The sequence below is a fragment of the Neomonachus schauinslandi genome, chromosome 10 (genome assembly GCF_002201575.2).
Source record: "Neomonachus schauinslandi chromosome 10, ASM220157v2, whole genome shotgun sequence".
Taxonomy (NCBI): domain Eukaryota; kingdom Metazoa; phylum Chordata; class Mammalia; order Carnivora; family Phocidae; genus Neomonachus; species Neomonachus schauinslandi.
Genome location: NC_058412.1, coordinates 51,255,130 through 51,315,773, shown reverse-complemented (window position 1 = coordinate 51,315,773; position 60,644 = coordinate 51,255,130). Strand labels below are relative to the sequence as shown.

Below are 60,644 nucleotides of genomic sequence, written 5' to 3'. Positions count from 1 at the left end.
CATCTTTCATAGTCTGGCTTTTCTTCCCTATGTTACTTCCACTCCCCTACTGGTAATTCCTGGGTTTGTCTCCCATATAAACTATAAATCATGGCCTACTTTTAGGGAAACCAAATTTAAGACAAGAGAGAGAGGGGAAAGACAGTGCTTTCAAAGCAAGACCAATGATAAATTCTAAGTCTAGGTTTCCTGAAGATGGCCCTCTCCGAACAAGCGAAAGTTCAGCAAACCCTGTGGCTCAGGCCTGGTGTGAAAAGAAAATGAACTGGGAGTCTAGTGCCTAGGGCTCCAGTCTCAGTCCTAGTGACTGTGTGGACCGAGGAAAAACTGACCCCGGGTCTCACTTCCTAGCTGTAAAGTAAGGGTAAAAGACCTTGCCCTCTGCTATGGGCTGAACTGTGCTACTCCTACCTCCCCGCTGTTGCCAATTGCTATGTTGAAGTCCTAACCTCCAGAACCTCAGAATGTGACTGTATTTGGGGATGGGGTCTTCAAAGAGATAACTGGGATAAATTAATGAGATAATTAAAAGATTAAAAAATTCAGTGATGTGGATAGGTCCTAATCCAATAGGACGGGTATATTTATAAGAGGAAATGTGGACACAACTGGCACAGAGGGAAGACCATGTGAAGTCAACCACCAACAGCCAAGGAGAGGAAAACCAACTCTGCTGACACCCTGATTTCCTGATCTCAGGTAAACTTCTGTTGTTCAAGCCACCCAGTCTATGCTACTTTGTTATGGCAACCCTAGAAAACTAAGTCTCCTACCACCCAGGATTGTCGTGCAGACAAAATAGCATACCAAGTGTAAGTACTTACAGTGCAGTTATTACTGATCAGAATGAGAAAACCAGCAGCCATAACCCCGGCCACAGAGGGAAGAGCCACACAGAGTGGGGTGGTAAAGCAGCACGCACAACTGGTGGAAAGGCCCCAGACTCCAGAGGAAATGAAATCCTTATTATAAAGTGGCAGAGAACTCGCTTAAATGGTGTCCTAGTATTTTGTAGAAGGTAGAACTTACAAGTGATAAAATTAGATATTTAACAGAGGAGATTTCTAAGCAAAATAGTGAAAGTGTAACTAGGGTCCTTCTTACTGCTTATGGTAAAATACAAGAGGAGAGATGAATTAAAGGAAGAATCATTAAACACAAAGGAACCAGAGCTTGAAGACTGGGAAAATTATCAGCCCACCTACATTGCAGAAAGTGAAAAAACTTGTTCTGAAGAGAGCACTAAGGGTATGGCTGAATAACCATTTGATAAAGAGGTCATAGAGTGTAACTCATGGACCTAATCAGCCATCTTAACAGAGGCTAGGAAAAGAGATGGGTTTTTCCAACAAAGACAGTATTGGTTTGAACTAAAAGGGACAGAAAAAGCAGGACAGAATGAAGGAAGGTTGTCGAATTTCTTGGATCCTATAGGATGAGACCACAAAGCTATCCAGTTGCAAATGTGCACTGCTCTTCCAGAAAAGGGAGGAATGACCCCGAAGACAATTCAGAGATCATCAGGGCTGCCATTCCAACCACAGGCCCAGGGGCAAGTTGGTTTCCTCCTGGCTTCAGAGGGCAGGGCCACTGCAGAGTTGTGTGGGGTGATGCTTCCACCACAGTGGGCCTGGAAGGTAGGACACTGAGCCAAAGAGTACATAAGGCTTAAGATAATAATGGAATTTGCCTTGCTTGGTTTGGGAATTGCCTGGAACCCATCACTCCTTTCTTTTTTCTGATTTCTTCCCTTTGGAATGGGAATGTCTGTCCTATGCCTGCTCACCATTGTATTTTGGAAGCACATAATTTGTCTGGTTTCACAGGCTCATGGCTAGAAGAGAATTTCACCTCAGGATGAATCATACCTCAACTCTCACCCATACATGATTTAGATGATATTTAGATGAGACTTTGAACTTCAGACTTTAGAACTCATGCTGGAACAAGTTAAGACTTTTGGGGCTGTTGAGATGAAATAAATGTATTTGGCATGTGTTAAGGGCAATGAACTTTTGGAATCAGGGGCCAAAAGCCATGGACTGAATTCTGTCCCCCTCCCCCCTCCAACCAGATTCATATGTTGAAGCCTAACCCCCCAGTGTGACTGTACTTGGAGACAGGGCTTTCAGGTGGTTGTTAGGGTTAAATGAGGTCATAAGGTTGGGTCCCTTAATCCAATAGGACTGGTGTCCTTATAAGAGGAAGGGAGACAAGAGTTTACCCACTCATGCACACACTGCTCATTCTCTCCACCCACCCCCACCCTACCATGTGAGGCCACAGAAAGAAGTCTGCAAACCAGGAAGAGCAACCTCACCAGAAACCAAAACCCTTCTGATCCTGATCTTGGACTTCTCAGCCTCCAGAACTATTATACTGTTGTTTAAGCCACCCAGTACAGGATTTATATTATGTCAGCCCAAGCAGATATACACTTTCTGTGCCTTGGTTTCTCCACCTGTACAACAGAGATCCTCAGGTCTATCTCATAGGACTGTTTTGAGAACTAACATATAAGGTATGGGAACAGATACAGCATAAATTAAGTGCTAGCTCTTTGTGAGCAATTGTTATAAAGATGAAGACTGTCTCCATGCTCAAGGTGCCTTGTGGCTTTAGCTGGGTATTTAGACAGCCTTGAAAATTGTCACTGCCAGTGGCCAATGCCTCCCACTCCATACTCTTCTAGCTTAAGTTTACATTCCTATTAAAGTTTAATTTCCCCAGGAAGGGTAATAGGCACTTCTTCCTCAAGCAATGAAAACAGACAGAATGAGAGATATTAGATATAAGTCCTGAAAGGATGAGGATGGAAGCTGCATAGGGGTTGAGGGATAAGCATGAAGGCTGAAGACCCTGAAGTCTACTTCTTCAAAGCATGAGATTAAGGAAAAAGAGTTCAACAGATGTGTGACAAGTAAGGCCATTTAAAGGGTAATTGTTAAACTTTGAATTATCACAATTTTTTTAAGAGACTTTAAAACTTTCAAGACTGCATTTATTTGTCTCTAGAAGGTAGCCCTGGGCTGGCCTTTTCACTTTTCATATTTGGGGGAGCCTGTAACAGAGAAGAAAGTCCCTTATAAATGGCTAAACGATAAAAACAGTTCCCAAAAGAGCTATGTAAAAAATGTTTCATTAGTAATCAAAGCTGTTTAAGTTGAAAGATACCATTTTTTACCTATTAAAATTCTATCATTTTAATAGATCCCACTGTTAGCCAGGATATAGTGAAATCGGCACTTAAGAGCTGGCGGTATTATAAAGTGGCCCCATGCATCAAGTCATAGATTGAACCTACCTGTGACTCAGAACTTCGACTTCTAGGAATCTATCCTAAAAAAAAAGAAAGAGATAAACACATCAGGCTATTTGCCATGTTTATGAGAATAAAATACTGAACATAACTTAAATGTCCAAAAATTAGAAAACCATTCCATTTGGGCGCCTGGGTGGCTCAGTTGGTTAAGTGACTGCCTTCGGCTCAGGTCATGATCCTGGAGTCCCGGGATCGAGTCCTGCATCGGGCTCCCTGCGCATCAGGGAGTCTGCTTCTCCCTCTGACCCTCCCCCCCTCTCATGCTCTCTATCTCATTCTCTCTCTCAAATAAATCTTAAAAAAAAAAAAGAAAAAAACCATTCCATTTAATGGACGATTAAAACTTGTAATAAAAACTACATGTCAATGATAGAAGAAGAAGAAACAGAACACACAGTGGTATACACCTGCGATAATTTCTTAATTCAGTTGTATAAGAAAAAATTTTGGAAGCATTTTAGTATATTTCCATCAGTGTTTTTACTAAGATGGTAAGATCATTTTGGGTCTTAATATTCTGAAATCTCAACTTGAAGAAAAAAACCCATGATGAAAAACAAAGTCACTCCAATCAATCACTGTGAATAATAAAGTAGTATAGTCACATGCTTTAATTCAGGTTATAAAAACACATTTACTTATTTCCTAGTCCAGTCTTATTTATATTTCAAGGGTGAGTTTTGTTAGAATGAAAGGCAGTGAAGAGTTTAACACTATTACCCACATGCCCTGATTCCATCCTTCACTGACCCAATGGATATTGGGCAAGTTCCTTAACTTTGGTTTTCTAGTTTCCTGACGTGTAAGATGAATATAATTATACAGCACAGGGTGGTCATGAAAATTAAATAATATGTATATGCCACCAGGAATAGTGCCCAGCACAAAATAAGTATTAATAACTTTCCTGATCTTGATCAAGTCTTTCCACTATATACATGATTAAGCTAACATTTTGAGTTCCAATTTAGCTTTAAAAGTTTCATTTAAATTTTTAAAAAATTTTCACATATCCAGAGTGTGTTAAACCTAAGAGACAAATTAAGGTATTGCTGGGTTTACCCAAAGAATTAAAGGATAATTTGATCCTATAGCCTAGAGTCTAGTGTATTATAGATCATTGTCTTAGTTTGGTTTTAAGTATTAGCCAGAAAATTACAGATATGTAATATTTAAGTATCAGAATATGAAAACTTGCTGAAAATTATTGATGTTGCTTTATTCTCACAGTTCATTAAAAAAAAAAAAAGCCTGTCGGCCTAATCTGAATAGTTGAGGGTCCAGGAAGAGAGTAGTCTGAGAAAGAGATTCAGCTTCCTACTCAGCCCCTCTGATAAGGTGGGCATACTACTGTTGTTGGTTGTATAGCTGCATGGTTTGTCATATTATCCAACGTACCTTTCCCTCCACCCACTGAGCCAAGGCTTGAGGACAGGAAAAGAGGTAGATAGATACCAACCAGAAGCCCTCACTCACTCAGCTTCAGATTTTAGTTCCCAGCAACAATAGTCTGAAAAGCAAGGCTCTCATTTGAAAGAAGCTGACTTTGTTGAAAGGGAGAATAAACATGTGGATTCTGGTGAGCCAGAGCTCAGATGGCAGCTCAGGTGGTCACAAAGCAGGGAGGAGGCAAGATATGATGTGGGGAAGATTTCCTACAACCAAAAACGGAGTGGAAAGTTGAAACAGCAGGAAGTAGTTATTCAGAGGGGATAGAACTAGTTTGTAGAAGCTGCTTGATCCCTCGGAAGGGGTCCTACACCACACCATCCTGGGCCTTGACCCAGGGATAGGGAAGAGTTACATAAGGGAACATAACCCAAGAAAGGCAAAGAAGAATCTGAGCAAAGCAAGGATTTGTACCCACTTCATGGGATATAGCCTCTCACAGGAGTTTAGTGACCACATGGCTGAGGGACGTCATCAAGTATGTGCCTGAGGGCAGCTGCATAGCCCATCTGGGAATGGGAAAGTCAGGGAGACCAGAGATGCCTGGGTTCTAAAGGGAGAAGGCCCAGCAAGCCTGGCCTAGAGAAGAGAAGCCACAGTGGGGCCATGGACATCCGCGGCCAGGGGTTCCAAGGACTAGCTGGGAAAAATCACATGAGCATTCCCATTCCAGTCTGCATAATACATACGCTCCTTGCTGTACCTAAAGGAGGACAAGAGGATCTCCTAGGGGAGCTGGCGTAAGACAAAAAAAAGCCCCATAGGGATTCTGAACATTAAACAGATACAGTATTTACTCAAAGAAGTATTTACCCTTAATGGGGTAAACCAGTCTTCCCACAATCTGAGTCATAGGGTCTTACTGGGTTTTTAAAAGTAGAATTCAATGTAGAAAGTTACATTTCTTCCCATCTAAATTGTGCTCATAATTGTCAATCCTGCCTTGGTATGTGAAAGTCCAGTCAGGACCCAGAGATCAGAACTCAGCATTGTGACCATAGCCTTGCCATCTCATGTCTACAGGGAGAGCTGCACAGATGATCTTCCAGCAAATGAGCTCCTTTATTATGAATAGGGCTTTGGCCACCAAGTCCCATATGGTCTGTCTCTTCCCTTGGGGATCTGATGCAAATTGTATGATACAGGAAATCTCTACTCCTACGTTCTTCTCACCTCAGAATACCCCAACGAGGCCGATGCCCCAGGCCCGTCTTCCACACTGGTGTTGCTGGAAGGACACATTCTTGGGGACAAAAGTCTTCCAAAAAGGAAAGGAGTGATCCAAAGAGGACCAGAAGACTTCCCCAAAATAAACAAGTTGTATTTATAGCCCCTACCCTCCCCCTGGAAGATCTACCTTTAACACTCTGTCTTTGGAATTCATTTTATTGCTAATCCATTCTGGATAACCCAGAGATTAGAACAAGTGGAGCAGGTGGCGGGTGGGAGGACACACGGACTTCCCACAGGGGCTAGCTTATGTGGTCCTAGTACTTGATGGCTTTCCGCTAATCCAAAGAGCAGTCTGTCTCAAGGAGATCAGTAGCACAGCAGAGAAGTGTTGCCTCTACCTTTGAGAGACCCTTCCGCTCAATTCTTGGAATTCTCCTCTGCATCTATGTGGGACCAATGAGATAGGCCTTTTATAAAACTCATATAAATATTCCCTCCAGAAGTCCACTAGGATAGATGAAGACTTACTTCAATTAATTTAACCACCAGGCCCATCATAGGTCAGAGAAATAGAAATTATTAGCTTTCTTGAATTATGTCCGGCTCACTGGCAGAGTTAGGAGCACATACCAGGTAGAGAGCTTGTCAAACACACCAAACTTCACACGTTTACAGTGAACCCACTTTTGTGATTGATTTTTCTGTGGGAACAGAAGATTGAGAGTTATAACAAAGGAAATCCCACTCTCTTATTTTCATGAAGGAATTCATTTTTCCTCTAATATTTTCTTCTCATCCTGATCACAATGGGGCCTCAAGAGTCTTCCTTGGGTGCTGCTTGAATCTCTTCCTGAGTAGCCGCAGCCTGGGGCACCCTCCATTGGGGGTGGCATCACTCAAGGTTAGATGGATCCTGTCTTGTATGCTCCAGATCTCACCTTTCCGAAGTTCCAGGGAGAACAACCAGCATCCATATCATCATGGCACCAATCCCTAAACCCCCAAAGTTTAAAAGACACAGTAACATCCTGAGCCAACACAACCACTAGAGCAGCCTTCACTCTGAGTCCCAGTGCTCTCGGTCCAGGGCTGCAAAGTTTAATGCCTAAACTGTAATGCAACAAGGGATGGTGGAGCTGACAAACCAGAGAGCACCCACCCCATCAAAAGGAAGTTCAAGTTTTTAAAATACTCTGCTGGCTAAACCCATCAGAATATGCCCCACAGGCCACCAGCAAACACTGGGACAGACAGATGTAGTTCCCAAGAAGCCTAGACCACCACACTGAGGTAGAATTTTTGCTATCACATACAGCCAGCATCTGGGGGAAATGTGAGATGGAAAACAGGAGATAAATGCTTCAAGGCCTTCCCAGGGTGCTAATGAATTCATCCTAGCTGGCTAGACCATCTCGTTTCAGAGCTTAAAATGCTAGTAGAAGAAATGTCCCCAGTGACTAATTTCACACACAGATTACCACGATCTGCAGATGAGGTAGTGGAAATCTACCACCCATAGAGGCCTCCTTCTCTCAGAAACCCTTCCAAGGCATACTCCCAGAACAGGCCAAAATTTAGAAGTGTGTGATGGCAGCACATCCAGACCCCATAACAGGCACTTATGTTCATCCACATACTCCTTTCCAGAGCCCCTCTGACCCCAGCACAATTGGCATCTCACTCCACAACACTGAGGATGGTCTTTGTCCAGGGACATGCCTTTATAGGATCACAGCCAACTCTGAACAAAATTCAGAGCCTTGCAGGATATGAAATGCCCAAGCCATAAACACAGGTGTCAAATAAAAGTAATAAACAATAGTAGGTCAGTGAACATCTTGTCACCCAGCCCAATCCCAAAACAGCAAAATCTTACACCTTGAAAGTCCAGTTCTAAACGAGCCTTGCCAGGACATTGACATTGATTCCTATTCCTACCAAGGCCAGATGCCGTGGCTGCACACAGCTCATGGCCCTCTCCATTTGCACACATACTTGCTGATTCAGTCCCCAAGTGAACCTGCTCTGGCCCGAGAAGTTAATCTCCATGCCTGCCATCAGCAGATTCTTATGTACTTCATTTGGGATTTTTGCCTCTCAGGAATGCTGTTGATCTTGCACAGGCTGTTCTGACCCCATCCTCAAATCCTCAAAAATGCCCATCTCTGCCAGCACCAGGATTCCACTCCTCAGATCCTCTCCAAGGGCAGGAAGACTGGTGCCGTGCCTGCAAACTGAACCTGGAGGGGGCCTGCCTCCCAGATCCTGAGCCCCTCTGTACATAGCATTTCAATCCAATGAGTCACATCAGCTACACCCAGGTTTCCAGTTAGGGTGTCTGGCCAGGACCCTGAAACCCTATACAGTCACCTCTTCAGGTAAACTGCACTGCACCCTTATGAGAATTGTTTGACAAACAAAAGCCGGGCTGAGCTTTATTTCCCTGGCCCTTCTCACTCCATCCTGGTTCTTGATTATAAAATGCAAGCTTTTATAAAGTTATTAAAAGTGATTTTGAGGGCACCTGGGTGGCTCAGTTGGTTAAGTGACTGCCTTCGGCTCAGGTCATGATCCTGGAGTCCCTGGATCGAGTCCTGCATTGGGCTCCCTGCTCGGCAGGGAGTCTGCTTCTCCCTCTGACCCTCCCCCCTCTCATGTGCTCTCTCTCATTCTCTCTCAAATAAATAAATAAAATCTTAAAAAAAAAAGTGATTTTGAATAATTGCTCAAGCCACATGCCAATAAGGATCTCAGATTTAAACCTATTAACAAGGAGAAAACTAACCAGAAAGATTGTCACACAGTAGGCACTTCAAAGAGAAAAAAAATCACCTCCCCCTTCCCATCCTAAACAATTCAGTCCTAATGCTGTTAGCTCACAGCGAGGTAGGGGGATCCACGGTGGCCCTGAGTGAAGTGCTGGAGGCTGAGCAGGGTGAGGATGGCATCCACACATGGAGATGGCCATGTCAGAGGATGTCAGAGACCAAGCAGATAAGGGAAGTGGCCACACCGCAGGGTGGCTCAGTGCAAAGTGGTAAAGTCCAATCAGCAGGAGGGGGGCTTTGGAAGGGCAACCTGGCATGGAGAGTCGGACCCAAGCCAGGTAAGAAGGGTGCCCAGGCAAAGGGGCAGGGTAGCATGGGGAGAAGACGTCCATGCCAAATCCAGCAGGCATGCATGTGTGTAGGTGACCTTCCGTGGTGAGCCAGAGTCCAAGTAGAGTGAGTAGATGTCCATGTGTGTGGTGATGGATGGCCTGAGTAGAATGTCAGAGCCAGGGAGAGGGTTCTTATGGCCAGGCAGCTTGTCATGGGTGCTGTTCTGGGCTGAATTATGTTCCCTCACAATTCATATGTTGAAGTCCTAACCCCCATACCTCAGAATGTAACTGTATTTGGAGATAGGGCTTTAAAAGGTGTGGTTAAGTTAAAATGAAGGGTAGGGGAGTTGGGGGGGGGGGGGAGATGGGCTAAATGGGTGATGGGTATTAAAGAGGCCACCTGTTGTGATGAGCACTGGGTGTTGTATGTAAATGATGAATCACTGAATTCTACTCCAGAAACCAATATTGCACTATATGTTAACTAAAATTTAAATTAAGAAAAATAAAATATAATGAAGGGTAGGCACCAATCCAATATGACTGGTATCCTTATTAGAGAAAATTGGGGCACACACACGCAGAGGAAAGATCATTTGCAAGCCAAGGAGACAGGCCTCAGAAGAAACCAAATTTGCCAACGTCCTGGTCTTAGATTTCCAACCCCCAGAACTGCAAGAAACAAATTTCTGTTGTTTAAACCACTTAATCTGTGTATTTTGTTATTGCAGCCCTAGCAAACTAATACAGGTGCTAAAGTCCAAAAGGGGTAAAGAGAAGAGCCACCATGGGGGAGACAGCACAGAAAGAAGTGAGTTACACATGCGGTGTCCTTGATGAAAGATTCATTCCAAGGCTCAGGGTGGGAAAGTACATGATGCTCAAGCTCAGAACATCTACCAGAAAGGAAGTGATCAGAAAATGATAGTGACATGTCAAGCAGGAAGATAGCCCATTTGAAGGGGCTTTCACTGGCCACAATGAGGACAATCTGAATAACAAAATAAATCATGAAATACTATGATATTATGATGGTAATCTAATGAATTAAATAGAAAACTATGTGTCTATAATATAAAAAATATAAATGAATATAGAAATAACCAAAATGTTCTACAATAAAAAAAATGGGGTGCCCAGGTGGTTCAGTCAGTTAAGCATCCAACTCATTTTTTTTTTTAAGATTTTATTTATTTATTTGACAGAGAGAGACACAGCGAGAGAGGGAACATAAGCAGGGGAGTGGGAGAAGGAGAAGCAGGCTTCCTGCAGAGCAGGGAGCTGGATGCGGGGCTCGATCCCAGTACCCTGGGACCATGACCTGAGCCGAAGGCAGACACTTAACAACTGAGCCACCCAGGCGCCCCAAGCATCCAACTCTTGATTTCGTTTCAGATCATGATCTCAGGGCTGTGACGTCGAGCCCTGCATCAGCTCTGTGTTGGGCGTGGAGCCTGCTTGGGGTTCTCTCTTTCCCTCTGCCTCTCTCTCTTTCCCTCTCCCTCCTTCTCTTAAAAAAAAGTTCTACAATAAGTAAATGGTTAAACTGTGGCATATCCATCCCATGGACTAATATTCAGCAATGAAAAGGAGGAACAGACTTTCAATACAACCACTGGGATGATTTAAAGGGCACTGTGCTAAGTAAGAAGGCCAGACTCTAAAGAACACATACTGCATGATTCCATATTGTATAGAACTTTCCCCAAAGGACAGAGATGGAGAACAGATTAGTGGTTGCCAGGGGGATAGGGAGAGTAGAAATGTGGGGGCAGTGAGTGGGTAGCAGGCAGGAGAGATTTATGGGGGTAGAACAGTGCTGGATCTTGCCAGGAGTGGTGATTCCACAAATCTACACATGTGATAAAATGACAGGAAACTATATACACATAGTACCAATTTCAATTTTCTCGTTTTGATATTGTACTATAGTTACAGAAGATGTAGCCATTAAGGGAAACCAAGTTAAGGATACATGGGACTTCTCTGTACTATCTTTGTAACTTCCTGTGAATCTATATTTCAAAATAAAAAGTTTCTTTTTTTAAGATTTTTATTTATTTGAGAGAGAGCATGAGTGGGGAAAAGGGGGAGAGGGAGAAGCAGACTCCCTGCTGAGCAGGGAGCCCGATGCAGGACTCGAACCCAGTACCCTGAGATCATTACCTGAGCCGAAGACAGATGTTTCACCGACTGAGCCACCCAGGTGCCCCAAAATAAAAGTTTCACAAATATAGAATGTTTGATGAAGAATAGGATATATAGATAGCTTCAAAGCATCTCCACACAAAACACAGATTACAAAGGGAAAAAGCTAATTAAAGTAGAGAGGCTTGACAGTCACCACATTAAGCAAATGATTGAAGTGAACATCTTTAGTAATAGAACAAATCAAAATGTACCCCATCCAATAGGATGCAATGAGTAGAAAATAACATCACTTCTGTGATATTCCCACCAAAGATTTGGGTCTGAATCTAATCAGGAGGAAATAGACAAACACAAATCAAACATTCTACAAAACAACTGGCCTACAATCTTCAAATGTATCAAGGTCATAATAAAAGTCATGCAAAGACCAACAGAATATTCCAGATAGCTGGAAGCTAAAGAGATATGACAACTAAATACAACTCATGATTCTCAGCTGGTCCTTCTGCTAGAAAGGATATTCAGACTGTTGGTGAAAACCCGAACGGAGCCTGAGGATTTTGCGGCAGTAATGCCACAACATCAACTTCCTGATTTCACAGCTACACTGTGGTCTACAAGAGAATGTCCATTTATAGGAAATGCACACTAATTAGGGGTGATGGGACATTAAGCTGGCAACTTACTCTCAAATGGGTCAGGAAAAAAGTTATTTGTACTCTATCTGCAGCCCTTCTAGAAGTTGTTTCAGAATAAATGCCTTTATGTTAACAATAAATGATTTAGATGTCAAAGAATGAGAAACCCTTCACAAAACTGATGAAATCCTAGAACATTTCTGTAAAAAAATGGCACTCTTTATATTCAGGCCTGGAAAAATCACACCTGGCAGAAGGTACATGCATATCTAAAAAATCTCAGAAACACGATTCTTTGTTCATTCTAAGAATTAGCACAGTCTTTCAACTAGCAATTTAAACTGCATTAGCTAAAAGACTGAAATATGTCTCCCTTTTTTTAAAGAAAGTTCCAGTTAGAACTTTTCTGTGTCTTACTAGAAAATGTTAGTCCCCACTTAAAATCTACTTACTATAAATGGCCTATTTCCAGAATCAATAATCCTTGGAAGACAAGGACATCCTGTACATCCTTGCTGCTGGTGTTGCCAAGCATAAGCCTGCTCTGTTTTCCATTCAGATTCCAGGCCCAGCCTAGGCCCAAAAGGACTGGCAGGAAGGTGCAGTCAGGCAGCTCACCACAAGAATGACATGGTAATACCTTCCTGCTAAGGATCAGTCAGGATTAAATGCAAGTAAGAGTCTTGCCTTAATACACAGAACATATTAAAACTAACATTACTACTATTAACAGAGAACAGGTTCAAGGTTCAGCTCAGGTCATATCTTCCTCCTTACTTTTGTTCTCAGTCATTCCCTGTCAGCTCATGTAGTAGCCATGGGAATTATTTCTCCTAAGGGTTAACTGGCAAGGGAAGGTTTGGTTTATAGATCAAGTGGCCAGAATATGAAAATCTAAAACCGAGCATGTACAAAAGTAGAATCCTTAGAAAACAGTAATCAAGTCAGCAACGGCAGCCACGGCCAGCCAGTCAGGAGGAAGTCTGTTAAGACCTCAAACCAGAATAGAGCATTATTAAGGGCCAAGTCAATAAACTCAGAACACTTGCTACAAACAGAGCTAGGATGCCTGTGGCTGATTGTTGATTGCTCACCAATCAATATTGATTGCTCGTGATGAGTCAAGCAGATTTAATAATGTATGTCCAAGTGAACACTGAAATGCCAAACACTGCACTAGACACTAGACACCTCACTGACATGATCCCATTTGAGCCTCACAATTACCTAATGTACAAGGTAGGTACAATTATCATTCCTATTCCATAGATGGGAAAACTGGGGATTAGAGAGATTCAGCAGCTCACCCAAGGTTACACAACTAGCAAGGGGTAAAACCAGTGTTTGCACCCCAGTGTTTGGTCTCTAGAACCTGCGCTCAACTGCTATTCTAAACTGCCTCCCATCACCAACCATCATTCGTGACTCCACAGCTCCCACTGTCCCTTACCTCACACTAAGCAACTTGCTTGTTATAGTATGCTTGGTTCCAGTTCCTACAAGCCTTTGTTTCTATAGCAGTCATGCTGTAGGATGGACCACGGGGTGTCATCAGAGTGACAATGAGACACAGCAAGGGCAAAAAGTCTACTTTGTGGACTTGGAGAAGCAGGCTGCTACTTCTATCTAACAGCTTCATTAGTTTGGCAAAGTAATAAAAGCTATTATAATAAACTCTTGTTTTTACTTAGAAAATGCTGCCTTCCTATAGGAAACAACTGAGGGTTGCTGGAGGGGAGAGGGATGGGGGGATGGGGTAACAGGATGACGGGCATTAAGGAGGGCACAGGATGGGCGCCTGGGTGGCTCAGTTGGTTGAGCGACTGCCTTCGGCTCAGGTCATGATCCTGGAGTCCCGGGATCGAGTCCCGCATCGGGCTCCCTGCTCGGCAGGGAGTCTGCTTCTCCCTTTGACCCTCCTCCCTCTCATGCTCTCTGTCTCTCATTCTCTCTGTCTCAAATAAATAAATAAAAATCTTAAAAAAAAAAAAAAAAAAAAAGGAGGGCACAGGATGTAATGAACACTGGGTGTTGTATGCAAATGATGAATCACTGAACTCCACCTCTGAAACTAATAATACACTATTAATTAATTGAATTTAAATTAAAAAAAAAAAGAAAATGCTGCTTTCCCACAAGGCCAACTAAAAATATGTGTGCATGCATGTGCACACATGTGCATGGGTATGTGGTGTCACCATGGAACTTTATATATGGCAAGCTACTTCTTTTTCTGGAGACCTCAGAGTCAGAAAAACTTTTGATGAATTAATTAGGGTCATCAAAAAGTAAACTTAGGTCTGTACTGGATAATTCTAGAGGGGTTGCCTTCTCCTTGAGTTGCTTACCAATTGATTTGGAAACATAATAACAGATTTTCCAAACTAGCAAACTCCACTTTCCCACCTAGGTACTTTCACAAAATGATCTTATTTCAATCATCTTTTAGCCTGGAAAATTCCACACACCTCAAGGAAAATATTTTGAGTTTTTTGACCCCCATGTGGCTATTTAAGAAGAAACACTTTACCAGACTCCTGGTTGGGGAGATAACTCCAGTCGTAGACATCACGCTCTGGCGACAAGTGTATGCTGACTCACCACTGCCACCATCTGCCCAGGGCCTTTCCTCCTCGTTCTTCAAGCCCACAGTACAGCAGGCATGCTGGCTGATGTTTCTGGATAGATCTCTAGCCAAGGACATAGATGGTTCAGAAGGATTGTTCCTATAGTTCTGGTGATCCGGATTTTGTCTCTAGAAACCATATTTAGTTGTCAAACAGTATAATAGAACAGTCAGACTTTGAATATTTAATATATTTCAAAATTTTAACCAATGTAGTTTCATTTAAGTGATAAGGGCAATCTTACGTTATGGATGAAAAGAAAATCATTACTCAATAGACTGTATTTGTTTTTTCTAGAACCTTAAAATATTATGCAATTGGCAACTGCATTAAAAAGATTATCCCATGGAGCAGATCCTGTAGTTTATAATAAATGCAGAACAAAGCACTTCTGTTACACATGCAAGGAAAAACTAAGGCAGCCACCTGCTCATGTGCAAACACTATGGTCATGCCACAACCCAAACATCCAATTGGCTAACAGGATAATCCATTCCCACTGTTGCAGAATGTATCCTCTCTGAAGTCACCCTAGTAGGACTAGTGGACAAGGAAAAAAAAAATTGAAAGTACCATTATATACCTGGCCGTTCCTGCCCTAAGTTTCTAGAATGATTGTGTTTCTCTATTCCCTAGTATATGTCCTTCTCTTCTGTCCCTAAACACAATCACATCGCTACATAGAAAAGACTTTCACTGATCTAACCACTTCTTCCATCCTTTTGATCCTTCTTTCCGGTCTCAGATCTCCAGATTTAATGGACTTGAAGTTTGCTATTGTGCTCTGCCTGGACTTCAGACACTTACATACACTCAACCTGGACTTCCAGCCCACTCCTATCCCACATCTCACATGCTGGGCCTCTCTGTAGCTTCTTGCACTACTTCCTACCCTCAGATTCCCAAGATTCTCCCTTGCCTGACCTTAGGCCCTATCTTTCTTCTCCACCTTCCTGCTACCTTCTCCTCTCTGATGGCTCCTCTTCCCTCAGGTCAATGGTGTCACTTCCGGCTCATTTCTAAGGCCTTTCTCTCCTCATACCTTACCTCCTCTGATGACTAATCCACTTAACAGGTCTTCAAGGCTTGCCTGACCATGCAACCAGCCCATATAACTAGCCCACAGCTTCCACTGCCTAATGGACTCTTCTGAGCTATGCACCCTGATAATGGTGGTGACAACTATGTGCTTCACGGTTTGCAAAGCAAGTTCAATTATTTCATCCCACCAAAAGGCTGCAAACCTCATGAGACTGGCATCACAACTACTGCTGAACATTCCACCAGGGTTGTCCCTCAGGGAGGGCCTCTCCAAGGGAAATGCCTCTTCCTTTCTGGGTCCTGTCCGATGGAAAACCACCAGTACAGAATGGGTTTATCTCATGCCCTAGCAATCAAGGTTCTATTAAAGATTCAGCAGTTAGGAACTAGATGCCTGGATGTGACAGGAGGTAAGTATATAGATAATCAGGAACTTGGCTCCAAAACTTACACAGATCTGGATTCAAACCCCAGTCCTGATATCTCTTAGCTATGTGGCCTTTAGCCATATTTTGGTTTCCTCCTCTATAAAACATGGATCATAAATAACTCACAGGATTGTTACAAACAACTGGAACATTATAAATTGCCTGGCACATGGAAAGGGCTCAGTAAATGGTGGATATTGCTCTTAATTCTTAAGCCTTTACCTCAGAGTCTTTGGCTCCTTCCAAAACATCACTGAGAACTTGTATGTATTCTGTTGCACCTTTAAGGATATCAACTTTGCTAGGCTTCCTGCTTTGGGGAAGAAATGGCACAAGTGCCTTCAGTTTAGCAAAACCGCGGTTGAGATTTTTTATCTGGAAAACAAAAAAAGCACAGTGACATACAGAGAGGCTAATTTGTACAGATATCCGCCCCCAAACCACAGAAGAGGGTTGTGAGGGCTTGTTTGCACGGCTCTTGTCTGGGTGGTGAACCGAAGCAGGCACAGGCCAGAGTCACCGCTCCCCCAGCAGCGCGGTTCCTGGCAGTCGAGGAGGGAGTGGCATAAACTTAGCACTCTGGGTGAATGGGCTGGCAGAGAGGGGGTTTGTGTTCTTGCTGAACCCCCTCCTCTTCCTCTTATAGCATACCCACTGTAATGTTCAGGCAGTGGGGTAGTGGCTAAAACTCTAAATCAAAACATCAGGATTTAAAACCCAGCTCCAGGGCGCCTGGGTGGCTCAGTTGGTTAAGCGACTGCCTTCGGCTCAGGTCATGATCCTGGAGTCCCTGGATCGAGTCCCGCATCGGGCTCCCTGCTCGGCGGGGAGTCTGCTTCTCCCTCTGACCCTCCCCCCTCTCATGTGCTCTCTCTCTCTCTCATATAAATAAATAAAATCTTTAAAAAAAATTTAAAAAAATTAAAAAATAAAACCCAGCTCCACCATGTACTAGCTTACAAGAATGTGTAGGATACTTCATATTACCAAGCTATGGTTGTTTATCTGTAAAGTGGGAAATACCCACCTTGTAAGTTTTGTGGTGATCAACACAATTACACATAAAACACTTCTTCCTGACCTGGCACGTAGAAAGTCCTAAATGGTACTGATAATGAACAAAATGTGCAAATACTTATCTACTCAAGCACTGAGCCATCAACTCTTTAACCTCTTTCCCAGCCAAATCGAGTCAAGTGTGAGAGTCTGCATATTGGCAAGATTTGAAAGGCAGAATAAGGCTATTTAGCCACATGTTTATAATTTTCCAGGGTCTAATCCTTTAATTCTGAGGCCTGGAACGTTGAGGACCATCCCGCAAAGGGAACTGGCCTTGGAAAAACTGGCTTCCACTACACCATAAAGCCAATATACTCATATTGTACTCATATTTATTGAGATCCCTCTCCCACTCCAGCTCAAAGTGAACAATGGACATAGTCATCCCATTTCAGCACAATACAAAGACCAATAAAGGTGTGAAAATGTGGAACTTTGATAAAAGAACTACAAAACAAAATAGAAATTAGATATTATTTTTCATGTGCCAAGCTGGTAATATTGTTGCTTTGTTAGTCATATCCAGCATTGGAGATAAACAAAGAAAACAGTCTTATATCCCGTAAGGGATTAAAATTAGTAAACTTCTCTAGAAAGCAGTTGGGCAACTGGCATCAAAAGTTGTGAGACATCCTATGTCTCAGTAATTCCATTTCTAGCATTTTATTTGAGAGCAATTATCAGACATGCACATAAAGACCAGTAAAAAGCTGCGAAAAGCATAAAGGCTGGTCCATTTATATGACAGAGTATGCAGTAAAAAGCTGTTCTTTGAAAGAATGCTTAAGAATGAGGAAATGTCGGGTGCCTGGGTGGCTCAGTTGGTTAAGCGACTGCCTTCAGCTCAGGTCATGATCCCAGGGTCCTGGGATCGAGTCCCGCATCGGGCTCCCTGCTCTGCGGGGAGCCTGCTTCTCCCTCTCCCACTCCCCCTGCTTGTGTTCCCTCTCTCGCTGTGTCTCTCTCTGTCAAATAAATAAATAAAATCTTAAAAAAAAAAAAAATGAGGAAATGTCAAATAAAAACCACAATGAGACATCACCTTACACCGGTCATAGTGGCTAAAATTAACAAGTCAGGAAACAACAGATGTTGGTGATGATGCTGAGAAAGGGGAACCCTGTTACACTGTTGGTGGGAATGCAAGCTGGTGCAGCCACTCTGGAAAACAATATGGAGGTTCCTCAAAAAGGTGAAAATAGAGCTACCCTACAACCCAGCAATTGCACCACTAGGTATTTACCCCGAAGACACAAACGTAGTGATCTGACGGGGCACCTGCACCCCAGTATTTATAGCAGCAATTTCCACAGTAGCCAAACTATGGAAAGAGCCCAGATGTCCATCAACAGATGAATGGATAAAGACGCTACGGTAATATATATACAATGGACTATTACTCCGCCATCAAAAAATGAAATCTTGCCCTTTGCAACGACGTGGGTGGAACTAGAGGGTATTATGCTAAGTGAAATAAGCCAATCAGAGAAAGAATTATCCTATGATTTCACTCATATGTGGAATTTAAGAAACAAAACAGAGGATCATAGGGGAAGGGAGGGAAAAATAAAACAAGACTAAATCAGAGAGGGCAGAGAGGGAGGCAAACCATAAGAGGCTCTTAATCATAGGAAACAAACTGAGGGTTGCTGGGGCACAGGGGGGTGGGGGGATGTGGTAATTGGGTGATGGACATTAAGGAGGGCACCGGGTGTAATGAGCACCGGGTGTTATATAAGACTGATGAATCACTCTACCTCTGAAACTAATAATACACTATGTTAACTGAATTTTTTAAAAAGAATGAGGAAACGCTTTCGATAAAGTGGAAAAAAATAGAAAACTGTACCATCTCACAATTTTATAATTATGTATGTGCACACACATAACTAGAAAAAAAGACTGGGAGGATATATACAAGAATGTTAGTTCATGGTAGTTATATCTGTGTTATGGGTGTTTCTGTTCCCTAGTCATTTCTCTATTTTTCAGGTGTATTAATTTTATCCTTGTAAAGAAGAATGAAAGCCATTAGCTTTAAAATAGAGGATAAAACCAAGAAGAATTCTCTGCAGAAAGTGATTGCTTCCTGATGGAAAGGCCCATGGAAAAGGCAAACTACTGGATCAGAATCTTGTTTGAGGCCACATCATCCCATCAGATCACAGGGTCATTTTCACAAGGGGTCTAATGCCTGGTAAACCCATGCTTTCCCACTCTTGCAGTTTCTCCAACTTCCCCTGGTCTTCTCCTCTCACTTGGTCCTTTCTCCTCCTGCCCTTTCCCAAAGCTCCTAGCTGATTCACCGGGGCTACACTTCCAAAGGGCCCGGGCATGCAGGAACGTCCCCAGCAGAACCTCCCCGTCAAGTCCCCAGGTTGAAGCCTCGCCCTCCGTCCCCCCACCCCCCACCCGGCTTCCTCTCTAGGACCGCCTGGGCTGCCGCCAAACCCCAGGTTTGCAAAGAGCAGAAGGGAAACCAGACTGGACACACTGAGGGCCCCGGTTCAGTTAGAAACACTAAAAGCCACCAGTAGATGTCGCTCGGACTACGGTCCACAGGAGCATTGGGCGTCGTGATTCACCACGTCCCGGCCTGACTGGGAAATGAGCCACGGGCTGGAGTGGAAGTCCGGGGCACACCGGGGCACCGTGTTTCCTTACTCTAAAAAAGAGAAAAGAATAACTTCCACTGGGCCCCCTCACCCCATACTTGCTTCCAGGCAGAGATGCAGAGGGAAGGGAAAGGGGCGGTGGGAACCCTTTGCGCCCCAAGCGCTCACCCAGCGCGGGCGGCTGCGAGATTGAGGAGCAACTCCCGCGCGCTAATCTTTTTGAAAGCACCTGCCGAGGGGAGACATTTTTGGCGTTGTCACGGGCCTCGCGTGCCCTCATCCCACCCCCAGACCCCGTGGCAGGTGGCTAGCAGGTGAGGAGGCCATCCCAGGATCAAAGAACGAGCCGCGGGACGAGGGAGGAGGGTAACAAGGCCGCTACCATTCTCGCAAGCTGGAGACCCGAGCCGGGCCGCCGGAGGTTCGAGTCGCCTCCGAGCCTCGCGGGTGGGCGGTGAGTGGGTGCACCGGCTACTCGCCAGGTATTTGGTGGGGAGCAGCCGAGCCCGGGTGGCCTTGGGGACCCGCGCGGGGCAGGGCGCTCACCCGCTCGCGCTCCTTGGCGTTGGCCACGCGCCGCCGCTCCAGCACCAACTGGAGGTCCTCGGTCGAGGAGTAGCCTCCGGAGGGCAGCCGCTTGAGCCGGCAGATGGCGGCCAGCTGGGGCAGCGGCCCGAACTGCTCCCGCAACACGTCCTCCAGCACCTCAGCCGGCGGGACGCCCAGGAGAGCGGGCGCGGGCACTGCGTCCATGGCGGAGAGCGGAAGGGCAGGGGGCCGCGCGGCCTTTCATCGCCCGCACCTGGGGCCTCACGAGGCACGGGGGCGGGGCCTGGACCACCTGTCGCTGTTCTCCTGCCCCGCCTCATGCCAGTCGGGTCGCGCCCCTGGGAAGACTGGCCCTTGGGGATCTGGGTTTCAGCAGCTCCGCAGGTGATTTTGGTGAACACGGGATTACAGACAGCAACTGGTTCTCAAATTTGGCTGCACACTGGAATCACCTGGGGAGTTGGGTTTTTCTTAATCCGCCTGCCTGGGTGCCAATCCCCCAAATTCTAATTTGATCCATCCAGGTTGGGGCCTGCGCTTCTGGATACATGTATACACATGTATGCAAATATATGTATGCACATGTATACATTTACCAGAAAAACTTGATGGCTACACACAAAACTTTTAAAAGTTCATTTTGAAATAAATAAAAGTTGCAAGAACAGTAAGAGGTCCTACAGCCCCTTCACCTAGATTCTCCACTTGTTAACTTTTTTTTTTTTAAAGATTTTATTTATTTGATAGAGAGAGACACAGTGAGAGAAGGAACACAAGCAGGGGGAGTGGGAGAGGGAGAAGCAGGCTTCCCGCTGAGCAGGGAGCCCGATGCGGGGCTCGATCCCAGGACTCCGGGATCATGACCTGAGCCGAAGGCAGACGCTTAACGACTGAGCCACCCAGGCACCCCAACTTGTTAACTTTTTTCACATTTACTCCATTGCCCTCTGTCTCTATGAATATTCCCGTTTTCATTATTCTTTTTCTAAAGCATTTCCTAAGTCTTGCCCGGTCTTCATAATCTTGACATTTTCAAAGAGGAGAAGTCTTTCATTCTGAAGGCTGTCCCTCAACTGGAGTCTGCCTAATATTCCCTCATGTCCAGACCTAAGCCATCCCTTCTTGGAAGGGACTCCACAGAAAAGATGTTGGGCCGTCTCCATACATCTCTTCAGGATATACATGATGCTGACCTGTCCCACCACTAGTAAAGTTAACCTTGATCACCCAGTCAAGGTGGTATCTGCCAGATTCCTTCACCATAAATGGACTAATTTTTCCTTTTGATTGATAAATATTTTGTGAGGAAATCACCAATATCCTTAGCATCCATTGCTGACTCCTCCCTGAATTAACCACCATTTTGTGGCCAAGTGGTTGACATCCTACTGTGGAGAAGAGCTTTTCCTTCTCCCCCATTTATTTATTCATTTTGTATTTAGCATGAACTCATGACTTTCTATTTTATTTAATAAGATGTAATTTATTCATATCACTATTTCAATGCTTAAGTGGCCCCAGATTTGGCCTGTAGGAGCCCCTTCATGCTGGCTTCTCTGTTCTTTTGACATGACCCCATCACTCTCTGCATGCTTTCTTAGTTGTGCAACAAAGGCTCATCTTGGATTTTCCCAGCCCAGCCATGGAATCACTCAATTCTTTTAGTGCAAAATGAAATTTAGAAACAAAGATTTGGATGCTTGACTATTCATTCTTTTTGGGATGCAATCCTTCTAAATCCTTTTAGCAGATAGGAAATATACATATGTACACACACAAGCATACACACACACATACAACTATATATATAGTTATATACGTATTTCTGTGTAAATAGAGATTTAAAAAGCATGAATTCACACTAATACCTCCCATTCCAATCGAATAGCTAAGATTTCTCATGTTTCTCCTTAATTTGTAACTCCCTTCTCCAACAGCGAGAAACCTGACTCCCGTTATCCTCAATGTATTTACTTATTTATTCACTTAACTCCATAGCCAGTTTCCTAGCCACATCGGCCACCTCCTCAGCCCCATCTTGTCTTCAGCTTCCACCATGACATTGCCTACAAGGGAAGGGCAAGGGAAGAGAAGAGGGTGCATCAAATGTTTAACTGGGGTTCCCCCAGCAGTGGGCCTGGGAATGAGGTAAGATCTGTGCCTCATATCTTCTATATGTCTTGCATTTTTCACAATAAGCATGGGTCATATATAAATATACTTACACATATGTATTTATATATATATATACATATATATATATATATTTAAGAAGGAAAATAATTTTGTTTGCTCTAAGTTTATTTGGTGTTGTCTGCCAGCAAACAGAACCAAAAGAGCCAAATGTGTGGAAATAAAGCTTAAAATGGAGATCATTTACCCATTTACTTAATTTTGCTTGAGCATCAAAAAGGACATTATTGACATTTTCTGTTTTATTCTAAACCCTTGAATGGACAAATTGGTGTGTAGCAGGAATCCAGTATGAGAACCGCAGAAGCTATTCCTTCATACTTGCTCCCCTCCATCAACTCCAACTGTCCCTTTCTGGCACCTTGTCTGTTGGCTTCCTATATTGAGCCCTATGTCCCGAGGGAGAGCAATCACATGAACCAATCTGAGCTAAGATGTTACACCCGATGGTGACTTGGTGCCGCTACCTCGAAGATGCAATGGCCTAGTGAACAAACAAAGTTCACTTTTCTCTCCTCTGGCAGTGTGAAAGGTGCAGGTCAGCGGTGCATCTCTGCTCCTCATGGTCACCTGGGACTTAAGGTCCTTCCAGATCCTTGTCCCTTCATCATTGCTTCTGAGTGTCATTTTCAAAAATGGAGCTGTCCTATTAGAGGCCTGTGTCATCGCTGGTGCCCGGAGCATCAAAGGCCTCAGACCATTCACCCCAGTCAAGATTCAGAGCAGCATCAGAAACTCTTCTAGGTATTCCAAGCGGATGCTAAATGATTTAATTCGGGGATTTAGGCGCTTAACGCAATCACTGGGAGGGCTGGTGGAGCCAGAGGGCCTCAGTTGGAGAACACACCACCAACGCTGCAGGCTAGGAAGCAGGAACCAGTGCTGCTGGAGCTGCCACTTGACTCCCCCAGAGCGGGGGCCCCGGGGACACTGCTGCAGAGAAATGCCAAGTCCCCACCCCATGGCTTGTCCACAGAAAATAAATAAAAGGACAGGACATGAGCTCTGCCTGATGGCCATGCTCACACACCTGTTTCTAAGGAGGTCATCTTAATTGGCATCCGGAACCCTGAGAATAAGGGGTCCTGGAAAATGGAATTTCGGCCTTCCTGCCTCTGCAGTGCGGGGAGGCACCCTGGAAGAAGGGAAGGAGGAAGGAAGCGGGGATGGACGAGGTTTGGGAGAGCTAATCCACTGTATCCTCCACCCTGAGACAGAGAGAAACTGGCCCTTGCTCTGTCCTTTGCCCCAGCAGATTCACTTCATCAGTCTTTCCTGTTTCCTACCCTGGGGCCCAGCTAAAAGGAACACTCCCCATATCTGCCTGGATCCTTGGCAGCCCCTCATCACACTGATCAGTTTGTGGCTCAAACACAGTTCCCTTAATCTCTGTAGCTCAGTCAAAACATGAAAGAGCTGCTAAAAAAAAAAAAAAAAAAAGCTTTAGTCACCATACAGTACATCATTAGTTTTTGATGTAGTGTTCCATGATTCATTGTTTGCGTATAACACCCAGTGCTCCATGCAATATGTGCCTTCCTTAATACCCATCACTGGGCTGTATGGTGACTACCATAACATAATAAAAAAAATTATAATAAAAAATGGATCATACAATTTAAAAAAACAGCTTTAAATAAGGGAAGGCAAAGAATGACATTTTTAAAAGGGATCAGAAACTATAAAGAGACAAGTCTATATTGCCCAGAATTCCTATCTACATCAATTTGGCAATTTCACATTATTACTCATATTCGTATAAATTCATATTATTATTACATACTATGTATGATTTTATCTCATCATATTCCTGGGAACTGGACTTTACTCCCATTGTGCAGATGAGAAAATCAGTGCCAGAGAAGTTGAGTGACTAGCCAAGGCTACCCTGCTGGTCAGTTTCTGAATGTCCTCTATCCCAGGGTCACTGGGCCCAGGCGCACACTTCCGGCTGGCCTGGTGCCCCAGCACACAGGCCCTGCCTGCTTGCCATGCCCCATACTTCACTTCCCTTGAGGCTCCTCCTCCTCCTCCACTCCCACTGGGCATGCGCTGGGGTTACTATCTTGGCCACATCACCAGCAGAGTTAACCGTGGGTCGGAAGTGCTTCTCCACCAAGAACAGAGAAGGGGAACAGACCCACAGCCTTTGTCCCCAGGAAGCTGGTGAGAGGTCAGGGACACCCAGCTCAAGTCCTCATTTGTGCCAGTGTGCTCAGCAGTAGCCAGTGGCCTCCAGCTTTGACGAGATGCAGAAAGGTGCCTGACAGCCTCCTGAAAGAGTAGATGGATGGAAGCCTCGAGCCTGGCAGACTGTGGGACCTCACAAAGAGTTGAGACTTACGGGGCCTGAGGGTTAGTCGTGGGTCCAAGAGGAAGAGCTGCTGCAGCACAGGACTTTATAGGACCGCAGGCAAGACATTCAAACTCTCTAGGCCTCACCTTGCCATGTGTAAAGCGGAGATTGTGATAGAAGCTTCCTCAGAATTATAGCAAGGAGTCAGTTAGGCCATTGGCACAATAATACCAGCTAACGCTGGTATCATGGGATCCATGGGCCATGCACTTTTCTAAGCTCATTTTATGGATTAACTTTCTTAATCTGCACAACAGCCTCAAGAGAGGGGTACTCTAATTTTTTCACAGAAGAGGAAATTGAGACACGAAAGTCAGGTAACCAGCTTTCCCAGCTAGACAGGGGCAAAGCTAGGATTAGACCCAGGCAGTTTGGCCATGGAGCCTGGGTCTATAACCACCAATCTCTCCTGCCTCTCGTGATTCCCACCACATCGTAAGTGATGACTACACTCCAGATAGAATGCCCAGAAACTTGGCTATTACACAGACAAGGCGTAAGTGACCCAGGCAGAAGGTGTTCTGAGCAAAAGTGCAGAAGCTGCAGTGAGAGCTGGTTGAGGAGACACTGAGGTCCAGGGCTCGGTTCTGGTGACCCTATAGCAGAGACGTCATTAAAGGCTTGTTGGGGCTACCGTGAAGAGGGCCTGGAATCCCAACCCTGGGACCAGGTAGAGTGGGAAATTCTTGTCAGATCTAAGAAGGATATGACTGCAACAAAAGCAGGGCTTTGAGGAGATTCAAGAGGAAGTAGGCTACAGGCTGTTTGGGGGAGGGGAGGGGAACTGAGAGGCAGAGCTGTGTGGTGGACACCCTGCTGCGTGGGGCTTGTCCCACAGGAGCAAGCCTTCTTGAGGCCCAGCTAGCAGACCTCCTTCTATCCTAAGTCACCCCTCCCGAGAGTAGCTCAGGCCTTCTCACTCTTCTGTAACTCTGGGGCCTGTGGCTCTCACTTGTGGTAGGGGTCCCTGGGCTTGGCTAGCTTTGAGCTGTAGGAATTGCTAGCAGCAGATAGAGGTAGAAGCACTTATAACTGGCCCTTAAATGCAAGAGCAACGCAAAGGGAGAGGCTCCTTCCAGTAGGCATGGTGTAGGCATATGAGGGGGTCTGACCAACACCCAGGCCCAAATCTGGGTATATGGGAGCAAGTGTTCTAAGAATTCCAGAGTATAGAGGGCTGAGGCATTCGTTGGTAAAGGACACTCAGAGTTGCTGACTATAAGCACAGGTAGATTTTTTTTTTTTTTCTGAACTAGCGACTTATGTCATCCTCGAAATGCTGTGACATCTGCTTCCAGAATGTGCTTACTCTCCTGACTGAGAAATTATTCCCTGGCCCTAGAAAACCAAGCCTGGAAGGTCATTTCATGACAGCCAAGAAATCTATGTCTTCTCCCTTGCTAGAGTTGGGCTTTCCCCTAACTCCCAATGTGTAGACTCCAGCCTCCCTCAGACTGGAAACCATGGCTCTGGGAGACAAGGCTGTGGGTTCAGCGTGCCAACAGCACACCCCATGTGGTGGCAGCTGTCTGTCACAGCCTATGTCTATCACCAGTGCAATCCATGGTCACCGAGAGTGGCCACTATACAGGGTTCCCACAGCAGCGGCTGGGTGGGGAGGCACTCCAGGGTGAAAAGCTGACCACTTCCCCCAGGACAACTGAGGACTTCACTCTGTCTCCCCAGATGGCTCCACTCAGTCTGTGGAGAACTTAATTCTTCTGCCTTTCTGACTGTCTCTTGAGGAAACTGCAGCTTTCAGGACCTTCTCTGTAGAGAAAGGTCCAGCCCAGGCATGAGAATTGACCCTGCCGTGTGAGTATGTTTACCTGTCCCTGTTCCATTAGCTTTAGGCCTCAGACCATGGTTGGTTAGATAGATAACAAACAGGGGCGCCTGGGTGGCTCAGTCGTTGAGCGTCTGCCTTCGGCTCAGGTCGTGATCCCAGGGATCGAGTCCCACATCGGGCTCCTTGCTCAGCCAGGAGCCTATTTCTCCCTCTGCCTGCTTGTGCTTCTCTCCCTGTGTCAAATAAATAAATAAAATCTTAAAAACAAACAAACAAACAACAAAACAGCTAGCTTGCTACTCCAGGATGTCACCACGCCCAGGTTTCAGGCTCCGGAGGACTCTTCCTGAGGCTATGAGAAGGGGCTAGGTGTCCTAACTACCTCTCCTCCCTACTAAAATGCTGGCTTGGGGAGGAGAGGGGAAAGGGATTTTTATCTGTTTCATTCACTTTGGGGTGTTTTTCTTAAAGATTTTATTATTTATTTATTTGAGTGAGAGAGAGCAGGGGGGAGGGGCAGAGGGCGAAGGAGAGAATCTCAAACAGACTCAGTGCTAAGCAAGGAGCCCAGCGCAGGGCTCAATCTCACGACCCTGAGATCATGACCTGAGCCAAAATCAAGAGATGGATGCCCAACTGACTGAGCCACCCAGACACCCTGTTTCCTTCACTTTTGAATCCTGAAAACCTGGAAGAATGCCTGGTACATGGTAGAGGCAGAGTAAATAATCCTGGATTGCATGAATATTGATAGAATGTAGAAGTCTTCAAGTAGACTTCATGGTTATGAATCTTTAGACATTAAAGTAACACTGAAATACATAAATCAAAAGCTATTAGAAATAGGACATGACAAGATGATATACATAGATAAATGTTCTACACGGGAGAGTTAACACAAATCCTCCTAGAGAAATCGGTAGGTTGTGTAGGTAAAATATAAATGAGCATATAGAATATCTGAAAAATTAAAATCACAAGCCTAATCTAATAAATATGCCTGTGGAACATTTATAAAAAGTGAGCAGATGCTACTAGGCCACAAAGAGAATCTGAGTAAATTCCCAAAAAGTGGGACATATTAATATTGTCTCCTACTTTTTTTGCATAAGCTAGGAAAACCCTAAAACAAAGACTAGAAATACATAAAAAGAAAATTAGCCCATCCCCATATATTTATATTGATATAGATGCAAAATGCCAAGGAATAAACTGTCAGGAAATCAAATCCAGTAACATATGTAAATCTAAAAAAACAAAAAACAAAACTATAAAGGTATTAGAAGAAATACAGCAAAATGTGATTTCAATCCTGTAATAGAGGACAGAGTTCCTAAGGTTGATAAAAAGCTAAGAAGCCATAAAAGAAAAGGCCAAAAGAAAAGCCAAAAGGAAAATGTGAATACAAACGAATTAAAGTCCTGTTCAGCCAAAGAAGTCAGAACAGATAGATTTCCATTTCTTGTCCCAGTGGAATAACTGGACCAGGCCTTTTGTTGTCAGCAATTGGAAAACTGGACAAAATTCATAAAACATTTGGCATTGGACAACTATAATCCGAGTTCCTGGCTGGGGAAGCAGACAGCATGAGCTCACCTTCTCCCTGGGATTCTTCCTGGAGGCTCCTTCCAGACCCCAGTGCAGTGAGGAGGGTCCCATGCAGGGCATGACAGTTTCACTAAGCATGGAGAGAGGAAGATGGGAGTGGGGGGAGACTGAATGTGCTAGGATTTGGGGAGGAGCATGAAAGATAGGGAGAGGAAAAGCTCCAGAAATCTTCATTGGGTTCCCTGTGCATGCCTGTGTAACTCCATGAGGCAGGGCAAAGAAATTCTCATTCTAAATTGAGCTAGCAGAAAGCCCCAGTCCCTGGAAGGGAGGGTGGGGCCACAAGAAGAGGCCAAAGCCAGAGATATGGCATCAAAAGTTAACAGTTGGGAAATGAGATGAGGCTAGCCACAGGACAGGAGGAAGTGTAGCGAGCGGTTTAAAGCCCTGGCAAAATCCAGCTCCAACCCCATCTGCAGCAAAGGAACTGCGGGGAATACCTGGGATCACCATCACTTCTTGGGAATTTGTACCACCTGTATGATGTCCCTGTAATTTGTGTTAAACCTCTGCTGTTTTCCAGTGAACTAACTAAACATTCATAGCTATAAAGCCCTTAAACAAAGATATGTTTGTTTCGGGACAGAAGGGACATTGAGGGAGGAGAAGCAGTTCAGGGAGAGAAGAGTATGATGGCCATTGCAGAGACAAGTACGAAGCTTTCGTGCACTCAGTATTTATTGGGGACCTGATGTCTCACAGTCCCGGGAGGGTTGCTGAGGGGGAAACAGAGGCACAGCAAGCCTTTGGCCTTGAGGAGCTCTTGATCCCACTGGGTTACGTGATATAAACATGTTTGAAGGGTTAAATGGAAGGACAGAGCAGGAAACACAAAAGGCCAAATGGAAAGCCGCAGAGAACAAATTGGGTTCAGAGGTTCACACGGCGTCGGGTGGGGAGGGTCCAGAGCCGGCAGCAACGGCAACCCCTCAGATCTGGCCTGTCTCAGGCCACATGTTGGCTGATGGGCTTCTTACAGACCCAGTGATAGGGGGTGTCACAGCGCATGTCATTCCACTTCTGCTCAATATGGACACAGTCTTCCGTCTGCCCGTCCCAGTGCTTCCAGTTGTCTGGCTGATTCCTGTGCCAAAACCTGGAAACAAGAGGGCTTTATTCTGCCAGACGAAGAAAGTGTCCCTTCCCCCGACTATGGCATAAGGAGCTGAAGTGACATGGGTCTCTCATCTCCTGGTGTCCCTGGATGGGGATGTAGCTGGGCCCAAGGGTGCCCTAAGGGTGGCTCTGCTGAGGTTGTCTTTAGTTACTAGGATCAAGGGATAGGAAGGGTGTCTGAAGCTGTAAGCCTCCACCCCAGAATTCACATTTAGATACCTTCTGATGAAGGCAGGGCCTACAAAGCATATAGGGTAGGCAAAAGACAGGGGCACCTGGGTGGCTCAGATGGTTAAGCATCTGTGTTCGGCTCAGATTGTGATCTCCAGGTCCCAGGATCCAGCCCTGCATCAGGCTCCATGCTTAGTGGGGAGCCTGCTTTTCCCTCTCCCTCTTCCTCTACCCCTCCCCCTCACGCTCGCGCTCTCTCTCTCTCAAGTGAATAAATAAAATCTTTTAAAAAAAAGGATAGGAGGGTGCCTGGGTGGTTCAATTGGTTAAGCGACTGCCTTCGGCTCAGGTCATGATCCTGGAGTCCCAGGATCGAGTCCCACATCAGACTCCCTGCTCAGCGGGGAGTCTGCTTCTCCCTCTGACCCTCTTCCCGCTCGTGCTCTCTGTCTCTCATTCTCTCTCTCTCAAATAAATAAATAAAATCTTTAAAAAAAAAAAAGGATAGAAAAAAACAAAACAAAGAACAGCAACAACAGTGAAAACACAGGAATACCCACTCATAGGCTGCCTGCCAGCCCCAGGATCTATCCTGTTCTGATGCCCCTCTGTGGAGGGGTCCACACAAGGACCACGACTATACCAATGTGTATACACACACCCACACACATCATACACATCATATATACACACATATCACACGTACAACACATACGTAGTCATACATCTACTCTATATAAGCACATCACACATACACATCATATACATATATCACACACACACACACAACACAAGCACTTACTGGGCAGGAATACACACACAAGACAAGGACGAAGAGTCTCTAGCCAGGCCTGTCCCAGAGTGTGCCTGGGACAGCACCAGACAGTGCTGGACTCACGCTCTGCTCTGGGCAACATTGAATGGTGTCCCGTCCACCCAGCGCCAGGAGCCCTCCTCACTCCCATCTGTGAGGCCAATCCAGTGGTAAGAGGTACTCGTGAACCTTACCAGAAACGCCTGTAGAGAAAACGCAGTGTTGTTTGACCCTGTGTGAGGAGCTGGTTCTCCCAGCCATGTGGAAAAGGAGGCTAGGCTGTCCTCTCTCTGGTCCTGGGGCATGAAGCCCACTCCTCTGCCCCTCCCTGCACCTTCCATGGTTTGTCCAGGATTGAGGCCAGGACCCAGGTCCCCTCAGAGAAAGCCCAACTTCTCCCAGGTTGACTTGATGAGTGTCGGTTCACTGAGACAAAGACCGACCTGGCCATAGATTATTAAAGAGATGTATTTCATTAAAAATAAATAAATAAATAACACGTCCTTTGACAGACGTACAAGAACAGTCTCAGGAGAACCACAAAGGATGGGCAGTTCCGTAAGTTGAAATGGACCAAACCCGTGATGGTCCTTTGACAATAACCCTGGTAAATTCTGTTAAGGACCTTCAGTGGATGGGCCACCAGGCTCTACATTGCCTTTGGTGGTCCTCAAACTTCCGTGTCTGGCTTTCCCAAGAAGCCTGGGTCTCCTGCTCGTGGGCCTTCCATGGGCACTGGATTCACTGACGTTAAAATCAGGATTGACCACTACAGCAGAAGCTAAACGGAAAATGAGGGGTTGGGGAGGGACGTTATATTCCCAACACTTTAAAGGCAGTCACCCACTGCTGCCTCCCTTTGCCCTTCTTCACTGCTGACAGCTGTGGGCCTCGGGGTGTCTCCCTTGGTCATGGAGGACATCAAGGTTTGCTGTCAGGGCTTCTACCTCCAGAGCAAGATGCTCATGGGAACTCAATCAACATTCGTTCCCTGACTGACCTAAGAGACCGCAGGCCTCTGCCCTGCCCGCTGCAAGAGGAGGAAGGCGGAAGGGCCAAAGTTCCTCATCCCACACCAAGCCCATCAACACCAACCTCCCCAAGCCTGCAACTCTGACCTGCTCCTCCTCAGAAGTCACCGAGGCTAGGTGGGCTCCCTGGGACACACAGAACTGCTCAGCCTCGTGCCAAGACTTCTTGACGTGAGAAAAGTAATACAAGCTCTCGCCGTAGACTTTCCAGCCTTGCAGGATCAGTTGAAGAAGCTGATCTGGAGCAAAGGTTGGGGACGAGAGAGAACCAGGGGCTGGTTGCAGATGCCCAAGAGCTGCCCTTCCTGAACTCTCCTGGGACTGGCCACCGACGGTCACAAGCCCACGCAATGCCTGATGCCCAGTGCTCCGGGGGGCAGGGCCTGGGAGGCTGCATCCCCAGCCTGATACCCAGTACACTGGGAAGCGGCTCAGGACACCTGGCTGCATCCCCCCAGGGATCCTCAGATAGCTTTGCTACCCAGACAACACTTTCTTTCCAGACTCCTGCTTTCTGGCTCCATGACCCTCTCTTGCCACTCACTGCCACCACCGGACAGTCTGCTGCACCTCAGTTCCCTCCATCTCCCCGGGAGACTTTGCAGCCATCCACAGCACCACTCACTTCTTTCCCTCCGTCTCCTTCCATGTCAGCTGCCCACACCCAGGACTGTCCTCGGGACCTGCTCTACCCGACCTCCCCATTTCAAGCTCCGAAAACTCATTCCACAAGCACAAGCCTCTTGTGCTCTCAGCTCTCTCATCCTTCCCCACTATCACACCCTGCTTTTTAACACCATCTGCATCACGGCTGTTTGAATTGGTGCCACAACAGACTCGCTTATTCATTCATTTATTCTTTTGTTCAATATCCATGGTTCAATGATTTTTAACTTCTGTGAATCAGGGACTATTATACAAAGATCAGTAAGACACGATTCATGCCCTCAAGGAGCTTACAGTCTAGGAAACGAGACAGATGTGTAAAAAAGGTGCTGAAGACGCATTCATGGAAGACCATGCACATGTTAGAACAGAGCCATAAAAGAGGGTATGGTCTATGTCACCTGGGCTACACATGGCACTCAGGAAGGACACCCCAGGTGAGATGTCACTTGAGCTAAGTCTTAAAAGACTGAGGAAGAGTTTGCCTGGTGGTCAGTGCCAAGGAGAGCATCCCAGGCAGGGGGAAAAGTAGACACAAAAAGTGTGAAGGTGTGAAACAGCATGGCATGGCTTGACCTGTTCAAGTGCTTGGAATGGTCAGTGCATAAGAGAGGGGAGACGAACTTGGACAGCTTCACCAGCACTATATTGTCCATCTCGTGTGAAGGAGTTTGGGATTTTTTTTCCCTGTGAGCACTGGGAAGCCCTGAAGCGTTTTAAGAAGGATAGTAGTATGCTCAGATTTGCACTATGCTAATACCAACTTGGTGACAGTGTGGAGACTGAACAAGAAGAAGGCAATCCTAACCAGGCCAGAGACACCAATTAGAATATAATTGCAAATGTCTCAGTAATGATGCTGAGTGTGTAAACCAGCGGTTTTGCATCAGCATCAGCATCACCTTGGAATTAAGTAGAAAGGCAAATTCTCAAAACCACCCCAGACTGGCTGAATCTGAAATTGTTTCTTAACAGTCGGTGTCTTAACAAACCCTCCAGGTGATCCTGATGCATTCCGAAGCCGAAGAACCGGTAGTCTAAACTGAGGATTGGCAAACTGCAACCTTCAAGCAACCTCTTTTTATAAATAAAGTTCTATTGGAACACAACCATACCCTTTAGTTTACGCCCATCTTTGGCTGCTTTATTGCTACAGCAGTAGAGATGCTGCGACAGAGGCTGTTCAGCCAGAAGCCCAAAATATCTACTATTTGGCCCTTTAAGAAAAAGTTAAGCTAATGGTTCTCAGTCCTGCCTGCCCACTAGAACGACCTAGGGAGCTTTTGAAAAAATTCTAATGCCCACACTACATCCTAGACCCTCCTCCCCACCAAAAGTCAGAGTTCTGGAGGTGGGTGCCAGTCACCAGTATATGTAAAGCTCCCTGGGTGAGCCCAATGTGGCCCATAGTAGAGAAACACGGGTCTCTGCTAAAGCAGTAGGTGGACATAGGAGGGCATTAGCAGGACAGCAGGGGGCACTGGAGAGGCATTAAGAAGGGCGGACGTCCAGGTTTCTGACAGACCAGGAGTCTTTTTTTTTTTTGTAAAGATTTTATTTATTAATTTGAGAGAGAGAACAGGAGCAGAGGGGAGGGGCAGAGGGAGAGGGAGGGGCAGAGGGAGAGGGAGAAGCAGACTCCCCGCTGAGCCAGGAGCCTGATGCAGGACCCTGAGACCATGACCTGAGCCAAAGGCTCCCTGAGACCATGACCGAGCCAAAGGCAAAAGCTTAACTGACTGAGCCACCCAGGTGCCCAAGACGGGGAGTCTCTTCAGCAGCTGCTCAAACCGCCCCCTCTCTTACCCTTAGCAAGTGACCTCCTACTCTACCTAGGAAGAGACACCACTAAAGATCAGTTCCCTCAGTTTCCTGTTCCCACATCTGCAAACCTGGGTGACCACCTACCACCCCACCTCCCCCTCCCAGCCTCAGAAGTTCAAGTACTTAAGGTCCCAACCCTTCAAGGTCAATCCCTCAGCTACTCATTTCATTCTGTCTGTCTCTCTCTCCTCCCACTGCCTCCCTCTTTGCTGGTTCCTTTCTCCCACCCTCAGATCAAGCCTATGCTCTTAATCTAGAAAAATCCTCTTAAGGAAGTTCACCAAAATGCTCCCAGTGGGCTCGTATAGAAAATGTAGAGGGACACCTGGGTGGCTCAGTCGGTTAAGTGTCCAACTCTTGGTTTCGGTTCAGGTCATGATCTCAGGGTGGTGAGATGGAGTGCCTCATCAGGCTCTGTGCTCAGTGCAGTCTGCTTGGGATTCTCTCTCCCTTTCCCTCTCCCCCTCCCCCAGCTCATGCTCTCTTTCTTTCCCTTTCTCTCTCAAATAAGTAAGTAAATCTTTTTTAAAGTATAGAAATATTCATGGAAATACAAGCGGTTATTTTCTCATGATTTCTTTTTCAATATCTGCACATTGTCTATAATCAATACTGAGGTTTTATAATGCAAATATCAATGATATATGTTTTTTAATCCCTCCCCCTGCCATGCCATCCCCCTACCTCAGCCTCATCGCTCTTCTCCATTCCTCAGCCAAGGTCCTTGAATGGCTCGTACACCTGATCTCTCATTCACACCCTGCTGAGGGTGGTCTGGCCTCCAGGCCACACACTACTCTCCACAGGAACTTCATTCCCAATGACTTGTAAATTGCCCAGACTCAGTGGGTGCTTATTGGTTACTTAATGTAACCTCTCAGGCATTCACCAGAACTAACCATTTCCTTCTTGGAATTCCCTCCTTCCTTGACTTCCCCAACTATCCATCTCCTGGTTCTCCTTCTGCCTCTAAGACTGCCTTCTCTAGTAGTCTTCTTCAAAAACACCTCTTTCCCTTCTTGCCACCTGAAGGTTGACTTCCTGTTTCTGCCCTCAGCTTTCTTCCCATAAAGCATTTTATCTCATGTAAGCACCCCCCACACTCCCACTGCCACAACCAGAACCAATGTGCCCAGGGCTCCCACAGCTGTGTTTGCAGCCAGGGCCTGTCCCCTACACTCCAGATGGCCTGCAGATGACAGCTACTTGAATACCCCCAAAGCATCTCAGGCTCAGCAGGTCCAAATCTTGCTGCTTTTCTCCCTTCTTTTTTCCCCCTCTCAGTTCAGAGACCCATCTGGTCAGCCTTCTTGAAGCCCTCCAATAGACCCTCATCTCCTGAAGGATAAAACCCAAACTCAGAGGCCTTCCACATCCTTCTGGTGTCTCTCCAGGTCTGCCTAGCTTCCTAGCATAGTGATTTTCACAGTGCAATCATCAACCCATTTGTGGGAAGTATCAAGGTGTTATTTTTTTTAAAGAATAGATTATAAAATATCAGAGTGCATCCGTGTGGTAAAACTTATGCTTTTGAAGCATGTGTGTGTGTATGTGTGTGAGTGAGTGTGTGTGTGATACATAATTATACTGCATCACAATATAAAATGAATTTCAGGCTTACATTCAAAACAGCTTGAAAGCCACCATTCTGGCCCCTGCCGGCTAGCCTCTCAGCCTGCACCTCATCACCTGCCCTCCTGGCCACAGTCCAGTCCAACAGAACTGTCTGAAGTTTCCTGAACCTCATGGTTTCACGTCTTCATGCCTGTGAACCTGCCATCCTCTTACCCTACTTGTTTGGCAAACACCCACTAGTCCTCCGGACTCAGTTCAAGGGCTCTCTTCTCCACAACGCGTCTTTTGATCCTTTCTCCTCCAAAAGGTTTCTCCCCCACTCAGAAGATCCCTTTTCTATACCAGAGGACATCGACCTGGGAAGGTCCCTTCTCTCTCCCTTCTTTTTGCTCCCCTCCACCCCAGTTCCCAGACCTGACCCTCACATAACACCTCTTACGCCTCTCTGCATGCCTTCTACACATCGTTCATTTCTCAAGTGTTGTTTTGTCACTCTGGCCAGAGGACAAGCCACTTGAGAGCAGGGACGGCTGCCTTATGCCACCTCCACCACTGCCTAGGCACATCGAGCCTATTTGGGTGGCTTCAGGCCTTTTCCAGCTCTCACTCTCCTTCCCAGGGGGATGCATGTTGACGTAAGCAAAAGGCAGGGGTGACTGGGTGGCTCAGTCGGTGAAGCGTCTGCCTTCGGCTCAGGTCATGACCCCAGGGTCCTGGGATCGAGTCCTGTGTCAGGCCCCCTGCTCAGCGGGGAGTCTGCTTCTCCCTCTGCCTGCCGCTCGCCCTGCTTGTGCACTCTCTCCCTCTCTCTCTCTGTGTCAAATAAATAAATAAAATCTTTTTTAAAAAGTTTTGAAGTAAGCAAAAGGCTGAAGGGACAGAAGATTCTACCCACCCGAGAGACCATACCTCCCCGGCCAAGTTCTCCCGTCCCACTTACTTTGGGTCCTCTGTAGCTGCTCCTGGGAAACAAGGGCCACATGGACTGTCTCCAGGCAACTCTTCTCCTCCTGGATTTTCATAGTTAGTGTTTTGGTGTTCTCTAAATCTGCTTCTAACCTCTGGATCTCAGCACTGGCCTTCTGCAGATTGCTCTCTAGCATCTGGATCTTAGTACCTAGGGCTGCAGCAGTTTTCATCCCTTGTTTTAGGGTCTGTATCTCTCTGCTGGCATTTTTCAAATAACCATTTAATACCTGAGTCTTGGAATCTAAGGCACTGACATTTTCAAGCTCTGTTTTTAATAATTGGATCTGAGCATCTGTCTGCTCCAGACGGTTGCTTGTGACTTGGGTCTGGGCAGTGACAGTTTCCAAATCTCTTTTTAACAAGTGAATCTCATCACCAGCCCTTTTGAAATGACCTCTTAAAAACTCGATCTCAGAGCTGGTGTTGTCTAAACTGCCTCTTAGAAAAGTCTGCATCTGGGAGTTTAAAGCATTGGCATTTTGCAGGCTTCCCTTGACCCTTTGGATCTCAGCATTGGCTCCTTCCAAACTGCTTCTTAAAATCTGATTCTGGGCCCGTAAGTCATTGACACCAGCCAGTTGGCCTCTCAAAACTTGGATCTGAGCATTAGCATTCTTTAGACTACTGTTTGTCCACTGGGCCTGGGCATTTGCCATTTTCAGTCCTGCCTTCAATATCGCAATTTCAGCGTTGGCATTTCCTAAGCCTCCACTCAGCATGTGGAGACCGATGCTGGAGTTTTCTAAACTGCTTTTTAAGAAACTGTGGGTCTGGGAATTTAAAGCATTTGCCTTTTCCAGATCTCCTTTTAGCTTCTGGATATCCTCACTGGCCCCCTCCATGGACCTCCTCAAGATCTGGGTCTGGAAACTCAAGGTATTGGCATCCTTTAGAACGTCTTTTACCGTCTGGATTTCAGCACTGGCGTTTTCCAGATGACCGCTGAGCACCTGGATCTGAGAACTGACATTGTCCACTCTGCAAGCCAACATCTGGACCTCCGTGCTCCAGGTGCTGGAATTCTCCACATGGCTTTTAAACATCTGGATAGTCTCTTGCAACCCTGCCACCCCGCCAGAGTGGTGGGGATCTGGAGGGAGGAAATCGAGAAGGCAGCCACAGAGGCCCATTACATAGGGAAGCATTCATTATATGGGCCAACCATAGTGTTCTTACATTTCCTAAGGGACATGTCTAAGACACAGCCCTGAGTGCTCCTCAAGCAGCCTCCTGCTCACTGCAGCCACCCAGACCCTGGGGATGGGCCACCTGATCTGTGGGCCAAAAGATAAAATAAAGGTGGACTTAGCTGTCTCCCATGAACTGAGGGACAGAAGGACTGAAATACTTGCCTACTATAAACTAGCTACCACTAAGAGTCATGCTGGTCAGGCTTGGATTATTTTGCCATTGTAACTGAACTTGAAGGTAACTGATTATATCATTGAGAGCTGCTGAAGTTTAACTCCACTGACATTTCACCACTAAATGGGTCATTTTGGGGGCGCCTGGGTGGCTCAGTCGTAAAGCGTCTGCCTTCAGCTCAGGTCATGATCCCAGGGTCCTGGGATCGAGCCCTGCAACGGGCTCCCTACTCGGCAGGAAGCCTGCTTCTCCCTCTCCCACTCCCCCTGCTTGTGTTCCTGCTCTCGCTGTCTCTCTCTCGCTGTCAAATAAATAAATAATCTTAAAAAAATAAACAAATAAACAGGTCATTATGAAAAAGAAGCTAGGTATGAATAAAGCCCATGTTTAGTCTTCCACTCTATTTGTACATTAAGCATGAGGCCTCTTGATTCACTTCCTAAAAACAGTGTAGACCGCAAACATAGATTTCTGATCACAAATTCCAGAAACTAAACAAAATAGGTACCTATAGAGGCAGCCCTCTGTTCAATCCACACACAGGGCTATGGTGGAGGCCCTCCAGGTGATAGTAGACCCTGGAGTGGAAAGGGCCTTTTGAAGGGCTGGCATACCCAGTGTTACATAGAGCAAGAGTCCCCACAGAACAGTTTGAGGATATGAGAGACCTGAGTGAAAGCCCCGGCCATTACAGTCATTCAGGGAACTCGTAGCCCCTTTTATCCGCATAATCATTCCCACCAACCCCACCTGCAGCTGCCTCTGGTCCTACCAATACCCTTTGCTCACCTCACAAGCTAAGACCTTATCTCAGATATTCATGGTCTAAGTCTCTCGATGCCAGTTCTCTGGGAGAAGAACCCAAGTAGGCAGGGACCCTTTCTGGAAGATTCCTGCCCTATTCCTCATGCCCTACCTAGGTAAATACATGAGGTCTCAGCCACTATGCTGTGGTAAGGCCAGGTGGGGCCAGGTGGCCCTTGAAGGTATGAGAAGTCCGGTCAAATATTCTGCCTTGTAAAGACAGACAAATACATCAATGGGACAGAACAGAGAATCTAGAAATAGACCCACATATATATGGATGATTAATTCTCAACAAAGACACAGAAGTAATTCATGATGATGATAATTATGATAATCTTTTCAACAAGTGGTGCTGCAACAATTGTATATCCTATGCTAAATAAAAATTAACTTCATACTTCATACCGTTATATAAAACTTAACTCAAAATTAATCATAGACCTAAATGTAAAACCAAAAAGTGCAAAATTTCCAGGAGGAAACATAGGTAAATGTCTTTGTGACCTTGGGATAGGTTTCCAATATGAAACCCATAGTATAATCCATAAAAGAAAAAAATGATAAATTAGACTTTATTAAGATTTAAATCTTGTTAGGAGAATGAAAAGACAAGCCATTAACTGAGAGAAAATATTTGCAAATTACATGCTGATAAAGGAGCAAAAAAGAGTACATACCATAGGATCCTTTTCACATAAAATTCTAGAAAAAGCCAACTAGTCTATATTACTGCAAGTAATATAGAGGATGAAGAGCAGAGGGGAGAGGGAAGGATGTCAAAGGGCACAAGTAAACTGTGGGGGGAGGATGATGAATATGCTCATTATCTTGATTGTGGTGGTGGTTTCATGGGGATACACGTAAGTCAAAACTTAGCAGAGTGCATGCTTTAAATATTGCACCTTATTATGTGTCAATTACATGTTGATGAAACTTTTTTTTTTTTTAAAGATCGTGTCTTCTTGTGAGAAAATTGGAACCCATTCAAGGGCATAGGAGGCATCAGAGGAGAGGCTCCTCCTAGGGTCTGGGCATCTGAATGCCCCAGCTCCCCCACTCCACTCCCACCGCCCTGTGGCTACTCACTGTGGGGTTCCACACCTAACTGTCCAGTTGTGTTGTCTCTGGGAATCATGGCTGGAAACTCTTGGAAGGAGGCATAGGGCTCCAACGGAGGTCTTGGCTTCTGGAGAACTGAGACACCCATTCCTGGGTCAGCACACTCTCTCTGCACTAAGGCTGGCAGAACAGGCTACCCCACCCTCGGTCAGGGTCCCAGAAGGAGGGAGATGGCACCCCTTGGACTTTCCCCCATGGGCCTCAGCTCTTGAGAAGACACCCCCACCTTGGACAGGGGCCTTGGTTGAGTTTCAGGTAAGATCTGGTTCAGGTCTGGGGCCAGAGGGTAGGCAACTACTCCCTATGGGACCTTTATGCAGGAAGACAGAGAGAGGCAGTGGAGTTCGGGTCACCTAGGAGCTTACCCACAACAAAGAGAGCCACCAGAGAGGAGACGAGAGTCACAGCCAAAACTGCCATGCCGGTCTGAACAAGCCCTGGCCTCCTGGGGGATGCAGGAGACTCTGGCACAGAGTCCAGCCCTGCAAGGGAGAAGCCGGTGGACAGGAGGACAGTGTGCTGTGTGGGCTGGACAGGGTCAGCCCTCGGGCTCAGTCTCCTGCACTGATGGGGATGAGAACACAGGCCATGCTTATCATGGAGATGGGAAATAAAGCACTAGGAAGTGTTCACCAGAGCTAACTGGGGTTATGGTAGCAACTCAAAGGCAAAGGGAAGACCACAGAACCCGGAGGAGGTGCACAGGGCACAGATCCCAGCACGGAGAAGGGCAACAAACATGTAGTTTACATGGAAGAAGGAAGGAGGGAGACAGGAAGGGACAGAGCAGGAACCTGACCTCTGAGTCCCAAGGCCAGGCTTGCTCATGAACCCTGACCAGAGCAGGACTCACAGCCCTTTGGGACAGCTGCGTCTCCCACAAACTGATGTAGGTCAGTGCTGAAGTCTTCCTCTGCTGGGGTCAGAAAGCCCTGCATGGGTGTCCTACAAAGAGCTATGCCTATTGAGTCTGGGGTGTGGTTAGGGATAAACAGTGTACAGGGAAATCCATTCTAAGGTGGAGAAACACCAGCCTAGAGCCCCTGAGTCCTTGTGGGGCCAACTCAAGGTGCAGAGATGGGACTCAAAACCAGGTCCCTCCGAATTCAAAGTTCACCTTTTCCTCGCCAGGTTGCCATCTCCAAGAGAAAGGGTCTGGGGAGGTTTCATGCAGAGGCTGGGGCGTGCACCAGGCTCTCCGTCCTCCTCACCTGACCCACCTTCAGCCCTCGCCTATTTATTCTGGAGGCTGAGACAGGGAGGAGCCAAGCTCTGGCCTTCCAGGGAGGGGCTGACAAAAATGGCAAGGGCGGGGGGGACAAGCAAGCCAGTCCCTGAGGAGGATGGGCTGACGCCTCAGTTTTCTCACCTCGGGGGCCCAGGAAGACCCTCTGGTTGTCTGTGTAGAAGTGGACCCTGTCACCATTCATCTCTTCCTTTACCGTCCACCGCTGTTCCCTGCCACGGCCCCTCACAGGCTGTGCAGTGCGCCCGTTGCAGTGGGAAGTAAAGCTGAGATCCTCGGGACTTATATGCCCCTGAGTAGGAACTCCCTCCCCTGCTGATTCTGCAGAAGCGCCCCAGCAGCGTCCTGTCCTTCCAGGCTCCCAGGCGCCAGTCTGCCCTATCCTCTCCTCTCCTGGCCAGCATCAGCACTGGCCCTCCCCTCAAGCCCCTCACCCCACTCTCCACTCTCCAGCATAGTCCCCAAAGCTAGCCTTAGTCACAAACACTTTTTCACGACCACTCAGGAGGGGGCGGGGGTCCATCTCAGCTTTGCAGAAAAACATTCTTGTGACCTGGGGCTGACTCTTAATCTAGCCCCAGACCCTCTCAAGTAACATGAGGTCTTTGTTTTTGGTCTTTGTCCCCAGTTCCTTGGAATTTCCTAAGTGATAGGACTATCTTCTTTTATTCACAAAGAGCCCCTTTTCAGCATACCTGAGTTTATGCTAATGAGGTGACTCAGGGTAGGCCCCTAGATAGTTTCAGGATGGGAGACAAACCCAGAAAAACCAAACTCCCACCTGTCCACTCCACCCCCCATCCAGGACTTCCAGGTAGGAGAGGGGGCCTGGAGATGGGATTACAAAAGATTCAAGGAGTTTCCTGCTTGGTGAATATATCCGCCTGCCTAGAGAGGGTCACGTCCCAACTGCACAGGAGCAGAGGTTCCTCTGCTCTGGACTCTTCCGGACCTCGCCCTACGTACCTCTTCCTCTGGCTGTTCATTTGTATCCTTTACTGTAAACTGTAGTAGTAAGCATAGTGTTTTCCTGGGTTCTGTGAGTCATTTTCAAAGCTGAGGGGGGTCATGGGAGCCCCCCGATTTGCAGTTGGCTGTGCAGAAGTGTGGGTTGCCTGGAGAACCCATTTGCAGGTGGCATCTGAAGTGGGGGCAATCTTGTGGGATTGAATCCTTAACCTGTGGGTCTGTGCTAACTCCAAAAGTCATTGTGAAAATTGACTTGAAGTGTGGAATACCCAGTTGATCTCAGAGAATTGGCTGGTGTCAGAAAACAGCAAATAGGACCCAACTTGATCCAATTTTGCACCTCTAGCTGCTTGCCTCCATGCTCCCTTGAGTTGATCTGGTTTGAGACTAAGTAAAAAGAAACTGATGGATATGCCAATGCGCTGCTTAGCAGTGAGATCCTGTAACTTCCCTGCTTCAGGGGGTTCCTGCTGCTTGTGGGCCTGGACTTAGAAGACAGGGAAGTGAGGCGTCCTGGTGGAGCCACGTGAGCCCCAAGTCCCCAGCCCCCAAAGGGGTTAACAGATGAGCAGAATCAATACTCCCACTGGCTGGTCAGTTCATGAGCAGAATCAATTCTCCCTAAGTCAGTTCAAAGGTTAATGGCGGATTCTCGTTCCTTCGTTCCCCAGTACTTCAGATGGTTATAATCTTATCAAAACGGATCACATTTTCTTTAACTCATAAAGTCTAATTACATATCTGTCCCCTCTCTTACCAGCGACCCAGTGACAAGATGTCAGTTACTACCTTGCAAATGGCTTGTGCCATCTTTCTTGTGTGGCTTCTTCCTATTTTCACTCTCAGTTTCTACATCCTATTCCCACGGCTTTTTCCCAGATCCCGGAGTCAGCCTCCCACAGGCCCTCCGAGCGCTAAGCAGCCTGCAGCCCAACTGAAATGGTGGAGACGCTGTCCTGCGAGTGCCTTGTCCCGAGGAGGGGTCGGGAGAGCAGCTTCTGCCCAAGAAGAGCTTGTGTCACGGAGGCCACTGTCAACTCGGCCAGCAGCTAGCTGAGTGCACAGAGGATGTACAGGGCGAGGGAGGGGGTGCTTGTCTATACACAGTTCATGATTCCATGGCTCTGTGTGTGTGTGTGTGTGTGTGTGTGTGTGTGTGTGTGTGTAGAGGGCAGATCCAGCATCTGTTGGCCTGTTTCCTCCTATCCATTGCAATCTGACCTGAGAGGGAAGGACACAAGAGGAATTTTAAGGCACCCATTTCTGGAGCAGTCAACCGCTCTGCCTGACACCCCAGGAGTGTCTAGCAAACCCCTTCACCTCTGTATGAAAGGAGAGTTGCTTGAGGTCCCTCCCCAGAGGCCCAGAAGAGGCCCCGGGGCAGGGGGGGCGGGGCAGAAGAAAAGCAAGAGCCCGCTTTGGTTTCCATAACCCCACACTCAGGAAGGGCCCAGGCCAGGCCCACTCAGAAGTTGATTCTTCCTGGGGCCTGAGAAGCTGAGGGAGCCTCAAAAGCAGAACTGGAAGGGTAGAGTCTGCGCCAAGATAGGGCATAGTCCTGCAACTGTGGTGGTTTCAGGCGTGACCGGCAGGACTCTCAGTCCTGCCCCCTCTTCTCTGTCCCCATTCCCCTCCCACCCCAGGCTCTCAGCTCTTATTTCTCCTGTAAGAACACCATCTGCCAGCAGGAAACACCAGGAGGTTGCTACATCCTTACTGAGAGGTTTATCTGTTCTCTGGCCAGAATAAATCAAATGACATTTTATACATTAATACCAGAACCATTCATCCACTGGGACCTCTTACACATTGGTTTTTCCTGACCTACTGAAGGGCACAGGGCCACACTCTCAGAGGTACAGACCCCTAGCTGCAGAAGCTTTTCTTTCTTTTTTTTAAAATTATTTATTTGAGAGAGTGAGCAAGAGAGAGCATACGCCAGGGGAGGGGCAGAAGGAGAGGGAGAAGTAGACTCCCCACTGAGCAGGGAGCCCGATGCGGGGCTTGATCCCAGGACCCTGGGATCATGACCTGAGCTTCAGGCAGATGCTTAACCAACTGAGCCACCAAGGCGCCCACTGAAGAAGCTTTTCAGTCACCCATATCAACCCTTAACGACACAGGGTGGCCAGCTGTCTTCCAGGGAGTAGCTAGATCAGGTAGTTTTGATGGAAAGGGGAGACCTGCAGCCTGCAAGCTGGGACCCTCAGCAGCTGAGAGCTGACAGTCTCCTGTCTTCTGGCATCTCTGCTGATCTTTGTCTTGAGAATTACCCTTCCCTCCTGCTCAGCCTGTCCAGTAGGGGGGAGGCTAAGCCCAGACCCAATTCCCAGTCCCAGGAATAAGCTTGTGGATCTATCAACATAACCCATCTCCCTGATCTCCATTATTGCTTTAGGGATGAGCATGTCACCCAATGCTGGATTTTTGTTGGAACTGTTGGAAAAGGGACTTCATTCCTCTGAAGCTGCAAAACCATGAGGTTGTAGGCAAGGAGCTACCCAGGTTGCTCCTGGGGAGAGTCTGCCTGGCCCTGATGCTAAACCGATGCAGCCAAAGGGTAAGGCTGGAGGGAGGCAGCTTCGGGGCATGATGTGAGCACCCAGCTGCACAAAGTGTCCTAAATTGCATCCCACAGCAAATCCAACAACAGTAACAACAATCCTTCCCATCACAGGTCCCGGTGCCCTATCTCACCCGGCTTTAATTCGGTTAATCGTCTAACTGTTATCCTTGCCTCTAGTCTTGCCGCCCTCAAGTCTTGTCACCATATTGCAGGCATAATGATCTTTAAAAAAAAAAAAAATCAGGTATCCACATACACATTACCTAGCTCTCTCAGCCAAAAAGATGCACTCACATCCCAGCTGCGGTGGCCACACACAGCACCCAGATTTTGGTTTCTAATATCATTATCCAAAAAAATGAAACCAGGGCTCTTTGGAGAAATGGCTGATTCTAGGACCGGGGCAGGAAATACACAAAATGAACCTGGAGTATCTTGTTGTGCCTGGAAGTAAAGAGATGCTTTAAAAAAAAAAAAAAAATGATGAAGGAATGTTAAAAAAAGACACAGGAGCCCCCTAAAAGAGCTCTTACTGGCCAAAACTGGAACAATTTGAGCAAGAAAATAAATGAAGTTGTATTGGACTATAATCCGAAGTATAAAACCCATGAATCCATACTGATAAAATAAATGTTTGAATAAATAAATAGATAAATCTCCCACACAGAAAAATCCCAAATAATTTGTGTAGATACTCCATCTTCAAGAAAGTAGGGCATAACTCTGCACTCCTTAAGTGTGGGCTGCACCCAGTGATTGTTACCGTCTAAATGTCTGTGTCCCCCTCCACATTTGTATGTTGAAATACTAACCCCCAATCTGATGGTATTAGGAAGTGGGGCCTTCGGGAGGGATTAGGTGGTGAGGGATTAGGGATTAGGGTGGAGTCCTCATAAATGGGATTAGTGCCCTCATGATAGAGGCCCCAGGGAACTTGTTTGCCCCTTCTCCCATGTGGAAGGACATAACAAGACACAAGAAGTCTGTGACTGGGGGAAGGCCCTCACTCAACCATGCAGAAAGGCAGGTACCCATGAAGCGACCTCACTGGAGAAGTGAACCCTATATGTGGGGATAAGTGAGTCAAGGTCACAAGACCCTGACACATGAGGCACAGACTCCCAATAACAGTATATCCTCACTGACTCAGGCTCTTTCTGTTTGGAAAAATGACAATGGGGTGGAGGGGTGGGGCAAGTCTTGTCATAGCATCCACATGCACAGGACCCAGGAGGGTCAGGAGGGCTGGGCCGGATCTAAGGTGGCACCAGGAAGCTCTGCAGCCAGAGTCCTTGTGCCTTCACTCGCTGCCCTCCCCTCTGCAGATCAGCTCCTCTCTCCTCTGCACCATTCTCTTTTCCCTGCCAGATTCGCTCCCATGTGCTCTGCCTTTCTGCCTTGGAGCTTCCGCTTAGCCCTCGTTTTTGCAGGTGCCCCTAGCAGCCCTTCTCTAAGTCAGGGCCTTCCAGCTGGACTTCCCTGTTAGCTGCCTCATCCCCTGGGTATTGCTACCCCAAATTCTTTCCCAGAGAAGTGGTCGGATGGTCCTGCTCACCTCTTCACACCAGGACCAGCCTCGTTCTGCTCACCGCCTGTTCATCCCAGTGGTGAGTGACGCAGTCAATTCAAGCTACTATAACAAGAATACTACAAACTGGGAGGCTTACACAAGCGAAACCTACTTCTCACCGTTCTGGAGGCTGGGCAGTCCAGGATCAGGGTGCCGGCAGATCCAGTTCCTGCTGAGAGCCCTCCTCCTGGTTTGCAGACTGCCATCTTATTGTAAACCCGCCTGGCAGAGAGAGAAAAGCAAGCTCTCCTGCCTGTTTTCATAAGGGCACGAAACCCATGGTGAGGACTCCACCCTCCTGACCTAATTCCCTCCTTGAGGCCCCACCTCCTAACACCATCATGTTGGAGGTTAGAATTTCAACCTCTGAATTTTGAGGGGACATAACCATTCAGTCCCTAGCAGTGAGGGAAGGATCTCCTGCCCTAAATAGTGGAAGCTGACCAAACAGACGGCATCTAACACTGAACGGATGAGACTGACAGTTGTTTCTTAGTCATATACCCACAGTCTGGAGGAAGAGGACACCACATAGGATACAGGTGTCCTCAACCCCCATGGGGGTTATACCCATGGGCAAGTGAACCAGCAAGGACTGTGGAATGCAGGCACTGTAGTAACAAGAAGATACAGCGGCCCTGATTCCTGCAGGAGGACATGATTGGCTTGTTGGAATAGCTTCCTGGGTTGGCGGGCAGATGGGTTCGTGGAACCCAGTAGGTTGAAAGTTGGGTGGAGTGCAGCTGGTCCAGTGGACAGAGGAACTAGCGAGGCAGGGTGACCATCTGATGAGAACAGGCTCAAAGATTCACAGCAGCACATGAAATTGTAGACCTTACAATACAAGTTTCTGAATCAGCTGTCCCGGTGACAAGTGCCACCTCGGGAGGAAGGCGGAGTGTGGAGCAGGGCCACACACGCTACTCAACGTGGCAGCCCGGATATCAGGACTAACATGGCAAGTGGGAGAGTGAAATGGAGAGCAGCATGATACTTGGAAACCCAATGGGATAGCTTCCTAGAAGCAGCTTGTATTTGATTTCTGTATCAGCCCGTGCTATGACCAGAGATCCAACACTGGGAAAAAATAAAATTCTCCCCTAATTTGCTGCTTGGACTTATGAGTAAGCACAAAATATTTCTTAGTGAAAATGTAGAATTATCTCTTGCCTGCAGTAGCCACACGGGCTTGCCCGTCTTCTCTGCCCTGACACACCCACGCCCTCAGAACTCAGCAGGCTCTGGAACTGGCCCACAAATGCTCCTGCATGGACACGATCACTGCCTGCCCATCCCTTATCCATTGCCATCACTTAAAAATCCCATTTGTCCCATGTTTCTTCAAGCTTACTCTTAATGCCTCTGCCCTAAGCCTGACCCCCTTGCCCCCAGAACACCACCTGCTGGTCACAGTCATTAAAGGAAGATGTCCTATCCCCAGGACCCTACTGAGGGCCCTAATGAGGACCTAAGGAAAGGAGGGCGTTCTGCTGAGCCCACCCCTGCACTCACACTACATCCTCCCTGCTCCCCCCTCTGCTCTTCTCCTGGAAGTCACAGCCCCTGCCCTGGATCCCTGCCTTGGCCACCGGATCAGGGTTTGGACCTGACACCCATGAGCAGGGTCTTTGTGAAGAGTGGGAAACGTTGCCAAGTCTCCCCCTCAGGAGTAAAGCCAGGCAAGAGAAGATTGTCCAGTGAACATCAGAGAGGAAAGACCACCAAGAGGGGTGTGACATTGCAGAGCTCACTCTCCTTTATTTCAATAAAAACCAAGGGTAAATACTGCTTATATTTTGTGGCATTTCCAGGGCTGGGTCTTCTCTACCCCTTGTCATTTTTGAACCCCCAACTGGGATACCCCAGAACTTTATGTCCAGCAGAGCAGATGGTCTTGCCGGCACATTCACCTGTACATCCGGGATTAAAATATGCTCACAGAGGTAAAACATGGTTTACCCAGGCAGTATTTTATTCTAATGAAGTTTGCAGGTGAACTCTCTAGGGACAGAGGACCACTTCCTCTGTACCTAAAGGGCAGAGAGGAAATGCAGCCCGAAGAGGATGTGCGGGAGGTGAGGCAGAGGGGCTGCGCTGGGTGGAGGACTGCAGAAGACAGAGCTGGACCACGGAGTCTGCCTAGTGAGGTGGAGCGAGAGGGAACGTGGATACTGATCCAGCTCTAAAGGGGGCTTGTTTCCACGTCAGCCCCTGACCTGACCCAGTTGCCCCCATCTCAGAGAAGAAGGGGCTCAAACATCAGGAGATGTGGATGATAGAGAGGGCAGTAGGGTCATGGCCTGGACAGGCTCACCAAGTGCAGAGCTCTTCCCACTGAGAAGAACACGGACCCCATAGGCAGGCAACTGGGAATTCTATGGGATCGACTGGAAAAGCTCTAAACATCGGTATCAGGAGAATTGTTTGGGTGGTCTGGAGCAACTTTCATGTGATAAAACAGGCTTTTCTGAAGGGACAGGGAACCCCAAGTTCCTGATCACCTTACTGAGGCTGTTGGAACTTCTAAATCCTCTCTGCCTTCCTCTCCCTTTCCAAGATCTCCCTTCCATTCCAGCTGCCTCTATGGGGTCAGAGAATTCCCAGCCAAAGCAGATGAACTCCAGGATGCCTCTGGGATAATTCTGAAGCCAGGAAAATGAAGGTGCAAAGTCACCCTGGAATTGGAAAAGGGGGGCATTTTCTTGAGTTCGACAAGCATTGGAGCTCAATGTGCGAGCTTGGGGCCAGTCCTGTCATGGTTCCGACGGGATGTAGGGCCGTTTACAGATGAAAAAGAGCTTATTGTCACAGGAGGCATCATTCCATGACTGAAGCGAGGACATCTTTATATTGGCACAGTGTTCATTGTTCCCAAAATTGTTGGGTTCACCTGGAATCCAGAACCTACCAAAGGAAAAAACAAAGAAAAACTTTGTTTCCAATGAAGAAATGAGTGGCTTCATACCCAGCTATGATCCTGGGTGATAGCATCACGTTTTTGCTCCCATGCCTGAGAGGAAGGGGATTGGTGAGCTGTCAACCTCAAAACCTGCAATCACTCCCCCAAGTTAGGGCCAAGCCAGCCCACCGCTCTCAAGGCCCTACGCAAACCCACATTGCAAAGCCCGAGACTTAGAACAGGGGCCCTGCTGAGGCTGGGTGGAAGGCCATGCTGCCAAACCCCAGAAGCCATAGAGAGGCCACGGATTTGTCCCCAGTCCCATGAGCAATGAGTGGCAGAGAACAGGGAAGAACCACAAACCCTGTAGCACCCCATCCTTTGTGCCCTGGCCCTGGCCTAGGAAAATCAGGCTGGAAAGGAGGCTCTGGGGCTTACCGTGCACTCTGGACCTTGTCAAATGGAGTCTTATCTACCCAGTACCAATCCCCCTCACTCCCGGTTTTGGTCAGGCTGATCCAGTAGAAAAGTCCACCTTGTACAGAAACTCCTGTAGGGAAGGAGAAGGAGTGAGACATCGCCACGACTCACAGCTGGAACATCTGTCTCTCTGGGTGTCCTTCACCTGTCCTCAGTGACAGCTCCATGGACACACCACACACTGACCTCTCTCAAGCCCCTTCCTCTCCCTACCCAGAGTCCATCTTCCAAATTCTGATTTGTCTTTACCCCACAACTAACAGACACAGGACTCAGGCCTTTCGGCCCCTCAGGAAGCAGGTGTTAAGCACAAGAAAGACTCAGCTAAACCCCAGAGCAGGGACCCCAGAAGAAGGGCCCAGATCATAATAACTAAATGTAGTGAGCACTTAATATGCATCTACTCAGCTCTTCTCTGAAGCAGGACTATTATCATGTGTGTTTCATTGATGAACAGTCTGAGCTAATGAAGTTAAGTAACCTACCCGGGGCTCTAGGGCTAGTTAGGAGCAGGGTTGGGATTCTAGACTGACTCCAGAGCACACACTCTTACTCTACTAGCCCACCTCCCAGATGAAAGGGGCTCGTTCAATATTCTGCTGACCAGGTAGGAGATTTCTTGGGTTACGTAGTGTTTTTAATGCTATTCACAAATGCTTTTGTTTTCTGGGCCCATGGAAAGATTGTACCTCCCAGCCCTCTCTGAAGCTGGGACTACTGCATCGTTTGCTTTGGTCAGTGAAGTATGAGCAGAAGTGATGTCTGTTATTTCCAGGCAGAAGCTTAAGAGCCAACGTGTTCTCTTTCCCTGCTTCAGCAATTGTGGAAACATACGTTGAGATGAAGTCTCTTTTGGCAGAGGTCCTTGAGTAACCACAATGGGCAGAACCCCTTGCAGGCCTTTGTTGGACATGCAGTGTAACTGAGAAGTAATCCCCCACTGTCAGGTCACTGATATTTGGGGATTTTTGTCACTGCACCATACTCCTGCCCATCCTGCCTGAAACAGCTATTAATACACCCCCTTCCAAGAGCCCATCAGAACAGCACTTACCTGTTCACTCTCTGAGGCCACCGAGGTCAGGTGTGAATCCCTGGACATACAGAACTGCTGGGCACTGTACCAGGTCTTTGGGATTTGAGAAAAGTAATAAAAATTCTCCTTGAAGTACTTCCAACCTTGAGAAATCATCTGCAGAACGTCATCTGGAGAACAAGGTGAAAGATGAACACTGGGGTCCCTGTTTCCTCTGGGTGCTGGCTGCAGGTGGCTCTCAAGTGGGGTCACAGAGACAGCAGTGGATGGAGCTGGGGTCCTTGTGTGGGGCTCAGGGACACTGTCTGACCTGCTGAAAGTCTGGCTGAGAGTGGTAGAGTCTCTGGGTTAAGATAGGGGAGAGTTAGAGACATTGATCAAGAATCTATCTATCCCCCGAGAGGGAAGCAATCCTCTGTCGACCATCACAAGGGGCTGAGCCCCCCAGCTTTGGGGAAGGAACTCAATGGATAAATAGCTAGGTGTGGGCCAGGACAGAGACTCCCTAATGCCTTCATACTCTGTGCCTTGGTGTGAGAGCCCATGCTGGCTCCTGGTCCCTTTTCTCCTGAACAGCCCCTAAGTCCTCCAAGCCCACTGCTGAGCCCTTGCTTCTTAACTGTCCAACCATGCCTGCCCGGTTCCTCTTCCCCTTCCTTCCACACACACCTGACAGCCTCATGCTTGAGGCTGTTAAGGCCCCATGGGCCACTGGTCAGCTTGCAACATTCTTTTCTGAGTCACTTACTTTGCCACTTGAGCAACTTGCTGATGTTCTCCAAACTGCTCTGGAGTCCCCGGACCTTTGCATTTAAAGAACTGGCTTTGTCCAAATCTCTTTTTAACACTGGAATTTGGGCATTTAAATCATTGACCTCCTCCCATCTTCTTGTTAACATCTGGAACAGTGTTCATTGTTCCCAAAATTGGAACAATGTGCGTTCTCAGATCGGGAAGTTGGAAGCTGATGCACCGTCACACCGGCTTCCAACTTCCCGATCTGAGAACGCACATGATCCAGGCTGGCATTCACCATCCCGACCTGGATGCTGCTTGCCTCCACACCACCTCTATTCCTCCTGATCTCAGAACCCAGAGTGCTGATGTTGTCCACAAGGCCTTTCAGCAACTGGGCATTGGTCTTTACATCTGATATTGTGTGCATAAACCAGGGATCTGGATTTGAGAAAGTCAAGAGGTCAGCCAAGGGGATTGCCAGGGACTGGGAGTGTTGTCAGGGTGATAAAAGGAAGGGAAAGGAGGGGATAGGCTCAAGCTACCCAAAGACCTGTTGCTTACCCTCCATTCATTTGTAATGTACTCATTCAACAAACACGCGATGGGCACTGAGTGCTGGCCAGGAACTCTTGGAGATGCAGATAATGCAAAGACTAACAAAACACAGACTCTGTTGGAGGACCTCACAGGCAAGCAGAAGTGGGGATTAGTACCCAGTCCTAAATTTTCTTTGTATGTTCAGGGCACAAAGGATGCCCTAGTTATCTGCTTGTTGCATCCCCGGGGCTCCATCACCCACTTTCCAGCTCTCTCCCCTGCAGTGACATCAGATAGGGCAGCACACTTCCCACATCTGCCCACGGGCCCTCTGTGGCCAGGATGGGAGCCAGCCAGGCAGGACAGACTTCCAATCTGAAAGTGACTTTTCCTCCAGAGAATATGGAAAGAGGGAATTATGAAACCATTTCTCCCCTTCCCTTGTCCCACCCACTGTCACTCTCTGTTCAGGTCACAGGCTTGCATGCTAGATAGGAGACCAATGACGAACCAAGAGGAAACTCTGCTCAGAGGCTCTGAGTCTGAGACCAACTTTGTCCCAAAGCCTTGAAGGGAGAAGACACATGCTCCCTTCCCCTGCTGTCTGGAGACCTGGTAGGAAGGAGAAGGCTCTGCTAGCAGAGAACATGAGGGGCTGGGCAACGCAAAAGAGGAGGAAAGATAAGTCACACATCGGGTGAACAAGTAGGAAGCCTCCCTTGATGTGACCTCAGCAGGAATGGGAAGAAGAATGAAGAAAGCATGAAGGGGTCCTGGTAAGAATGGTGAACCAGGAGATATCTCCGCTCATTGGCAGATCCCCCACCTCGTCGGTTGGGGCTGAGGGCACAGTTGGAAGTCCTTCTTTTGTGGGGTCAGGAAACAGTTTGCTCACTGCTAAGGGCTGCCCACAAGGCTCCAAATAAAAGGGACACAGCTCAGGGGGTGGGGTGGGGATGACATGGGATGAAGAAATGGGTGAATGTTTCCTGGGGACAAAAGAGCATATCCTTGAGCACAAGCATGCAAATGCTGATCCCAATCAGGAAAATCTCCCTGGAATCAGGAAGGAGAGAGGAGCAGCTCATCTTACTGGGGACAGGGGACCCCCATGAATGCACCTGGAAAGAGGAGAAATGAGACAAATGGAAAAGCCAGAAGTGGGAGACAGAACTGGACAGCAGGAAGGAGAGGGTCTGGACGTTGAGGGAGCTGGCTGTGGAGAAGGACAAAACTGGGACAATAAAACCTGAGGACTTACAGAGAGTGGCCTACAGCAAGTTGGAGGAGGTCAGGCCCAGCGTCAGGATGATGAGTGTAGCCTGGACCGTGAGAGGCTTCCTCAGAACCAGACACGGGCCCGTCCTGGGAGGAGGCTCTACCAGAAGAAGAAGAGAACATTTGTTGAAGGACCCGCCAACAGCAGAACACAGAGCAGCAAGCAGATTCTGAGCAGAGGCTGGTGCTTGCCTTGGGGCCAGAGGGAGATGTTCTGCTTATCCACAGTGAAGTGCACATCTGGGACCTCCCTCTCAGCAGCCTTCATCCTGCACGCTCACCCCTGCAGCACATGTGCTTCCAGCTGGCTGGCTCCCCAAGGACCTTTTATCTAGAAGAAACGGGAAGTGAGTCGCACAGGAGGTGGTCATATCATCCCGAAGTTCCCCATTCCTGGCTTAGGCACCTTCCCTGGCCACAGCCACAGGTCAATCCTCTCTGCAAAGTTCTGAGCTCTCAGGAAGAGGCCATTTGTCTTCTTCTCCAGGGGCCTGTTACACGGACACTTTAACCCCACTGTCCCAGCGCTACTCTAGTTCTTTTACAAGACTCCCTTCATCCGTCGCCCATCTATGCGTGCACTCATCCCACAGATACATACCGAGTGCCTCCTAAGTACCAGGCCCTGTGCAAGGACTGGGCCACAGAGATGGCTAACGCACAGTCTGTCCTCCAGCAGCTCACAGTCTGGTAGGAAAGACCGACCAGAGCAAATAAATTACAATACAGTGTGATGAGCGTAACAGTAGAAGAATATGCACCATTCAAAGGAAGCACAAAGACGGGATAATGGTAAAAAGTTCCAGGGAGAAGGATTAGCATATTCAGAAGTATGGGGGCATAAGACAGCATGGAGGTCCGTTTGGTGGTGTTGGAATGTAAAGTATGTGACAGGAGTGGGAAGGGCATGGGGCTAGAGGCACCTGGGGTCATATTAAGAAGCTTGAACTTTGACTTATGGATGATATGGAGCCAATGAAGGCCTTCAGGTAGGAGAGAGACAAGGACAGGAACATTGAAGAAAGTTCACTCTGATAGTAGTGAGGAACATCGAATAGGATGTGGGAAGCCTAGAAGCAAGGAGACCAATAAGAAGACCACCGCAATAAAATATTTGCTGTTACTAAGGCATCTTAGATGATACAGCATCCCTTTACAAACGTGGGGCTTGGAGATTCAACATGTAAGTGTAAGATGTGGGTTCTCCTCCCTGCTTCCTGCACCTGTGAGCTTCTCAAAGTGGGAAGGCTCAGCGCCATCAGGCCAGGAACTGCTCCTTCATATGTGGGAGAAGCCAAGGGCAAATAGGAGCTGATGTGGGGCTCAGTGAAGGACTAAGTTCTCTCCTGGGAAGCTTCTTATGCTTTGAAGAAGTCTGCCACATCTGAGAAACCCAGTACATAACAGATTCTAAAATATTACTTGGAAGATAGGAAAGAGAAGATGGAAGAGAGGAGATGAGAGAGGGAGGGAAAAGGAAGGGAGTTGGTCCAGATTAGATGGACGGATGGTTGGCTGGCTGGCTGGCTGGCCGGCTGGCTAAATAGATGGGAAATCAGTGGATGGAAGAGTTGATGGCTGATCATTTCTCAACCCTGAAACCTACAGTCTGTGGATCAGGATCTGTCTTCCAGAAGCTACTGCTTCTTTCTAGCAGTTCTCATTCATTTCCACAGCAAAGACATGAGAGAACTGTGATTTATACCTTACCCAAAAATGCATGACAATTCTGTCCACAGGACGAGAAAGCTGGCCCAGCCTTGCTGAATCTGGGCCAGTGGATCTGGATGACAGTGCGGCGTCAGGGACAAGGGTTGGAAATAAATGAGGAAGGCCAAGGAAATAGCCACCTCTCCTTGCAGGGGCTTCTGCTACTTTTATATCTGAGAGGATCCCACCTCCCTACTCAGCCCGCTATACTTACGAGTCCCTTGCTGCTCTCTCTCCAGGTGGGCTGGGCCTCAGACTGGAGGTGCTCCTCTCACTGGATGAGGACTGACCCAGAGGGGAGTCTTCACCACAATTCCCACATGGCAGGAAAGAAGCTGGGCCACAGGGGTGGTGTCCCTTTCACCCTATCTCATCTCCTCCCTACTCACATTCTGTCTGTAGTTTCCAGGACTGCTACCTCTTCTAACCTTTAACATTAGCTAATCCCCCAAACTGAAGGCCTCACACTAACTCACTGCCTATCTCTGAACACTTATGACTATACCCACTCTCTTCAGGCTGCTCATTTGGTTGCAGAACCTTGGTTCCACCAGTGTTCAGAAGGGGTTAGAATGTTCTGCTTCTGGGCTATCATGTTTGGTACCCAGTCAAATCCCAGAGTCGTCTCAGCCCTTCTGCTTCTGGCTTCTGGCCCTACATCCACAACCTGTTATAGTCCAGGGCCTGGGGTAGAGAAGAAGCCAAGTTACTCAAGGCTCTGGTAGAAGGGGCTTTGGAGATCCTGGTCCCCTCCTGAGGCATGTGAGGGACAGAAGCTGCCACACAATATGACCTGGAGTGTGTGGCCTCTTCCCTGTCAAAGAGTTGACTTTTCCCAAACCTCTGCTGGTTTGTAGCATGAGGTACTGATGAAATGCCTATATGCCCTCTCACTGGTCCCAGGAAAGGATCCGGAGGCTGCACCAAGCTGGAGCCCACTGCGTAAGAAGGGCTGGGCTTGGGGGGGCGCGTCTACTTTGAGTGATGGAAATGGGAGCCTCACATAGATACTCTGCTGATCCAGCATGAGGAAGCTAAGCAAGAAGCAACCAAAGTCCTGGACTGTGGGCCCACTGAGGTTTTAGAGATGGTGGATGTAAAAGTCCCAGCCATGAGGAGTTTCATTTCCCACTTGGCAGGGAAGGAATGAGTCACGAGCTCTTTTCCTAAGGCTGTGCTCACCTATCTGCAGGTATTGACTGAGCACATCTCCCGTGCATCCCTCTGGGGGTCTTTCTGGCCCCTGACCTGACAGCCTGGGAGGAAAAAAGACAGAGAAGGAGGCAGGTGCCTCAGCCATACTCTCCTGCCAGGAAAATGGGAGGTTCTCCTGGACACTCAGGCAAGTCCAGCTCTTCCAAACAGAGGAGGAACTTTGGGCCAGACTTAGAGTGACCAAAAATCACTCCTGTGATAAGAGGAAGGGAAGTTCATGCTCATCTCTCTGTTTTCCCATTCGCCATGCCCCTGGGGCTCGAAGACCTTCTTTGGAGAAGGGTGGAGGAAGGAAACAGGCCACTTCTCCCCTTCTCTGGTCAGGACTCTCCTTCTGCTTGGGGGTGGACCATGGACACAATCAGCAGGAGTGGAGAAGAGACCTAGGCTGCTTGAAATGCCCCAGGAGGGCCAAGACTCATCTCCAAGGAGAGGAATCCAGGTCCCTCCAGTCAAGGAAATTAGAGTGGACAACACACCGGGAGAGGGGGTGGGGAGAAGGGGGATGCAGAGAGGGGAGAATGGCTATGACGTGAGAAAGAAGACACTGTGACAGCTGGTCGGCCTTGTCCACAGCCTCAGAGAGGACCCTTGTGTGTAATGTGATGCCAGGTTTGACCAGCAGACCCCAGATAATCAAGGGATCCCAGGCTACCCTCTAGGAATGTGTCCTGGCAACAGGGGCAAGGGCAGAGAAACCAACAGGAAAGCAATTCTAGGTGGGACCGCTCATCCTTGCATTCCTCTGGGACACCCACTGTGCACCAGATGCAAGGAGAAAGACAGCTAGAGACCTGCCTGCAGAAATAGTGTTCCTCTTATTGAAAACATGTGCATCTCCCAAGACTGAAAAGGACCAAGGACCAAGGACACTGCAGGGGGCCCCTCCAGGTCTCCTTTGACCTTGGGAAAAGGTTCCTCTTTTTCAGGACATTATGTAGGGACAGGTTTCTCTGGAACAATGACAATGGGCCAGACCTCAGTGAACAGGCCATTACATCTGGTGGCATCATAAGCAGGGTGGGGTGGATATGGGTGAGTAGCCTGGCTATATGGAAGGATCACTGTGTTTCAAGCTGCTTTGAAGCATCCAAGTCAAAGAGCTCTTGCCTGTGACCTTAGCAGGAAAGGCAGATTCATGTCAGGAAAGTAACAAAGGACTCTTGGGAAAAGTATGCCTAGTTTCTTTTTAAATCTTTTATTTCTTTTTTATATATCACTAATGATGATATTCATTATAGAAAAAAATCCAAGTAAGCAAAAAGAAAAAAAAATGATCTACCACCAAAAAAAAGCTGTACACAGTCTTTCTTCCTAACTATGTACTTGTAGGTACATATGCATGTACGTGTGTGTACGTATGTACATATATCCAGAGCTATATCTAACTATGTGCATATATTTATATAAGTATCTAACAGGACAGCTCCTGCTTATTTTCCTCAGCATCCTTCCCATCCCCATTTCTGATATCAAGAGTCCCCTTCCTTTGGGAAATGACTCCCCCTTTTTAGCCCCCACATTGCTTGGTTCAGAGCATCAGCATGTTGGGTTCCTATCACATCACATCGCTCTGACACAGAGTCTTCTTTCTGCCTTCTGTTTCTATTTTTAAGGACCTTTATATTGGGCCCAACCAGATAATCCAGGATAATTTCCCTATCTTAAAGCCAGCTGATTATCAAACTTAATTCCACTTTGCCATGCCATGTAAATACTCTTAGGCTCTGGGGATTAGAATGTGTACATCTTTGGGGCCATTATTCTGCCTACCATATTAAGTTAGGGTAGCCTTAATAGAACCATTCAGAAAGCTCGGTATATATCCCTAGAATTTGAGAGATAAAGAATCTGGTACTTGACACATGAAAGAAAGGTCTAAGGCCTTCAGTAGGTGAATGGATGAATAAACTGGTACACACCCAGATAACAGAATATTATTCAGCACTAAAAAGAAATGAGGTATCAAGCCATGAAAGGACATGGAAGAACCTTAAATGCATATTATTAAGTGAAAGAAGCCAGTTTGAATAGGCTACATACTATATGGTTCGAACTATACGACATTCTGGAAAAGGCAAACTATGGACACAGTAAAAAGATCAGTAGTTGCCCAGAGATAACAGGGGAGGGAGGGAGGGATGGGTGGAGCACAGAGGATTTTCAGGGCAGTGAAACTATTCTGTATGATGCTGTACTAGTGAGTACCTATCATTATACATTGGTCAAAACCCATAAAATGTACAAGAGTGAACCCAAATGTGAACTACGGGCTTTGAGTGAGAATGGTATGTTGGTGTGGGTTCATCAGCTGTAACAAAGGTACTGCTCTGGTGGGGGATGTTGAGAGTGGAGGAGGCTGGGGGAAGGCTGGGCAGGGGCTGTATGAGAACTCTCTATACTTTGTTTAATTTTACTTGGAACTTAAAACTGCTCTAAAAAATAGTGTATTTAAAGTGAATGGGGAGGGTATGTGCTATGGTGAGCGCTGTGAATTGTGTGAGACTGATGAACCGCAGACCTGTACAAATAATACATTATATGTTAAAAAAATAATAATAATAAAAATAAAGTGAATGGGGAGGGGCGCCTGGGTGGCTCAGTCGTTAAGCGTCTGCCTTTGGCTCAGGTCATGATCCCAGGGTCCTGGGATCGAGCCCTGCAACGGGCACCCTGCTCCTCGGGAAGCCTGCTTCTCCCTCTCCCACTCCCCCTGCTTGTATTCCCTCTCTTGCTGTGTCTCTCTCTGTCAAATATATAAATAAAAATCTTTAAAAAAAAAATCTTAAAAGAAAATGAACATTTAGGATATGCTCCACCTATGGGTGGCGAATACCAGATTTCAACTGTCCCTATCAAGGAAGACCTTCCTGTCACCTGGAACAAAGTACAGTTTGGGGGTGGGGTGGGTAGGAGTGAGGAGGAGAGAAGGGAGGGGAATAAGACAAAAAGTCAAGCCCTCCCTCCACCATCTCATGCTTCCGTGACTGAGCCTGGCCTGGGCAAGGCGAGAAACGCTAGTTTGATGAGAGTGTGCACTTTTGTGATTATCTGACCAGACTTGGGGGGTATATTAATGTGACCAGGAAAGCTACAAGAGCTGCCTGAGGTTCCATGCAGGCGTGCGGAGGAACAAGAAAGGAGAGCAGGTTAGAAGGGGAAATGATGGGAAATCATAAAGGTGCTGTCTAACCGTCCAGCTCATCCAGGAAGCTGGTTACTGAAGGCTAGTTAACTTTTAGGAGGTCCCAGAGCGCTAGGGACCACAGACCCAACATGGGGCAGGAACCACAGGCTCTCCGGGCACCGCTCTGCTCCCAGTCAGACAAAACTTGGGTAACAGTGGAGAGCTGCCGGTTATGGTCTTGAACAGAGAAAAGGACAAGAGGTGAAATTAAGTGAGCCTCAGCCTTTGTGGGGAAGAGATGTCATGAAACACCCAGAAGAGCATCCCCAGAATCAAAACTGTCCCCTTAACCACACCGGTCAGGAGTTAGCACTAGTCACTGACCAAGGAGAAACTGAAGAACTGATGTGGACCACAGTGTCACCCGTGGCACATATTTTATAACTCATTAATCCATTTTTCACACTGTTCTCGGCCAGGGTCCCCTCCCCCAGAAGGGCAGGGGGAGGGGTGGAATGAGAGCTAACCCTTCACCTCCAGGCGCACTGCATAAATAACTTGTATAATCATCACTTAGTCCTTGAGCACAGGGATCCGGCTTGGCAACTTGAGTCAAGTTCCTAATGCCCAGTGTAAGGAAAACCCAGCCAGTGTCCAGTTCTGTCTTAATGCGACTTCTGTGACGCACGTGCTACGCAAATCTGCGCCCAAACCCACAAAAAAAGAACAAGACCTCTGAAAACCCCAAGTCCCACAATAATATCTCCAATGCCACAACAGGGCTTTCTGTCCTCTGCAAACTAAAACCACTAAGCCAATAAGTTTCAAAATCCCAACCTATGCCCACACTCTAACAAATCATAACACCATTCACTTCATACCCCGATGCTGTGTATGGTTCCCTCCAACTTTCTTCTTCAACTTAGGTTTCTCTTTCCAAATATTTTGATTTTGCTCTTTTTCAGCAAGTAATGAGATAACTGCTCTCAGCCACCATTTCATGCTTTTAGTTTATTTTCCCAGCTTACTATGTACGAACTTCTTTTCCCAACTTAAGCTCTCCAGCTGGCCCTTTAACTGGGTCAGTCTCCCTAACTGGAACCTTAAACTTCCTTTGCCTCCCCATGCTCCCTATAAATGTCCCTGCTCCCTACAGCTGCAGCTTTCATCCAGGACCCTCAGGATGAGCGTCTTCCGTCCTATCTCTACTGGGAATATCCCCACAGAAATGCATGGTATTGCCTCGCATTCATTCACTCCAGCATCCATTTACCCATCCAGTGAAATTTATCAAGTACTCACTGTGTGCCATGTCAAGTTCTATGCCTAGATGTTGGGAATTCCTCCTTGAACAAAACAGCCATGGTTCCTACCCTGCAGCAGAGTGCAATTCTCTCTGGATAACTCTTGGCATTCCACCTGTTTTCTTGCAAGGAAAATAAAGTGTATCTATGATTAAGCCTAAAGCAACAATAAAAAAAAAATTGCAATTTAAAATGGTGTATAATATGACATTTTCCCAAACTATTCCTATTTAAAACACAGTACAGAGATATAGAGGCACCTGGGTGGCTCAGTCGGTTGAGTGCCTGACTCTTGGTTTCGGCTCAGGTCATGCATGATCTCATGGGTCGTGGGATCAAGCCCTGTGTCTGGCTCTGTGCTCAGTGGGGAGTCTGCTTGAAGATTCTCTCCCTCTGCCCCTCCTCCCTCTC

General features: G+C 47.2%; 3 protein-coding genes across 3 annotated transcripts; all 3 read right to left on the bottom strand.

Annotated features, from left to right (window-relative positions):
• Positions 1-14,270: 14,270 nt before the first annotated feature.
• FIGLA (folliculogenesis specific bHLH transcription factor) lies at positions 14,271-20,359 on the bottom strand. Its single transcript, XM_021699119.1, has 3 exons — positions 20,153-20,359; positions 16,155-16,307; positions 14,271-14,591 (listed from the first exon to the last, which is right to left on the bottom strand). Exons 1-3 carry the CDS (start codon positions 20,357-20,359, stop codon positions 14,271-14,273), a joined length of 681 nt encoding a protein of 226 aa, XP_021554794.1.
• Positions 20,360-30,282: 9,923 nt separating this feature from the next.
• CLEC4F (C-type lectin domain family 4 member F) lies at positions 30,283-40,988 on the bottom strand. The gene is made up of 5 exons (XM_021699118.1): positions 40,928-40,988; positions 39,924-40,040; positions 36,239-37,357; positions 31,321-31,472; positions 30,283-30,405 (listed from the first exon to the last, which is right to left on the bottom strand). The coding sequence occupies exons 1-5, from the start codon at positions 40,986-40,988 to the stop codon at positions 30,283-30,285; spliced, it is 1,572 nt and encodes a 523-aa protein (XP_021554793.1).
• Positions 40,989-48,544: 7,556 nt separating this feature from the next.
• CD207 (CD207 molecule) lies at positions 48,545-53,145 on the bottom strand. The gene is given in 8 exon segments (XM_021699221.1): positions 48,545-48,813; positions 49,247-49,343; positions 49,346-49,358; positions 50,343-50,494; positions 51,073-51,246; positions 51,300-51,500; positions 52,861-52,977; positions 53,070-53,145. Coding segments are annotated over 8 exon segments (981 nt in total). The 3' UTR covers positions 48,545-48,662.
• Between the last annotated feature and the right edge of the window lie 7,499 nt (positions 53,146-60,644).

Coding starts and splice junctions, on each gene's coding strand:
- FIGLA (XM_021699119.1), bottom strand. CDS start 20,359: ATGGACGCAGTGCCCGCGCCCGCTCTCCTGGGCGTCCCGCCGGCTGAG. Junction 16,308..20,152: donor ACGCCAAGGAGCGCGAGCGG/GTGAGCGCCCTG, acceptor TTTGTTTTCCAG/ATAAAAAATCTCAACCGCGG. Junction 14,592..16,154: donor AAGGAGCCAAAGACTCTGAG/GTAAAGGCTTAA, acceptor TATGGTTTCTAG/AGACAAAATCCGGATCACCA.
- CLEC4F (XM_021699118.1), bottom strand. CDS start 40,988: ATGAATGGTGACAGGGTCCACTTCTACACAGACAACCAGAGGGTCTTC. Junction 37,358..39,923: donor GGTGGCTCTCTTTGTTGTGG/GTAAGCTCCTAG, acceptor TCCTCCCTCCAG/ATCCCCACCACTCTGGCGGG. Junction 30,406..31,320: donor TGACTTCTGAGGAGGAGCAG/GTCAGAGTTGCA, acceptor TTTTCTCTACAG/GCGTTTCTGGTAAGGTTCAC.